Raw genomic sequence first — 72,089 nt, forward strand, 5'->3', positions numbered from 1 at the left:
GCTTTTAGTATACACTCCAACAACACCAGATTTTTTATGTATTTTTTTTTGGTGAAAATGGATCTAGATCGACCTCCTTTAAATGATCTCGAGATTCTTGCTCTTTATCTAGATTTTCAACTCTTTAAGAGACATCATTAGATGTTGAAGGGGTAGAAACATTAGGAGTCATTCCAATATCCATTATGAGTGGGCTAGAAGAACTAGTTGAATCCAAAAAAGGGGTTGAAGATCCTTCACATTGATTAACATTGCCTACAACATAAATTTAAATAATTCAACAAATTTAGCTCAAAAACTTAACTATACTCTTATTGTAAAAAGGAATAGTATACTAGACATTGCAAAAACAACAAAACACTAAATATATCACCCAAAGTAATAGAGAATTTTGCTAAGATCTTAGTACCTGAAATTGATTGCATTTTAGTTGACTTGTCCCTGTTACTTGTATATATTGAAAAAAATAAAGAAATTTCAAATTTGGTTAGATATAAAGATACTCTATATGCACATACTTTCATCCAATTTATTCCACAATACATCCTGTATATGCACAATATATGTCATACATAATACATCTGGTATATGCACAATTTAACTTATCATTACTCTCAAACAATTAAACGGACTTAGTGAACGGTGAAGGATGGATGACGTGCGGCTGGGAAGCGCATGAGCCGATGAGTTCATGTAGTTTTTTTTAATTTTAGATTTTAAATTTATACTTATGGACAAAAATACCCTTAAATTATACATAATTTTTAAAAATATATATAAACATATAATTAATCGAGTAGCTCGTGAGCTACTCGAATACTAATATTGAGACTCGAGCTTGACTCGAGTGAAGAGTCGAGCTACTCGAACTCGACTCGAGCTCGGTCAAAATGAGCTCGAGTCGAGCTTTGACCGAGCTACTCACGAGCTACTCACGAGATACTTGATTCATTTTCATTCTATCATAGACTAACATAAAAGAGATAAATCAAATATATTTTAATAATTTTAAGCTATTAAAGTATTGAATAGTTTAAAACTCCTATGATTTAAATCCCAACTAGATATTTTTCTTTAATAAAATGAAAAATTCAAGACACTCCTTTAGATTTGTCTGGTGGCGGTTTATACAGTCTCATCATCCACCTCCCAAACTAATTAAATCGAAAACTCAAATATATGGATTATAAAAAAAAATATGATAAATTCAAATATAAGATGCATCTTTTTATACAAATAAAATTTAAAATTAGCATATTATGAATAAAAAAATTAATGAATTAATTATTTTATAACTACTTTCAAGATAAGGTTTAAATTACTTGTCATTTATATACAATTTAGATTATAAATGTCAAATTTTTAAATTTGTTTGGATATATTTTTATATTTTTTTAACTATAATATTTGATGACATTATTATTTTTTCAAACTATGCAATATTATAATAACACACTAAAAACTATTTTTTAGAAATTGTTTATACAATTATCAGGTATATTACATGCATTATTAACAAAATTAATTTGATAATTCATTTTCAAATTTCAGACGCATTGTAAGGTATTTTTTAAAATAAGAAACAGACCTAAAATAGTGATTTAAACTGATAATTGATAGGAAATTTTTATAGGATCACCCATATTAGTCAAATTAAAAAAACTAGATGTTAACTAAATAAAATAAAATAAAAAATAAACGGAAAAAAAACGAAGTATGGGCTTTATTCGAGGATGATCATATTCCATAAGAATATCCTCATCCAAATTAATCACGGAAAGAAGTCGAAGAAGAAACAACTCCAGAATCAACTAAAACTATACAAAGAGATGCTTCTTTCTTTTCCCTGTGGCTTGAGACGAGGCGATAAGGATCTTTCAAGGGGAGAAGGAGAATTATTGATGCCTGTTCGTCAAAATGCTTATTTGATATAATAAATTATAGAGGTTGTTTCGGTAACATTATGAAAATAGAAAATATGTATATATATATGAGAAATTTTTGCTGCGGTGTAATTCTTGTGATTTTGCTGCGTACTTACCATGTCAGCGAGTCTTTATATCTGTACCTGCGAAGAAATCTAGGCCTGGACCGATCAGGCTCCAACCCGATTGGTCTGGGCCTCTCCTGATCGGTCTGTGGACCGATCAGGCCCTAGGCTGATCGGTCCCCAGACCGATCAACCAAGCAAAATCTGCCGAAAACTCCGGTCGGATCGCGGCCAGAATCGGCAGCGCTGTGTCTGCTAGCGTTTTCGGCAGATTTTGGCCACGAAACGGCCGGATTCCGGCCGCGATCCGGCCGACGGTGGCCGGGCGTCCAGTGGAAGGTCGGCACTCGGTGGTTTGGCGAGGTCGGCGAAGAAGACGAGAAGAGAGATGATGCACCACAGTAAAATCGCAAGAATTGCACCGCAACATAATTTTTTTTTTCTCTCTCTCTCTCTCTCTCTCTCTCTCTCTCTATATATATATATATATATATATATATATATAATTGCTATTTTAAAATAAATAACTCCTTTTTATTATCCATTTGCACACGTGCTGTGGGATATGAGTCACGTGACCCGTCCCAATTATTTATTTATTTAATTAATTAAATTCCAAAATATCCAAAGCACACTGAGGTTGACAGGAATGGAAGGCGATCTGCGAAGGTTTCGTCGCGAATCCATGGCGTAAATCCGAGAGCAGAGCGAGATTGAACGAGCGAGGCGCGTATAAATGCGGCCTCATGGAGCGGCATCGAGGCCGACACTGCGACCGATCAGAGCAGCAGCAGAGGCGCCGCCATTCCTCCTCGCTTTCGTCTTTATCGTCTCTCTTCACTCCCTCTCCCTATTTGTGCCTTTTTCTCAGTCGATCTCGAGGCCACACGCATCGAAGCGACAAGATTAGGGTCAAGATCGGATGGAAGGAGGAGGAAAGAGGCAGTCTTCGTCGATCGCCGACGAGCTTTTCCCCACCGGCAAGGATGGTTCGTCATCCTCGTCGCCTGGATACTTTAGCAACGTCTTCCCCCCTGCTTCCGCGGTGCGTCCAGGGTTTTTATTCTTTGATTGCTCGCGGGGCTTGGAATTTTGGATTGTATTTTAGGGGTTTGAAAGTGGGTTCTCGCAGGTCGATAGTTTGCCGGTTGTTTCATCTTTTAGGGGTTTGATTCCTTTTTTCTATGCAATTGAACCATCAAAATGAGATTTTTCTCGTCTTCCGACATGGCGTTGCAGGTGATGGGTAAGTATTCATCACAGAACGACTTGTTCTGGACGCTGAGCAAGCAGAAGACGGATGGACAATTCGGAAACGCTCAGGGCGTACCTCAAGGTCGTTGAATGTGTAGACTTGTTCTTTTTCTGGATTTCAATTAGTTATTTTTTTCCTTCTTATTATGGATTCAGTTTATTTGGATTTTGTACTTTGGAACTGTTCTTGTTCTCAAGGAACGAATTATTCTACTTTTAGTTGAAGTGAAGTATTTAGAGATCAAACTATCATATTCCTCTTCATTATTTAACGGATGCTGGAATCATAATGCAAGGCAATAAGGTTTCTTGAGGCAACTGTTTGGTTATAATGGATTAGAATTTTGGTTGAAATTTTATTTATCTAATTATCCTTCTGCAGGTGGTAAACCTCAGGGAAATCCAACCAAGAAACAAATGACGCGGAGCATGGATGGAAAACCTGTAACTCCTGATCAATATGAAGAATCAGCCTATTTTAGCTCTTCTGTTCACTATGGCGGTCGTGATTTCTATGACAGTTCTTCATCCACCCAAGTTTCTGGATCACCAAAAACTGTAAGTGATTCACTAAATTTCATAAATTAGGAAGAACAATGTTATGACAGCATGAAACTCAACCTTTTAATGGTCTCAGTTTAAAGATGACAAAGGGGGAAATTCAAATGACCCTGATGCTGCCAATCGAGGTGAATGGTGGCAAGGTATTGATTGAGTGAATTAGCATTGTATTGAATCTCATACACTAAAAAATGCACTATGTAATTGTTTTTTTTTGTTTGAATTTATTGTTTCTCAGGTTCTCTGTACTATTGAAGTACCAACTCAACTAATATGCTCTTGATCAATATTCATAGAAGGTAATTCCTTTTATCTAGCACTTCAAAATATTAGTAACCATTTTAGCTCATTGACTCATATCATCTGCAAATGATCTGAATAAAAAATGAATTTATGCTTTGGTGTAATTTTATTCATTTGTGCCTTCTATGCCTAGTTGCTACCACTAGATTTGGACTGAGCGTGTCATGTTATTCACTATATCAGTTCCAATCTATATAGACTACATAAGAAAAACATTGCCGTTTTTTATTTTTCCTTTTTGAAAAATTGCCTTATTTGTTTTCCATTCTTCAGGTTTTTTCTTGTTTTGATTTTTTTTATGCTAGATACTAATAACCAGCCTCTCTTTTAGATGTTGCTTTGGTTTTCTGAGTTTTAATTTATTCCATATATGTAATTGAAACAAGTTGACCTTTTTCTCATTTCAATACTTGGGATTAACAATCATTCTTGGGGAAAAATTAGTCAATAACTAACTTCTAGCTTGCAGCTTATTTTACTGTCACAGAAGCAAATCTGCCTCGTACTAAGTTATGTTTAACAGATATTCCTAAATGTAATTAGCAACTCGTTGAATGATGAATATTTGTTGTCTGCTTTCTTTATCACTTGTCTTACAGGAGTCTGGATGGTCCCGGATGTTTATAGTTGACTTCCCTTATTGAGCATCTTTTTGCCATTAGAAGTTGGTCAGGTTTTATTATGATAGTGTTTAAGGATGAGAACTACTGGGAGTGGGTATCATCAGTTTGAGCTTGTTTGACTGCGACTATCTATGCTGAGACTATGGGAGTACTACACTAACTCTATTGCTTGGCCATTTTCAATCCTTTTTTCAATGTAAATCTGTCTGCGTCTATTGTTTGTTGCTTGGTGCCCACTATTCATGTTTGTTTTGCTAGCACAATTGTGTGAAGGTTTGATCCCTATTTGTGGACTCTGGGAGAGATGAAGGCTATCTAGTTGTGGAGGTGGCTTGAGAGGGCTGAACCCTAATGGAGCTCCCTTGCTGTATTATGAAAGAGATCAAGGCTGTCTAGCTTTGCAAATGGCTTGAGTTGGCTCACTGTATTAACTCTAAACATTTATCAAGGCTTTAAATAGAGGAATTTAGTTTGCCTTTTATGTAGGTCACTTGAGAGAGAGGTTTTCTTTCTTCCTGGGTTTCTTCTTATGTTCAAGCACAAAATTTCACTTGGTGAAAGAATTCTATCTTTCACTTAGCGTCGTTAGGGAGTACAGCACAATGTTGATTCCTAATTATCCTTGTGATTTAGGGTGTGATGATTCTTATTTTAGATTAAAGGCACAAAAAATCAACCACAAGACATAGTAGTTATTAAGATGAAGAGCATTTATTGGATGCCAGCAGGTCATGAAACCAGAAATAATATGTGAACTATCACTTTTGTTTAGGATTTGTGTAGATAACCATCAAGATCCCTAGAAGAAGCCTTTGAAAGCCTTTTCGACAATTTTTTTAGGACCCTTGGATGTTGGATATCACTACAAAATTTGGGCATAGTTCCTAGTAAAAACACATTTAACACTTATATATAGTAGGTTCTATCGGCTAAGTAACGACTAATTTTTGAACTGCTCTAGCTGTCTGAAAATCGAGTTCAGTGGACTAAGCTTATTCAAATAGGTATTGCAAGATAATCCGCAAAAGTTCACTTAATTGGACAAATTTTCCAATTGACTGGAACTTAGTCCAGATAATGCTAAGAGAGAGGATTATGCTTTCGAATGGAGTTTTCCTGAATTCGCTCCAGTTTACGCCTTCATAAGCCTACACAAAGCTCTGGGGTCAAAGTTTGATTGCAAATTACAATGAGGAACATGTTATTTGACACAGAATATTTTCTAATGGCTAAGTAATGACTAGTTTTCGAACCACTCTCTCTAGCTGTCTGAAATTTAGTCGTCAACTAAGCTTATACAAATAGTTGTTATGACCTAATACTTTAAAGTTCAATTCAGCCAGTTGGACAAGTATTATAATCGACTGGAATTTAGTCTAGATAACTCAAGGCTAATCAAGAGGATTATGCTTTTGAATGGAGAGATTAAAATTGAGTCGATAATCGACTCAATACTCTAGTTGATTGGTCAATCTTCATTTGACTTAATTCGTTTGGATTTGGAGGGTTCTGGCTTACGCTTTCATAAGTCTACACAAAGTTTTGGGGTCAAGTTTGACCGCAAATTACAAATAGGAACCTTGTTTTCCTTGGTTGCAGTTTCTACCTACTTTACTCACCTCATCATCTAAACCTCATATTACAATTAACGCGCAATCTCTCACAGCTCACACAAAATCCAGGTCTTTAATCTCTACTTGATCCTCGATGGTGATGTTGTCCAATGACTAAAAACCTCTACATGCCTAAAGGTTTTACTTCTAGATCTTCACACCCAAAGACTTTACATCCCAACCACTTAATCCCAAAACCTGAGCTTTAGGATTTTAATCACTTGTTTAAAGGTCTCAGCTTCAGTCTTTATGCCATAGACTTTATGTCTTCTGGTCCACCTCCAGCAATTTTTCAGACCTTCAAATATCTCCTATCATTCTTCACCAATCAACTCCTAGTCTACCATCCTTTCAAAGTAATATGGTTGAACTCAACCGCTTATGAGGATTGTCGCATGAATTATCTTCTCAAATTACTCATCACTGCACCAGCAACTTGAGCTTACATCTTCTGCTCAGAATCACACACAACAACGCGGACTATTTTGAAGATGTCCTGAATCTTATATACTTATACACTACTTTACTTAAATTTTATAACATTTTGCCCTCCTTGTAACAGATCTGTGGGAGAGCTGCTGCTGTTTCATGTAGTATGATATAGTTCGTGCCAGTTTAAACAAGCCAAGGAGTCTGTTTTCTTTTTTTCCTTGCTATTTAGTTTTACAGGTAGCATGGGACTCGGTTGTCATATCATTTTACAGTCTTGTGGACCTTTTCAGGTCTGAGCAGTTAGCCTTCGCCTCCTTTTATGTTAGTGAGGTTGTAAAGTCAAAATGTATCCCCGTTGCACTAATAAAGCTCGATTTTTGTAATAGCACTGTAAACTTGTCTTCAGGTACCTTAGCTTTTTAAAGTTGTTTTCAAATAACGATTTCGTGGGGGGAAATCTATGAAAACTGACCCGACCCTGGGTCGGACCCAGGCCCATAATCAGGGTCAATAGGCGGGTATCAGTTGACTCGGTTCCTGAGCCAAAACCATAACCAGCTCAGCCCATTTAAAATGTCGGTTCGGTGGTTAGGTTGGTTTTTTAATATGTACATAGCTGAAAATTTATTAAAAAAAATTGATGGCGCTGACCCTGATATCTTGATTTGTTGAGAGAGAGCTCGGGATTAGGGTAAGTTATGATGAATTTATAAATTTTTTTAAATAGGATTCGTAATTAAAGGATGTTGAATTTTTAAGTTGTCCAGGCATCATTAAACTGAATTTTATTTTATTTTTTAAACTATTCTTAATGCAAGACACTGTAGAGGATAAGCATGTGCAATTTATTTTTTATGTTTTTTTTATATAAATTTATTATTTTTAAATTTTTTAAAATAATAATAGCTTTGAATTGTAATGAATCGTAAATCAAATTGAATGGGTAGTTTTTCATGATAGACTATGTTTTTTCATCGTACTTTTTAAATTAAATTAATTCTATTTTATTCTCATAATTTTAATTATATAATTATGTAATAATTATATAACTAAAATTATACATAATAATTTAAACTAAAGGTACTCTAAAGGTTAGAGTTAAAGGGTTAGGCGCAGCTAATGAACAACTCCAGAAATTATGAATAAAAAATTATAAGTGAAGTGTTATTTGGTTAATTTTTTAAAATGGCTTGATAAAAAAAGTATTTTTTTTTTAATTTTCTGCCGTTAATAATTGAGTAAAAGGATAAAATAGTTCTTTTCCATTACAGGAAAATTATAAAAATAAATAATTTAAAGGGTATTTTAAAAACTGTTAATTGCGTGAGATATTTTAAAATAACCCAATGGTAGCTTTTGCCTTTTAGGAGCATGGGAATTGGGAAAAGGCCCAACTTTATAAGCGAATCAAGGTTTCGATGCTTCATCCATCCATGGCTGCCTATATAGATCGCCTCCTTCCTCACCCTTCCTCTTCTCACTCCACTCTCCTTCTCCTCTACCCCGTCAAAATTGCGAACAAAGTTCGAATCTTTGAGCGACCATCTGCCTCTTCGAGTCTCTTCGCTTCTCCCGTCGATTCAGGACGCATCGACGCCAACCTAGAGGTTTAACTGGATTCTTACGTTTTCCTCTGGTTATTTTGAGTTTCGATTTCTCTTTTCGAAAATTCTGCACAATTCCATTTTAATTTCGCTATGGATCCGTAAGTTTGATTATTTTCCTCAATATTTAGTTTTAGGGCACTGGGTGAGTACGTCCTCTACTGGAAGCTCGCATTGTTTTACCACTGTTTGGATCCTGTTGCTTCTTTCTCCTAATTTTGAGTTCAGGAGATAAATTTGCGAGATGATGGCCAAATCGTGGATGGAAGTTCTTCCTCCAGCGTCGGCACTGTGCTTCCCCTGCACAAGTTGCTTCCTTGTCGAGGGGAGGAATTGGGGCGAGCTCTCGAATGGAAACTGGACCCGGGAAGAGAATAAGCTTTTCGAGAAAGCCCTGGCCGAGTTCGACAAGGACACACCTGACCGCTGGGAAAAAGTGGCGGTGTATATCCCAGGCAAGTCCACAACGGACGTGGAGAGACACTACAGGGATTTGTTGAAGGATGTGAGCGAGATAGAAGCTGGGCGGTTTCACTGTCCTAGCTACGACTCTTCTTCTTTTGCACTGGACTGGGACAGCAATTGCGACTTCAAAGCTGTCAAGCAACTTTATTCAATCAGCAGGAAGAAGTCAGGGGTGCATATCAGCGGGAAGAAGTCAGGGCTGCGCGCGGCAGATCAGGAGAGGAAAAAAGGAGTCCCTTGGACTGAAGAGGAGCACAAGTAAGTCATCTCTGTGTCCATTCAATTTTCATAAGCTTCAACTCAATCTTAAGGTGGTGTATAACTCAAGGTGAAAGTGTTGGGCTTATATCTGATTGAATTTTGGATCTAGTTTTTGAAACTCTCAATTCTATTTCTTCTTTCTTCTAGTTGATCCGAGTTTGGTTTTGGAATTGTAGGGATTGTTTGTGTTAAATCATAAATCTACAAATGGTGCCTTTTGATGGCATGAGTTTTCATTCCTAAGTTATGAGTACGAGTCCTATATATATATATATATATATATATATATATATATATAGGACTCGTACTCATAACTTAGGAATGAAAACTCATGCCATCAGAAAGGCACCATTTGTAGATTTATGATTTATATGTCCATATTTGAGGTTTGTTCTAAACTTGGAGAGGGTATGAGGATGTTAAACCATGCATCTCTATTGGGTTCTTTAGTTAACTTATCCTTTAGGGAACATATTGTCAGATGATCAATCTTTAGAGTGGTTACTAATTTTTTTTTTTCTTTTTGGTTTTTTGCAGGCTATTCTTGCTTGGACTTAAAATGTATGGCAAAGGGGATTGGCGAAATATTTCCCATAATTTTGTGGTTACCAGGACACCTACTCAGGTAGCTAGTCATGCCCAAAAGTACTTCATCCGGTTACATTCAGGTAGCAAAGATAAGAGGAGAGCCAGCATACATGATATTACTACCGCCAATTTACCAGATAACAGATCTTCCTCTCCATCTCAGTCATCTTCCCTTAGCAATCCGTTAAGCTCAACTTCTACACCCATGTTGCCAAGTTCCTACTCATCTATCCTAGACATAAATCAGCCCCATCAAGTAATTGGTTTTTTAGGTGCATCAATGCAAATGAGACGATCACTTGGTGGAGTAAGTCCTTATCAGATGGCAACTGAAGCCCATGCATCTCCAAATGGAACTTTTCACGATCCTATGGTGCACGACAATAATCTGCTACACCAAATGATACCAAACCATATTCACCTACATGATTGAGATTATTTGTATACAAGGATCAAATGTACATGTTCACTTGGGATCAGAAAGTGAGGGCAACTGCATCCTGGAATTGGGAAGATGCAAACGAATGCTGAGTTTTTTTACCCCATAATCTAGGGAGAGTTCATGGATGTATGCTCATGCCACTCTTCTCTCTCTTTTCATTCTTCCTCAGTTATAATATGTCAGTATAAAGTATAAAAATAAATATTGTACATGTAGCAAGACACTTGCCTCTGTACTTTGTGTTATATACTTCAATAATATATGATCTGCACAGTAAGAAGCGCATTGTTTATGTGATGTGTCAAAGGAATTTAACTTTCATAATCAGTGTCCAAATGTGAAAACAGTTAGAATTAATGCTCAAATATGGAATCTATTTTATTGATTGTACAGTATATATGCCTTACAAATTACAAGGGGAGAGACTAATGCTTCTGTTCATATTAGGTTCATTTCTCGTCACATCATATGCTTCTGACTCTTTACAAAATCAGGTGCAAGCTTGTATGCAATCTATCTTGCACTGCCTGAGATCAATCAATACTCAGAAGGTTTTAAACCAATTCTGTTCACTCTATTTTGAGTCTATAATTAAGTGGGATTAGTATGATTTTTATTTGTTATTTTTGCTTGAAGTGACTGCAGTACTTCAGGGACAGTTTCGTTACAAATTAAGTTTGTTGGAAGGTGAAAGAGATGGACAATGTGCTAGAGTTACAAAATGGTGAGTCAAATTACCTTGTTGCTTATTTTCATGCAAACAATTAAAAAAGGTTATGGGCTGAGTCACTGATCACTTTCTTACATGGCAACTTTGTTTTTGGGCCAGTATAGCAAAATTGATTCAGTTGTCTGTAGTCATTATATTTATCTATCCCTCATCACCAGTTTGTCTCAGTTTGGCTACTTTTGCTATAGTTGGATCTGAGTCTGCTTTCCACTAGCCTTGCATCTCATTCTTCCATCTCTTCTCTCTCTTCTTTTGAAAGGTATCATTTCAGGGTGAAACTTTTGTCATGACAAGAAACAGTTGCACTGGGGATCAGAAACAGACAGAATTGTCATTCTCTTCAAGACTTACAGACCTGTGTAACCTTGGAAGATAATCATAGGAAGTTTAAGATGATCGTAAGCATTTCTGAAGTTGCAGAAATTGTTCCGTCCAGCTGTGGATGGAAAGCGCCTACCGCAAGCAAATGAGAAAGATGTGTCTTTTTCATCATAATTGTTGTCATCATCGAGCCTATTAGTTTCAACTATTTGGAGCCAGCTACAATTCTATTCCTCCATTGAACCAGGTAAAGACTTGTTCAAAAGTTTTGACTATAAGATTGACTATATATGTAGGTCTAATGCAACCCTCATCGTTTTCCTATCTTAGTTTAGGATTGACATTGTGGCAATTTTATATTTTTTTTATGCTTTATCAAATCTCAAATTTTCACTTTACCGGTTTACATTTACAGTTTTTCTTTATTTATCAGCTTAGATTACAATATAATTTGAGTCTCAACACAACAGATCAATGTTGAAGCATAATTTGGCCACGCTAGTGATCCTATATAGTTCATTTAAATAATATTAGTGATATAACCATAGATAGAGTTCAATGGAGGGGCAAGATTCATGTAACCAAACCAAAATACTCGGGACAAAAATGACTTGATTATGACGACGAAGATGAATCAATGAATATACTTAGTGGCCTTATCATTAGTTGTAGTTGTGCTGTGAGAATAAGCATGAGTAGCATTATTTGGTCTAAGATCCTTCAGATTTCGAGTCACTTTATTTATCTGAAGAATCGAATAACCTCCCAATCTTTCTTAAATTGTCATCTTCTCTAAAAGTCAAATAGGCAATTGTCTCCCTAGCATCTATTCTTATTTGATAACTAGTTCAGCTATAAATTGATCCTGTGATTTACCTCTCTTCACATAGGATGGACTTTGAGGGACATCTGGGTTAGTGTAATTACTTTTTGCTATAATTGTATGATAACTAGTTGCTATGGTGCAGTGGAAGGGCGTCAAGTTATCACCCAGGGACCTACGGTTCGATCCCCAGCTACGGTGCATTTGCAAGGATTTTTCCTCCAAATGGGGTGCACAGCCACCGAATACTGGGGTTTTAGGTTGCCCGCCATGAGTGTTTTCCAATTTACTTTGGCGGGCAGTGGGAACTTTCAGTGTTACTTGGTTCATCATTTTTTTTGGTATGATAACTAGCTTGACTCAGTTGAACATTCATTCTCTTATAATACATGCTTTTAACAAGCGAATTATTCCTTTTTTGGTATGAACAAGTGGCCAAGTGAATTATTTTTAGACTGGAGATGATCATCATGCATCAAATGGAGCGATATTTCTTTTCTTCTAAAAGTCTTCCTTTTTCTCTGATTCTCTTGTTTGCAGCTTCCACTGTTGCTATTGCTGAAACAAGCATTGATGCCATGGCTGCAACTACGAGCAACTGTTAGTGTCCGAAACCTCTGGCCCCACAACCTGGGAAGCAAATGTAGAAGCAGCGGCAAATGGACATACTCAAGAGCACTTGTGCAAGGTAGATGACATCACACTGCACCTTCACTTGGCAACGTACTGGAAACTTTTCTGCAAGTGGTATGAAGGCTTTAGTTTCGATTAGGACAGGATACATGGTGCTAAACCTTTATATGTTCTTTTCTTCTTCGGGCAGAAGTTTTTCTCCCAACTGTTTCAAGGGTTAGAATCAACACTGATCATCGAGTGACCCCCCACCAAATTCTTCCCGTGATGTCACTTCTTGGAGAAAAACGACTAGACTAGCAACGTCGCCATCACTGATTTTCAAGGAGACTAATGATTGGCAATTCCTGCCTAGTAGCTCAAGGTTCTGGGGTGTAACTCAGAAATCTGTCATGTAGAAATTTGAGCTTTCTTCCAAGAATAATGTTGTGACTTGTGAGGTTTCTGCAAATTACAAATGAGAATCAGTAACCAGCAGGAAGATCATTATGAAACAAGCATTATGGGTGAAAGTTGTAGTGAATTACATAGTAAAAGAGCCTTGGCTTTGCAACTTTCATCAGATTAGCTATATTGAACGTAAAGATGCTTTGATCTGCCAAATTTTGCAGACTTTGTTTGATTGTTCGTTCTTTAACAGCTATTAAATAACTGTTATAATAGTTTTATAGTGTTTGATTTTGTTTTATTTTTAATCTGTTCTAGATAATTTAAAATTATAAAGCCTATAAAATACAGTTTGGTTTCTATTTTTATTTTTTTTTTCAAAAAATGTGTGTTTTTCTTTTTATTAGAAAAGGACTTTCAGATATTTTCTATTTTTTCATAAAATAAAATGATATCTTATTCTCTAGAAAATAAATTTGAAAATAGTAAATCAAGCCATGTTTTCTATTTTCTCATAAAATAAAAATAGAAAATTGCTTTAACAAACGTGCCATCTTTCATATATATATATATATATATATAAATGATATGCTGCGGACAAAGCCGAGCGGACCGCTGCGGACATGCCTTCCTGATCGGTCACCAGACCGATCAGGGAACCGATCACCCTGATCGGTCTGGTGACCGATCAGGAAGACATGTCCGCAACGGTCCGCTCGGCTTTGTCGCAAGCATATCATTTCTGTATATATATATATATATATATATATATATATATATATATATATATATATATATATATATATATATATATATATAGTATTTGTTGATCCCTTATAGGTTGTTAAGACGGGGTAAATTGATTGGTAAAAAAATACTTGCATAAAAAGAATTAAAAAACTAATTAGAAAGAGAAAGAGACATAGAGGTTTTACTTGGTTTTTAATTAGAAGATTACTAATTCAAGACGTTGAAAGTCCACTAAAGTCTCATTCAGGTGGAGAAGTATCTTACAATAGTCAAAGTACACAATTACAAAGCTAAACTCAAATAGGATTATTTTCAAGTGTTGTATTTAGCTTCTGGGATCAGTGCTGTATTTATAGCCCTGATCAGGGCGCTTAGAAGAGTTCCAGGCGTCTAAACGTGGATAGAATTTTATCTGCGCGCATCGGATCACGACAGTGCGCGTTTCGATAAGTTTTTTTTGATCCGGGAGCTTGGACTAGGCTGAATCAACTCGATCAGGGCGCGAGCCTAGGGCGCCCTAGGTTCGGGCGGTCCGGGCGCTCGGAATAGCTCCGGGCTCCCGGAGCACAATCAACCTCCGGTTGACTTTTTGTCCGGGTCTTCTGCTCCAGCTCCGCTCGCTTGAGTGATTTCAACCATTTGGAATAGGCCTCACCTGAACCCATTTTTCAACCTTCTCGAGCAGTCTTCTGCTTCGACTTCTCGTCCCTCGGAACTACCGCACGTTTCCTTTTCGTTCCCCAGCGTATTCTTCGGTAGCACCTTGTCCCTCGGACGCATCGAGCCTGCCGACTCTCTCTCGTGCCGTCCTTCTCGCTAGCTGTATATTTCGCTCGACTTCTTGTGCTCCTAAGTTCCTGCACATTTAGACACAAGGATATCAAAACATAACAGGACTTAACTTAACTTGATTGATCACATCAAAACTATCATAGAGTACTTATAGTTTTGATATCATACACACCTTATTTTATACACCATGTGCATAGAGAATTTTTGTGTGCATAATACTATATATATATAGGCTTTTTGGGGCGCTTGGAATTAATCCGGACGTCTCGAATCAATTTTTTATAAATCCAGGGCCTCAATTTTTTTTAATTTTTAAAAATAAAAATTTCTCTAAAATCTCCTTAAATATCTAATATTATACCCCTTGAACACCTAAAATTATCTATCTTGAATACTATAATCCAAAAGAGAAGCCTGAATCCCAAAGAAAAATCTTATTAGCTTAAATCTATTATAATCCAACCCCTAAATTCTAAAATTATAAACCCTAAATACATATAATGTTAGGACCTTTGTGTCTGATTAGAGGGGAGTGAATAGTTTCTCTTCAATTTTTACCTACAAATTGTTAGCAGAAGCAAGAAAAATGGAAATGAAATAATGAAATAATGAAGTAATAAGAAAGCGATGTTAACTCCTCGATTTACTTGGTCTTCACCTACTTGAGATGACTAATCCAAGGTGCGCACACATACACGATCAAGCTTCACTATGATTTTCTCCTTTTCGAAACAAGAATGAAGGTGGAGAAACCTTTACAAGATGATCTCTCCCTCTTATAAGATGAAAGATAAGCTTTGGAGGAAGAGATTGAGAATCTATCAATTTGGAGATCACTTGGAGAGCCTTTTGATTAGAGTAGTAAAAGTAAATGTTTCCAAGCTTCAAGAATAGCTTTTATATTTTTCCGACATCAATCGACTGATGTATTCATTAGTCGACTGGTGTATTCATCAGTCGACTGATGGGCTTCAACGCCACTTAAGATTTTGTGAGATTTTCTACTGTCACCTTGTAATAGTCACTTACCAGTTGACTGGTACCTGTACTAGGACTGGTAGTTGGCCGTAACTCTCTGTTCAGTTTTTGATATGGTATCAGTCGACTGGTACAACTACTAGTCGACTGATACCTCATAAACTGATAATACAGCAGTTAGTTTCACACTTGAATCATTCCCTTAGCCTACACTTATACCTTCAAGTATCTTCCATCAGTCTTGCGCCTTAGGATGCTTCCAGGTCCACGGCTCCTCATCCTTGCGCTTGCCTTCAAGTGCTTCCTTCGGCTTCGTCATGCTAATGGTCAGTTTACTTGGGAAAGCAGAAACTAAAATTAAGGAAAAGTTTTGCAGTGAAAAAGTTTTCATCCTTTACTTCATTAAAATTTTCAGATGGAAAAGAAACACAATCCATCAACGGATAGTTTTGGAGCCAAAATCGATCACCTCAAAATCTGATGGAAAGCAGCGGATGGAAAAAAATGATGCATGTACTCCTTTTCATTTACAAAATTATACTATATACCAAAAAAATGACACATGCACCCTTTTAACTCACAAAATTACACCATGTACCTAAAAAAATGATGCATGTACCCTTTTTATTTATAAAATTATGTTGCATGTTTCTACCTTCCTATATCAAGATAAACAAGCATGCAAAGGAAGGAATTTCTTCACCCTTTCTTTTCTCTTCTTTCGAAGATAATTTTTCAAAATAGATTCCTTTCCTTTCCTTATCCGTGCTTTAGAGTAAATAGAGCATAAGTCTTCTTTTGCCAAGAGGCCACACCTCCGGGATTTCACCATTAAGAGCCACGCCCCATAATCTCATCCGCTGAGACTATCTTCTTGGACTTTCCTTGCTAAGTCTTCATACTTGGAATTTTCTTCGTACTTGCTTACTCAACATTTACGTTAGATCACTAATATTGTCTAACGTAAACTCATTTAATCAAACATCAAAAGTAAACAATGCCTGGAGCAAGATTGCAGCAACATATAATACACCCCGTGAATATCTAAAATTTTTAATCTATAACTCTATAACCCAAAAGGAAAACCTGAACCATAGAGGGAAAATCTTATTGACTCAAACCCGTAATAATCCAACTCCTAAATCCTAAAATTTTAAACCCTAAATACATATAGTATATCCCAAAATAAAATAATAATAATAATAATACTGAAGGAGTCCATTCCAGTTGCCTGGACTATTTTACCTACGGGCACCTGGATTAACTTCAGGTGTCCCGAGTCCAGTCTAGATAGGTCCGTAGCCCAAGGTTCGCAGGTAATCAAATTCTTTTATATATATATATGCTTCAGGTTATTCCAATAAATTTTTGACTTTAGGATTTAGAGGTTGAGTTATAGTATTAAAAAAAAGATTAAATAAAAAATTTGTTTAGGTGTGTATTGGGCGTAGAATATCAAAATTATATATATAATTAATGAACCTTTAATAAATAAATTTATTTAGTATTATTTACTAAATAACTATAATAATAAATAAGTAATAAATAAAGTGAAGCTTACTAATAGTCAATTTATTTTATAAATTTTATATTATTGATAGAATATAAATGAGCTGCTGCTAAATCAAATATCAAATATATATCGTTTTTTATTTTAAATTATTTTTTAAGGAATTTCTTACGGGTTTTGCCCAAGTCCATTTCCTTGACATAGTGGGCCTACTAACGGCCCAGCCGGTTAGCACCATCCTCCTCACTGAAAGTGTGACACACTATTAGAGCCCATGGACATAGCTAGCTGAATTGATACTCAAGTGCAGGCCAAGGTTTGAATCCCCTAATGTTCATTTCCTTAAATAATAAGTTTCTTCCATCTAGAAAATCATTTAGTATCGTGATTTATCTTTGTTTCATAAGGCCTTGCAATACAGCCCCACTTATATTTTGAAATACTACCCAATTTTTTTTTTTTTTGAGTTCTTTTGTTTGACTTTAAATTCAAATAAATTTATATGGTTGTTAGCATAAATTCATGATAATTATGATAATAAAAGATGGTTCATTCACCCAGCGCCTTTACTAGTCTGTCAAATTAGAGTCAATGATAGGTAGCTTGCCATGACTTTTTTTTTTTTTTTTTTTGTAATTTAGGCATTGAGCTCTTTTAAATCTGATCTAGCAATACGTCCTTCGATATGAAAATATCTTATTAATCAAATGAATGAAATTAGATAAATTTATATTAAAATGAGATCATATCAACTTAGTAAGAATAAATATCTAATGATCAAATTCAAAAGTCAAAATGGACGATTCCAAAATTATTGGTTTAAGAAATTTACTTGATTATAATACAAGGAAAGATGTTGTATTTGACTTTTCATAATTCTGGTTTGAATATAAGCATTCTTGCAATCTTCCATTTATAATGGAAAGAGAGTTAATGATGGGATACACTCACATTTTTTGTGTATATAATGCAATACTATTATATTAATTAAATCATGCAAAATCATTCTAGTGGTTAGATCTAGAAAATATTTCATTGTCAGTAATTGACCTTCAGATTTCTTGATGGTAATACCCATATAATGACCATCTACCTATCTCATCTCATGGGGACAAGTTGATTTTAATTCCTACTTCTATATAAAGGCATGTATAATATAAGGTTTAAATATATTTTTGGTACATATCAATAACTTAAGTTTATTTTATCCTTTCTTTAATTTAATTATTGCTATCAGTTTACTATGAGAGTTAAGTAACCTTCCAGACCAATTTTTTTTTTTTCTAGTGGTAAAATATGACAAACAATTTTAATATTGTTTGGTCAAGTTCCAAATTAGATGGGAAGCTCAATTACAATTATTGACAGATAATGATATCTACACATTTGAAAGCTCAAAATTTTTAGAGTTTTATTGATCTAAGTCTTTCAGAAGGAGCTGATGCAAACTCTCAACATCAAGATCAACTCATGTTTGGACAAATTCATAAGGGAGTAGATTATTCAATTTTTAACATGATAGCAAATACATGCCAAGACGACGAAGGAGGTATGGGACATCTTAAACTTGTCATACAAAGGAGTTGATCGAGCACAAAAGTTGAAGTTGCAGTCGCTACGAAGGTTATACGATCAATGTGAGATGACCTCTACTAAAATAGTTGAGCAATATTGTTCACGTCTTACTGATCTTGTCAATAAAATGAGATTATATGGAGATAAAATTAGAGATGACGTTGTAATTGAGAAAGTTCTTCGAATTATCCCATTGAAGTATGATCATGTGACGACCTCAATTCAAGAATCATATGATACAAAACTACTAAAAATTACGGAATTATAAGGTATGATAGAAAGTTAGATTGGCAGGATCGAAGCAAAGATAGAAACACTAGTAAATGAAGAAGCTTCAAAGAGTCAGGTTACTCTTAACACGACTGACTCTTGTCAAAGAGGAGGAGGATCCAATAGAGATCGTAGAAGAAGAAGAGGAGGATCTAAATGAAGAGGACGGGGTAATTATCCAAATCATGGAAGAGGTAGAGATAATATCAAGCAAGATAAGTGGCACGGTGATATAGGGAGGTCCATCTAGCACGGGGTCAACTGTCAAGGTAGAGGTCAAAGTCAAGGTGGTCAATATCAGGGTGTCAAAGGGTCGAACGGAGGATGATTGTAACGACCAGTCGGGACAGCCAGTACCCGACCGACGGGAGACATGTCCGAGCGGACCACTCGTCCAACTCGGGATAACATGATAAGATAATCTAACGCTCAATGTGGAGCAACAGGACACCAAGGAGATCAGAGAGCTTGTCCGAATGAGGAGGTCACGCTACTACACAGTCACCGCAGGAAAGAGCAACTAAGGTCGACAGAGCGGAGGGGTCCCGGCCTAGTGGCTACCTGCTCAACCAAGCAACGGGACTTGACCATCAACAGAGTCGAAGAGTTCCTGCCGAGTGACTACCCTGCTTGGCCAAGTAGTGAGTGTTGGATCGTGAAAGTTGATAGACAGGGGGGGAGTGAATATCGATCAAAAACGTTCATAGAGAGAACGCAGCGGAAAAGAATAAAAGCAATGCTAGTAAGAACCAATTTACTTGGTTCGGAGCCTTGGTCGACTCCTACTCCAAAGCCCACACTCGTCGAGTGCTTTCGTTGGGCAATCCACCAGCAGTTCGAAAAGATGATTACAAAATTAAAGTACAGGAATGCTAAATAAATGAAATACCCACAACAATTAAGGAAAAAGAAAGTAGCACATTGTCGGAGAAGCTTCGCAGTGTCGCAGGAGTACAACGCTGTATAGCAAGCGTTGGAAGACGTAGTTGTGTGTTGTATTTTGCTTCGGGGCAAGACATCCTTATATAGGATGCTCCGGATGCCCGGATCCCTTCCAGACGGCCGGACCGTGACGTAGGTCCAGCCAATCAGCACGCTCCCTGTGACTACATGATAAAATTTTTGCCTCCGGGCGCCCGGACCTGTTAGAGTGTATACTAAAAGCCTAGCTTTTGGTATAAACATTTATCTAGAAATAAGAATCACATTGGTTAAATGTCTACATTTATGATAAATGTAGTTGTTCAATTAATTTATATCGTAGATAACATGGTGTGTGGTGTCACACACAGAGGATCATGTTATCAGTACCTTATAAATTATAAACAGTAGCTCACGACCATAATGGAAAGGAACAAACCATTGGAAGGTCGTAGTGTAATTAGATACTAGTTTATCTTAACTATATAATTACACTAGTACACTTAGAGTGTATTGAGTAGGACCATTAGAGGCCGTTTCTTTTATACTGACTTTATAAAGAAACAAAGACCTCAGTTATTATGGAAGTGTGTGCTCTTAATCCTAATATAATAACAAGCACATATATTTGATATTTATTTCTTTAATTTAACAATGAGTGAGATTTAGTTCGATGAATCAATAAGCCCGATAAGTTGGGAAATGATATCACTTATAGTGTGTGTTGTTGATTATAGAAGGAAACTATGTCCTAGTGATCTAGGTTAAGAATGCCCCCAAGAGGAGCTCATAAGGATTGTCATGTTAAACCCTGCAGGTGGACTTAGTCCGACATGACGATGAAGTTGAGTGGTACTACTCTTGGAGCTAGATATTAATTAAGTGAGTTGTCAGTAACTTACTTAATTAGTGGACTTTTGTTATCTTAAACACAGGGAGACTAACACACTCATAATAAGAAGGAGCCCAAAATGTAATTTGGGATTGGTGCGGTAGTTCAATAATAATTCTCTAGTGGAATGAATTATTATTGATAAAATTAAGTTGTGTGTTCGGGGCGAGCACGAGATGCTTAATTTTATCGGGAGACCAAAACCAATTCCTCCTCTCGGTCCCTATCGTAGCCTCTAGTATATAGAGATTTATACCCACCGCATACCCACCTTCTTACCCATCCAATGGGGCCGGCCAAGCTAGCTTGGAACCCAAGCTAGGGCCGGCCAAGACCAAGTGGATGATCCATGTAGGTGGCCGGCCAAAGCTTGGGTCCCAAGCTTAGGTGGCCGGCCACTAGAATATTAAAAAGGATTTTTATTAAAATTATTTCTTATGTGGATATCATGATTTTAAAAGAGAGTTTAAAAATTTCCTTTTATAGCTTTCTACAAAAGATTAAGAGAAGAGATTAATCTCTTTCCTTATTTGTAGTTTAAAAGGATGGTTTTAATTTTTGGTAAAAACTTTCCTTATTTGTAAATCATCTAACATGTTTAAAAGAGAGTTTAAAATTTGAAATCTTTCTTTATTTGTTGATTAAAGGAGATTTTAAATTTTAAGAAAACTTTCCTTTTTAACCATGTTCATGATTTAAAAGAGAGTTTAAAATTAAATATTCTCTTTTATAAGTTTCTACAAAAGATTAAGAAAAGATTTGATATCTTTCCTTATTTGTAGATTAAAAGAGATTTTAATTTTTAGAGATAACTTTCTTTTTATCCACATGTTTAAAAGAAAGATTTTAATTTATTAAATTTCCTTTTTATAAACCAATTATAAAGGGATTAAAATTATTGGAGAAATTTTTATAAATTTCTGGAGACAAATTAGGAAGTTTTAATTAATTAAAACTCTCCTTGTTTGTAGCTTTTATATGGCCGGCCAAATAAAATTGAGAAAGAAAATTATTTTTAATTAAATAAATTTTCCTTTTCAATGGCAAAAGAATTAAGGAAGTTTTTATTAAAATTTCCTTATTTGCCAAGATCAAGGATTATAAAAGAGGGGGTAGAGGAGGATTCAAGGCTAACGAATCTATTCTATTTTTCTCCCTCTTTTCCTTGGTGGTGTGGCCGGCCCTTCCTTCTTCTCTTTGTGGCCGAACCTCTTCTTGCTCATGGAGTTTTAATTGGTGGCCGGATCTAGCTTGAGGAAGAAGGAGAGAAAGCTTATATCCCTTGGAGCTTGGTTGGTGGAAAAGATCTTCATCTTTTGGAAGCTTTGTGCTTGGCCGAAATTTGAAGAAAGGAGAAGAAGGTGCTTTGGTGGTTTCTCATCTCGGAAGATCGTTGCCCACACAACGTCCGAGGTTAGAAGAGGAATACGGTAGAAGATCAAGAGGTTTTTCTAAAAGGTATAACTAGTATTTTTTCTTTCCGCATCATACTAGTTATTTTTGGAAATAATACTAAATACAAGAGGCATATGATTCTTGAGTTTCGAATTTATTTTCGATATAGTGTTCTTTTGTTTTTCTTTTCCTTGTGATTTGATTGTTCTTTTCGGTTAACCTAAAGTTATTTTAGGAAATTAAATATTAGCTTTCCATAAAAGGTTTTGTCTAGTCGGTGGTGGTTGCTCTCATATCCAAGAAGGTCATGTGCCTCGCCACGTCAGTACTGGGAACCAATTATGGAAATTAATATTTAATGAAATTAATAACTTAAGGTGACTTGGGTCGAACGTGTTAAGTTCCGCAGGAGATCCAAGTCAAAATCTAAAATAACAAATAGATTAAGTTTTGGATCAAACGTGTTAAGTTCTGCAGGCGATCCAAAATTTAATTTAAAAGAACACATGGTAGCTAGGAAAAGGTTCAGACCTTTGTACAAAATTTTTGTACAGTGGAACCTCTAGGTTTTCCAAGTAGTAACCAACAGGACCGATTCCGAGCGCCCGGACATATTCTGGGCGCCCAGATCACCTTTTTCCAGAATGTCCTTCTCATGCAAGAAAGAGTTAGTCCGAGGCAAAAATAATATTTTAAACTACCCTGCAAAACAGAAGTTAGCACAATAAAAGAAGAGTAGTAATTAGATTTCGTCTTATCAAGACCAGAATCTAGTCAAGATCTCAAGTTAGAGTTTCGAAATAGTTCTAAGTTAGATCAACGCCTAAGTTCCCTAACCGGGAACACATCCTCACCAAGTCACTCCCCTCCAGTGACTTACCTTAACTTACCTACCAGACGTCTGGTCAGCTCGTCGACCCATCTAGACTTTGTGCCAGCTATCAGGTCAGCCCGTCGACCTAGCTGGACTTCGTGTCAGACATCCGGTCAGCCCGTCGACTAGTCTGGGCTTCGTACTAGCTATCAGGTCGATTCGTTCACCTAGCTGGACTTCGTGCCAGACATCTAGTTAGCCCATTGACCAGCCTGGGCTTCTCCTGCACACTTAGTTAAAGTGTTAGATCACAATGAAACTAACTTAACCTACTTTGTCATTCATTAAAATCTGGGTTAGACGGTTAATGCTAACTGCACCAACAGCGGGACCTTTGTAGTATCTCTCAATATCCTTCCGGGAGATAGTGTCGCTGACATGAGGCATGGTCGATAAAAGGATCGTACGGCGGAAGCATCTACTATCTTATCAGGAATATGCATGCCCTGTTAAGGTATGGTGTCAGAGGTACTTTCCTGATAGGTTCCTTTATATGACATATTAGAGAATGTGCTCATACCTCGAGGAGTGTGCACATCACCCACTAGGGCTCTATATAAAGGGGGTCCATCATCGGCGGAGGTACGCGTTATTCACTGTTTGCGCTAGGGTTATTATTGCTCCACTTTCTTCCACTATTCCGATGATTGACTTGAGCGTCAGAAGGCCAACATCGGGGACCCCTTCCCTAGATCGACATTGATGTTACTTGTTTTGCAAAGTGGAGAGAGGTCTACAGTCGGTCATCGAAGTCGCCACATCCCCAGCTTTCCACCTTCTCGCTTTCGGATATGATCATTTTGGCGTTGTCTGTGGGAATGTAGCTTGCATCTGAACGAGAAGATGGAGGACGTTAGATAATTCACCACGGTGATGGTGACATAAGAGGAGATCGACATGTTGATACAAGTCCGAGTGGCAAAAATAATGGAGCAACAACAACAACAGGTGCTGGCTAAGCGCCAAATGCAGGAGCCAACAGCATCAGCCGCGGGTCATCAGGCTGAACCCGGAGATCAAGCAGACCAAATATCTACTCGAGGAAAGAACAATAAGTCGACCGACATGTATGGGGAGGCGCCCAATGCGCCAATCCCCTTCCACCGAGCGCTATTCAGGACTCCATCAAAGGAATGGGGTCGAAGGGGCATGGACCGGGGGTCTTCCTCAGATGACGCACCCGATCGGGATGCACGGAAAGGAAAGGAACCCAGGGACGATGATTCTCGCGATCGGATCAATTAACAATACTCATAGGGGATTTTGGGCGACTCTCTATCAAGACACTACACCCCATTAGCGATCGGAGAATACAACGAAACTACGATCCGGACAATCACTTGGCCAAGTTCGACAATGCGGCCACACTTCATCAGTACACCGACGGGGTGAAGTGTCTGGTCTTCTTCACCACCCTCTCTAGATCAACACAGCGTTGGTTCAAGAGGTTGTCGAATGGATCCATTCACAGCTTCAAGGACTTTCGAGCGATATTTCTACACCACTTCGCCAATAGCCGCTGCCACTAGAAGACAAGTGTCAACTTATTCTCCTTGAAGCAAGGGCCTAGGGAAGCATTGAGGGCCTACATACAGCTCTTCAACCAGGTGGCCATGGACATCCCAGCGGTCTCCTCAGATATACTGGTGAACGCCTTCACCCAGGGGCTCACTGAGGGGGAGTTCTTCTGATTGCTCATTCAAAAGCCGTTGAGGGACTTTGACCACTTGTAAAGGAAGGCAACAGAATACATAAATGTGGAGGAAGCCCAAGCGGCCAAAAGAAGGGAGGTGCCGACCGAACCCACAGCAGCGCCTGAGCAGCGTCTGCCGAGCAACCATCTATAGGACCATTGGCGACCAGCTAGAGAGAGAGGTGAATAACCCTAACAAATAAAAATAGTCTTTCTCAAATTTACAGCTTAATTAATCTAACACTTGCATAAATAAAATAAATGACTGAAAGAAACGAGGCACGAAAGGGTTACTTGGTTACAACCGGGGAGGTTGTTAATCCAAGGAAGTTGGAGCTCAGTAAACAATCTTCTTCAGGCAGAGAAGCCTCTTATAGCAATTGAAGTACTCAATTACAGAACAAAATAAAACTAGAAAGCTATAAAAGAAAAGATTTCAAATCTCTCTTTTATTCCTTTGTAGAAAGTTATAAAAGGAAAGATTTTAAAATTTAAAACTCTCTTTTAAAACCAACATAAAAGGAAAGTTTAAAATAAAAACTTCCTTTTATTTCCTTTTATGACCGATCTAAAAAAGGAAAGTTTTATATTAAAATTATCCTTTTAAATCCTTTTAATGGATCTCTATAAAAGGAAAGATTTTACAAAATAAAACTTTCTTTTGAATTCAATGTGGTCGACCACCCTTGCTTGGGCTCCAAGCTAGGGTCGACCACAACTTGAACCCATCTAACTTTAGTTTGGCCGGCCCTACCTTGGGCTCCAAGCTTGGCTTGGCCGGCCACCTTAAGGTGGGTAAGAAGTTGGATTTGGGTGGATATAAGACTTTATAAATAAGAGGCTACAATAGAGACCGAGAGGAGAAATTGATTTTGGTCTCCCGATGAGCTTGAGCTTCCCGTGTTCGCCCCGAACACCCAACTCAAGTTCATTAATAATATATCATTCCACTAAAGAGTTATTATTGCACTACCGCATCAATCCCATATTACTATATGGACTCCTTCTTATCATGAGTGTGTTAGTCTCCCTGTGTTTAAGATATTGAATGTTCACTAATTAAATGAGTTACTGACAACTCACTTAATTAATATCTAGCTCCAAGAGTAGTACCACTCAACCTTATCATCATGTCGGACTAAATCCATCTGCAGGGTTTACATGACAATCCTTATGAGCTCCTCAAGGGGACATCATCAACCTAGATTACTAGGATACAGTTTCATTCTATAATCAACAATACACCATATAAATAATATTATTTTCCAACTTATCGGGCCTATTGATTTAGCGAGCTAAATCACACCCTTTGATAAATCAAAGAAATAAATACTAAGTATATATGCTTGTTATTATATCATGATTAAGAGTACACACTTCCATAATAACAGAGGTATTGTTCTTTTATATAGTCAGTATAAAAAGATACTACCTCAATTGGTCCTGCTCAATACGCTCATAATATACTAGTGTAATTTATTAGTCAAGATAAACTAATACCTAATTACACTACAACCACTCCAATGGTTTGCCTCATTCCATCTTGGTTGTGAGCAACTGTTTTTATTTTTTAAGGATATGATAACATGATCTTCTGTGTGTCTCCTCACACCATATTATCTACAATACGAATTAAATGGACAACTACACTTAGCATAAATGTAAGCATTTGACTAATGTGATTCTTATATGTTTATACAAAAGTTAGACTTTTAGTATACACTCTAACAACTACAACCGGAGGGTGATCCTGAGGTCCTTTCAAGTTGGTGATCTGGTGTGGAAAAGAATAAAGCCAGTCGATGATGTCACCAAGCTCGAAGCCTTGTGGGTGGGACCTTACAAGGTCATGCAGAAGCTCAGCTCGAGAGCCTACTACCTGTAGGACAATGAAGGAAGAAAACTCGAACGACCTTGGAGTGTGAATCATCTCCAATCATATAGGGTCGGGTGAGAGGTGCGTGGATAAATTCAGATGTATTTGTATAAGTGCATGTCTTATGGATGCAGGAAGAGAATGAATAAAAATCCCAAGTATTCCAAACTCTTGTACCAATCAGCCATGTTAAAAGTCAAGTGGCGACTATAAACTCTTGTCCATGCAAATCAACCGTCGAGCGGTGACCTTAAATCCTAGTCTACACCAATGGTCGAGTGACGACCTTAAACCCTAGTTTATGCCAACCATCGAGCGACAACATTAAACCCTGGTCTTCGCCAACCTCTAGCAGCGATGTTAAACCCTGACCTCACTAACCATCGAGTAGTGACGTTAAACCCTAGTCTTCGCCAGCTGTTTAGTGACTACATTGAACCCTGATCTTCGCCAACCGTTGAGCGACGACATTAAACCCTGACCTTCACCAACCGTCGAGCGGTGATGTTAAACCCTAGTCTTCACCAACTGTCGAGCGGTGACATTAAACCCCGGTCTTTGCCAACCGTCGAGTGGCGACGTTAAACCCTGGTCTTCGCCAACCGTCGAGCGACCACCTTAAACCCTAGTCTTCGCCAACCGTCGAGCGGTGATGTTAAACCCCAATTTTCACCAACCGTTGAGCAGCGACGTTAAACCTCGGTCTTCGCCAACTGTCGAGTGACGACGTTAAACCTTGGTCTTTGTCAGCGGTCGAGTGACAACCTTAAACTGTTGTCTACGCATTTCAACGGTCGAGCGGCAACCTTAAACCCCAATCTTGGTCAACAGTCGAGCGGCGACTTTAAACCCAAGTCTATTCCTTCAATAGCCGAGCGGCGGCTATAAACCCGAGTCTCAGCGAATAACGGCTGATCAGTTGCTCTAAAACTAAGTCTACGACAAATGAAGAGAAACGACGAATATGTAAGCCAAGAGTAAGGCTAACCAGGAAATGTGCTGCCCGAAGAAGCAACAGTTTCCACTAAAGTAAAGCCGTTGGCAACTTTGCAGTGATCGCTCGGGCAAGATAGCGACTGGTTACATGGGAGATCAGACGAACATGGAAATACACTTAGAAATTTCTTGTAAAACATAAGTGGTTCGTAGTCCCACTTGAGCCGAGTGACAATGCATGAACAGATGTGAAGACCAAGAAAGCAAGGAAATGTCGAACGACGATGTGTGGCGATGCTTGAATAGACATATTCAAATGAACAAAGGTACACCGAATGAGCGATCTTGCATTACCACTTAGAAAATTTTTACAACATATCCAGGGGCAGCATAAAAAGAGGCAAACTTGACAAGAGGTGGGTTTACTCCAGATAATCCAACACATCATCGGGCAGCGACTCGATCAGCTTATCCCAACTAATGACCTTGTTCGTTAATGTGGATGGAATATAGCCGCCGCCCTTCAGCTGGTCGAGCATCCTATCAATGACGAGGTTGAAGAGACGGGGTGCTCGGTCGGTGAGCCGATCGTTGAACGGGTCCTAGCGGAGGTAGTCTCGCTTTAGCGTCTCGAACTGGTTTGACTTAGTGCCTCAATACTCCTCCATGGTTGTTTGGATAGTCTGCAGCTTAGCCTTTAAAGTAGCCAGCTCGACATCCTTAGCGGCGAGCTGGTCTTGCATCGCTGCTTGTTCATCCGAGCGGCTTTCCCGCTCAGTAGCCAGAGCTGTAATCGCCTCCTTCAAGTTTTGAGCCAAGATCCGAGCCTCCTTATTCTTAATCTCTAGGTCCTCGATGGCTCAGAGATTCCTGGTATTGGCCGAAAGGATCTTCGCTTCGAAGGAACTGGCCTGCTTATTGAGCATTGTCTGTTGCGAAGCCTGCTTGACACTCTTGCCTCTCTCTGCCTCCAGCAGCTCGGCTCTCTTTTGCAGATTAACCCTTAGTTGAGCGACCTCAGCAATCAGTTGCTCCATGTGCACCTTAAAAGCTACTGATTAGTCGCTCGGAGCGCGCAACTGCTGGACTTCGTGCTCCAAAAATGTGAACCTTTGGCACATGCATGACCAGACTCTCTACCTAATACTACAATGACCAGGGAATTATAAGGGTCGAGCGGATAAAAACAAGCAAACCCAAAGGTAAGATACATACCCCAGTGGACATCTGGGTATGACTATTCGCGAGCTCCCCCAGAGAAATGACCGCTGTACGGGCCCGTGCATCATGTTGGTGCAATATTCCCTCGGTCAGGTTGACTAGGTTGACTAAGCTTAAGTTGGCTCAAGCTTGAGTCTTGATGTTTAGGTTTCAATATTTGACAATACATGAAGATTGCAGATGCAATCGTCCGATTAGGGAGATTGTTGATACAATTCCCCTCTGGTCAAGGACTGACTAGTTAGATGTGAAGAAGAGTCAAGTAGGCCAAAGAGTTGACAAGATACTTGACTGAGAAAGTCCTAACTGGAGGTTAGGCAGGTAAAAGTCCTAGTGAGTGAAGCTAGGCAGTTGGAAAATATTGGTGAGTGAAGCCAGGTGAAAGACCTTGTGAGTGAAGCTAGGAAATTGAGAAATCCTGGTGAGTGAAGCCAGGTGAAAGATGTAAAATACCGAAAAAAATGGCGAATAACGATAAGGGAATTTTTCGGAATTTGTAGAAATTTTTTGGGAATTTTTCGGAGACCATATGACTTCGGTTACGGGGATAAAAACTGGGCCCCGGGAAAGCCTGTTTAGGCTACCCCATTTAATCAAGGAAATGTTTATATTTATATTTCTTTTTATTTTATTTTTCTTTTATTTCTTCGTTTCCTTTCTCCCCTGTCGAAGCTCTCACCCGACGCCACTTCTCGCGTGCTGAGCCTCCTCTCACGCCCGTGTCCTAACCGCTTCTAACCGGCGCCGCACGCGACCTCTTCTCCCTGCATACAAGACCCCAAAAGCCAAGGGAAGCCTCGCATCACTCTCTTCTCCTTCCCTCCTCTCCACCCGAACCTTTCCCTCTGCCCCTTTTTAGCACCATCGACCACTGCAGTGCCGCTGGCCTCCCCTGTGCCCGAGCATCACGCCAACGCTGACGCAAAGAACCTCTTCGCCGTGCCCTAGATCTGCAAAGCGTCGCCGCCGCAAGAAACGACGCCAGTCGCCTCCCCTGTGCCGAGTTTTTCTCCTCTTCCCGCGTCCCCATCTACTTCGCTGCCCCGTCAAGCATCGACGCAAGGAGTTCTCCAGCCGACCTTCTCTTTTTTTTTATTGTAACGACCCGGCCCCTTGGGCAGCCCAACTGACGGCCCATTTGGCGCCCACCTCTGGCCGGTGGATTTTTGCTTTCCCAGGATTCGAACTCTAGACCTCCAGGCGCTCACTTGGCTACCAGGATTTATAAACTCTAGTACTTAGCCTGGAGGTCTAGAGTTTGAATCCTGGGGAAGACAAAAATTCACTGGCCAGGGGTGGGAAGACCTAGTGAGTAACGGCACGGCCGAGGGTTGTCGGTCGATGACATAAGGGGTCACCAGTTGGGCCACCCAAGGGACCGCCAAATGGGTCGCCAGTTGGGCTGCCCAAGGGGCCAAGGGGCTGGGTCGTTACAAAAGACTTAGTGAGTGAAGCTAGGCAGGTGAAAGTCCCGGTGAGTGAAGCTGGGCAGTGGGAAAATCCTGGTGAGTAAAGCCAGGTGAAAACCCTAGTGAGTGAAGCTAGGTGAAAGTCCTGGTAAGTGAAACCAAGCAGATGAAAAATCCTAGTGAGTGAAGCTAGACAGATGGAGAGACCTGGTGAGTGAAGCTAGGCACCTGGAGATCCAGGTGGGTCAAGGTTGACCGGACACCTGGTGTTGAGAAGCCCAAGTAGGTCAAAGAATTGACCAGATACTTGGCACGAGGAAATCCAGATGGGTTAAGGGTGACCAGACATCTGGTGGAAGTCCAAGTAGGTCATAGAAGACCAGACACTTGGCACGAGACAGTAAGTCTAAGTGGGTCAAGGTTGACCGGACACTTGGCACGAAGGGAAAAGTCCAAGTGGATCAAAGGATTGACCGGACACTTGGTGAAGAAGTCCCAGTAGGTCAAGGTTGACCGGATGCTAGACACGAGGAGTTCCAATAGGTCACGATTGACCGGATGTTGGAATTGAGATATTAGACTTGATTTAAGTAAGTTAAAGGGAGGCCAATTGATCAACCAGTCGATTGGACCATAGTCTAATCGATCGATTGGCTGTGTGCGCCAATAAAGGCTGGCCCAATCGATCAACCAATCAATTGGGAGCTTATATCGCACAAACAAAATGCTTCCCAATCGATTGGGCACTGCCAATCGATCGACCGATTGATTGGGGGTTGTCTCTCACGCGTGGACGTGAGGGAGTCTGAATTGATTGACTGATCAATTCAAGCCTCCCCAATCAATCAGACGATAGATTGGGATATGACCTTTGCACAAGTAGCAAGCGATGGATGGCTGGGATGACATAGATCTAACGTGGCAATCGATTGGGAGCATGTCCAATCGATTGGGAGCCCTAGAAGCGCAAAGTATATAGCCGTTGGCGAGCTTCTTCTCCGTAGAGCCTTTCCCCGACACACAGGATTCTCTCCGATGATCTTTCCGCTAGTTCTTGAAGCTTCTTGGGGATAAGTGCTGGTGCACTTCCAAGAGTCAAGAGGTGATCTACATCGATAAGAGCAAGCAAGAAAAGGGTTTTATTTATACACTTGTGTATTTTCTTTTTGTTTGAGTGTATCTTGTTGTGAGGAGATTGTACGAGGTTTATCCACCTCCGGTAGTTACCGAAAAGGAGAGTTTTCTTAGTAAATGTGTGTATGAGGGTCGGATTATTGGATTAGTCACCTCTTCTTGAGGTTGATACCAAGTAAATACTAGCGTTAGTGTTGTGAGTGTGCTTTGGGTGTATTTCCATTGCATTTCATCATCACAAAGCAAGCAACTGAAGCACGATGAGCTATTCACCCCCCCTCTAGCTACAAATCGACCCTAACAAGTGGTATCAGAGCGAGGTCGCTCTTCACCTGAATCATCATCGGAAAGGGCAACAAGCTAGAGGGAGACGAAGTTGAAGCAAGTTCATCAAAGTCAAAGACTTCAAAAGGCTCAACTTCAAGATGGAATTCCAAGATGGACTTGGATTCGACACAAGGGTGCCTCCACCATTCAGGATGATTAGCTTCGATTCTTGGAAATCAAGGATAAAAAATTTTCTTCTGATGGGCATAGAGCAACGGTTTGCTCTAATGGAAGGCTTTGAAGTTCCAACAAATTCAAAAGGAAAATTCTCATGAAGAGCAAGTGGAGCCAAGAGTAAATCCAAAGATACGAGGCCAACGATAAAGTGACCAAACTATTGGTCAATCTATTGCCAACCAACATCTTGGAGTGAATTGGAGAATTTGAAGACGCCAAGGAGCTATGGAGAAAATTGGCTAAAATCCATGAGGTTCCCTCCACTGTACCAAATCAAGAGAAATCCAAAGAGGACAACTCATTGGATCAAGACCAAGAAGAAGAGGACTCGGAAGTTGAGAGATGTTCATCATCCAAAGAAGAAGTCCAAGAAGCTTCATCTTCAAAAGAATGTAACGAAAAGGGCAAAGAGGAAGTATACTCTTTGTTCCATGCACATGATGAAGATGAAGAGGCCTCCACCTCTAGGGTTGAGGGAGAGCGACATTCGATGACACCAGACCAAGAAGAAGGAGAAGCTTCTACTTCCAGGTCAAGTGAAAAAGAAGATGGGGGCATCCTCTAAAAATCAAAAAACATCAAATGGAGGATCAAGTGTCATCCCTACATGCGAAGGTATAAGTAGTTCAACTAAAAATAAAAATCATAGTATATGTTTTGAGTGTAGAAAATATGAGCACTACAAGAGTAAGTGCCCTAAATTGACTAAGAAGAAGGGACAAGTGGCACTAAAGGGCAAAGAGAAGCCCAAGGAGACCGGCCCCACAATAAAGAAGAGCAAGGAGCACATTGTGTGCTTTTCTTGCAACCAAAAAGGATATTATCGGAGCCAATGTCCAAAGGAGAAGAAATCGGTCAAGCCTAAAGGAGGAAACTCAAGTCAAGAGGGAACTTGTAAGAGCAAACCCAAGGTATCATTTATTGATCCAACTCCTTTAAGTAATGGTAACAGGCATGCTAGTTCTAACTTATATCATTTTAATTCTATTTTCTATAAAAATAGGAGGCATGATAAAATTAATGAAAATCATGTGGCTCTTCATACCAAGACTACCTCACCTAAGGTTAGGAAGGTAGATAAACTAGGCAAGAACACTAAGTACCTTAATTATAAGCCTAGAAATAGAAATGCTCAAGGATTTAAAGAAAAAAAAAAATCAAAATCTAAGGATTTAAGGTTGGAAAACCAAGCTTTTAGATCAAGGCTTGAGAAATTAGAAAAGACCCTAAAGAAAATAGAAAATATTTTAAAGGGCCAAAATGAGCATAACCTAGATTTAGGAACACAAAATCATCCTATGGCCATAGAGGTTTGGGATACAAACCTAAAGCTAAGAAGGATGTGACTTCATACCATAGGGTTCCATATAATTATGGAACCAACCCTAGATCTAGCGGTCAAGTAAAAAATACGAGAAAAGTTATCCTAAGAGTATTTTTGCCAAGACCAATGTGACTAAGACTTCTAAGAAGTAAATGAAAGTCACCAAGAAGGTCACAAGGGAAGCTATCCCTAGAGTTGACCTAGAAAAAGTGACCAACACTTCTAAGAAGCCTAGAAAGGTCATTAGGAAGGTACCTAGGGAAGTATCCCTAGTGAGTACCTAGAATATCCAAGGAGCACCAATAGGTGTTGGGTTTCTTGGAGCATTTTTGCTAACCCTTAGATTGCTTAGAGAGTGTCAACTCCAATTAGAAGGGTAGTTAACCCAACCTTGATAAAGTTGACACTTGGAGAGCATTTTCAAGGCTATTATTAACCTTTAAAAATGAAATGGATTATGATTTACTCTTTAGAAGAGTAAAATGTGTCAAAATTTGAGGAATTGAACTTAAGTTAAATTGGCACACTTGAGAAAAGCATAAGAAATGCCAAATTGGGATTTTGATATTTTCTTAAGGAGTTAAGGGTAAATTTAAGTCTTAATTTAAGTAATTACTTTTTGGAAGAGTAAAATGTGCCAAAATTTGAGGGATTACACATAATTTAAATTGACACAAATAGGGGAAGACAAAAGAAATGTCAAGTTGGGGGTTGACATGTTCTTGAGAAAATATGGGCAATCTAGGATTAGATTTTAATTTAGCAAGGATTAAAGATACTCAGATAGGTTATCTAGGTATATTTTATTTATGCTAATTTGTCATGCTTTGTTTGCCCATCATATGCCATGACATCATATTTTGCATTCATGCTTATTATGAAAAATAAGCAAAAATACCATGTCATGTCATGTTATGTCATACATACATCATGTAGCTATAGTGTATTTTTTTTTGAAAATTATTCTTTTTGATGTATGCCATAAATCATCATGCATTATTTTAATTTCCTTGTGATTAAGGACAATGACATTTACTAACAAGTGACATCCTAGGTAGATGTTCAAAATTCCTAAAATGCCTAGATTGACATGCATGATCCCTAGTTTAGGGCAAAACCAAAATCTACATCTCACAAATACCATAAGGTGACTTGTATGTGTTTTGGTACACATTAAATATAAGTGAGATGCTAGAATAATGAACAAGACTCAAGATGTTGATTTAGTGCATCTATTTGAGTTTTGATTTCATCTAAACACATAGTTATGTGTACTCCAATCATTGGGAAAGTTAATGTACAAGTCATGTGCATTGAGCCCAAAGAACATGGTTGGAAATTAGTTTTGAAAATCATTTTAAATATACTTTGAAAAACCTTGGTGGAGGCTATCTTTTGATAGCAATCATCATTGAAAAGTTAGATACAAACTTGGAAGAAACATTAAAGTTTTTACAAGTTTTCAAGTTTGTGTCAATCTATGAAAATAAGGTATATTTTCTTAGAAAACTATTTTTCCATGATAGTATATATCCTAAAGAATGTCTACAAGAAGTTTCATGATTTTTAGAATTTTTAGGGCATTTATGAATTTTGCTGAAATTGAATTTCAGAAAATCATACCTCCAATCGATCACCAGATCGATTGGAGTATCTCAATCGATCGGGCGAACAATTACGAAAAGTATTATCACAAGCAGAAGCTCGTTGAATCAATCAACCAATCGATTCAACCCCAGCTGAATTGATCAGTGGATCGATTCACGTAGTTTTTCATGAATAGCAGCTCGCGGAATCGATTGGGTGATCGATTGAATGGTTTCAATCAATTGAGTCTCAACTTCAATCGATTGAGAAGGCTGTTTTCGACTGTAAATGTCTAATTTCAGTACTTTAAACCATTTGTATCCTTATTAACCATTCCTAACCTCTTGAAATATATTTGTATACATTTAGGGGGTGTTTTCATGATGAAAACAAGGATGGATTGGTTAAGGAGGACTAAGTTGAAGTTTATGTTGAGGTTTAGTGTCAATATTGAATTTTTGAACCTTAAAACTTCTAATTTTAGGTTTCCTAAAGGTTTAGAGATTCTAAGTCATTGTTGGTGCAATGACAGAAGTTTGAAGCATGTTCTCAGGGGGAGCTACTCTTTAAAAACATGGAAATATTTTTTCAAAACCATTGAAGGTGGTAAATTCTTTGTTTGGAAAAATGCTCAAGGTTGAGCATTGGGGAACAATGGAAGATTGGATATCTTCATTGTAGAAAAGGAGTATGCTTAAGGATGAGCATTAGATACAATGAAGGGTATGAGACCTTCATTTGGATTGTGAAGTTGGTTAATGCTCAAGGGTGAGCATTGAAGATAATGAAGGGTATGAGACCTTCATTGTGGTGTTGTGAACAACATGTGAGGTTGTGAATAATATTGGGTAACTCTTCAGGGGGAGAGTTTTTGATGTGTGCCAATAGAGGGAGAATGTAGGGTTTAAGTTAGGCATTCATTGCCCCTCTAGGAAAGTTTGAAGGAGCTTGCCCTCTATGAAGGGAGAGAATGAAGGAACCCCTCATTTATGCATTGGCATGAAGAAAAAATTGAAGCTATGGGATTAACCCAACTTAAAGGCATAATCAAACATCAAAAAGGGGGAGATTGTTAGTGCAATATTCCTTGGGTCAGGTTGACCAGGTTGACTAAGCTTGAGTTGGCTCAAGCTTGAGTCTTAATGTTTGAGTTTCGATGTTTGACAATACATGGAGATTGCAAATGCAATCGTCCGATTGAGGAGATTGTTAATACAATTCTCCACTGGTCAAAGACCAGCTAGATGTGAAGAAGAATCAAGTAGGTCAAAGGGTTAACCAGATACTTGACTGGGAAAGTCCTAACTAGAGGTTAGGCAGGTGAAAGTCTTGGTGAGTGAAGCCAAGCAGTTGGGAAATCCAGATGGGTTAAGGGTGACCAGACATCTGGTGGAAGTCCAAGTGGGTCATGGAGGACCAGACATTTAGCATGATACAGTAAGTCCAAGTGGGTCAAGGTTGACCGAACACTTGGCAAAAAGGGAAACTTCCAAGTGGATCAAAAGATTGATCCGAGACTTGGTGAAGAAGTCCCAGCAGGTCAAGGTTGACCGGATGCTAGGCACGAGGAGTTCCAACAGGTCACGATTGACCGGATGTTGGAATTGGGGATCCTAGACTTGATTTAAGCAAGTCAAAGGGAGGTCAATTGATCAACCAATCGATTAGACCGTAGTCCAATTGATCGATTGATCGATTGGCTATGTGCGCGAATGAAGGCTGGTCCAATCGATCAGCCGATCGATTGGGAGCTTATATCGCGCAAACAGAATGCTTCCCAATTGATCAACCAATTGATTGGGCACTACCAATCGATCGGTCGATCGATTGTGGGTTATCTCTCGCGCTTGGACACGAGAGAGGCTGGATCGATCGGTTGATCGATTCAAGCCTCCCCAATCGATTAGCCAATCAATTGGGATGTGACTGTTGGAATGTATACTAAAAGCCTAGCTTTTGTATAAACATTTACTTAGAAATAAGAATCATATTGGTAAAATATCTACATTTAGAAGTTAAGTGTAATTGTTCGATTAATTTATATTGTACATAACATGGTGTGTGGTGTCACACACAGAAGATCATATTATCAATTCCTTATAAATTATAAACAGTAGCTCATGACTGAGATGAAAAGGAACAAACCATTGGAATAGTCGTAGTGTAATAAGGTATTAGTTTATCTTGACTGATAAATTATACTAGTACACTCTGAGTGTATTGAGCAGGACCATTTAAGGTAAGTTCTTTTTATACTGACTTAATAAAAGAACAAGACCTTAGTTATTATAGAAGTGTGTGCTCTTAATCCTAATATAATAACAAGCACATATATTTAGTATTTATTTCTTTGACTTATCAAAGGGTGAGATTTAGCTCGATAAATCAATAGGCCCGATAAGTTGGGAAATGATATTACTTATAGTGTGTGTTGTTGATTATATATAGAAGGAAACTGTGTCCTAGTAATCTAGGTTGATAATGCCCCCAAGAGGAGCTCATAAGGATTATCATGTTAAACCCTGCAGGTGGACTTAGTCTGACACGACAATAAGGTTGAGTGGTACTACTCTCGGACTAAGATATTAATTAAAGTGAGTTGTCAGTAACTCAATTAATTATTAGACAACCGACATCTTAAACACAGGGAGATTAAAACACTCATGATAAGAAGGAGCCCAAAATGTAATTTGGGATTGGTGTGGTAGTTCAATAATAATTCTGAATGAATTATTATTGATGAAATTAAATTGGGTGTTCGGGGCGAACATGGGAAGCTTAATTTCATCAGAAGACCAAAACCAATTCCTCCTCTCGGTCCCTATCGTAACCTCTTATTAATAAAGTATTATACCCACCTATACCCACCTTTATACCCATCCTAAGGTGACCAGCCAAGCAAGCTTGGAACCCAAGCTTGGGTCGGCCAAGCAAATAGGATGAGCCAAGTTGTGTGGCCGGCCCTAGCTTGAATCCAAGCTTGGTGTGGCCGGCCACATTAAATTAAAAAAGGATTTTATTTTTTAAATCTTTCTTATGTGGATACCTTGGTTTTCAAAGAGAATTTAAAATTTAAATATTTCCTTTTATAGCTTTCTACAAAAGATTAAGTGAAAGGTTTGATATCTTTCCTTATTTGTAGTTAAAAGGAAGATTTTAATTTTTGATAAAACTTTCCTTTTATGAAACCATCCTCATGATTTTAAAAGAGAGTTTTAAAATTAAATCTTTCCTTTTATAGTTTCTACAAAAGATTAAGAAAAGATTTGATATCTTTCCTTATTTGTAGATTGAAATGAAGATTTTATTTTTTAATAAAACTTTCTTTTTATGAAACCATGTTCATGATTTTAAAAGAGAGTTTTAAAATTAAAATTTTCCTATTATAGTTTCTACAAAAGATTAAGAAAAGATTTGATATCTTTCCTTATTTGTAGATTGAGAGGAAGATTTTAATTTTAAAGATAACTTTCCTTTTTGGAAATCATCCACATGTTTTAATAGAGATATTTTAATTTATAAAATTTCCTTTTATAACCAACCATGAAGGGAAAAATTAATAGAAAAATTTTTATTTTAAAATTTTTCGGAAACAAATTAGGAAGTTTTAATTCTTGTGATTAAAACTTTCCTTGCTTGGAGAATTAGAGGTGGCCGACCACTTTAATAAAAGAAAAGGAAATTGCTTTTTATCAATTAAAGTTTCCTTTTCATGGCAAAGAAAATAAGGAAGTTTTTATTAAAACTTCCCTTATTTGCCAAGACCAAGGATTATAAAAGAGAGGGAGGGGGTGCCTTCACAAAGTGAACTCTCTTCTATTCCTTTCCTCTCTTCCTTGGTGTGGTCGACCCTCTTATTCTCCCTTTTCCTTTTTCTTTCTTCTCCTTGGCCAAACCTCATCATCTCTTGGAGCTTGGAAGGTGGCCGAATCTTGCTAGGAGAAGAAGGAGGAAAAGGAGGCTTTGTTTCTAGCATCCCTTGGAGCTTGGTGGTGGCGGCCGAGGCTTGCTATCTCTTGGAGAAATTTGCTTGGCCGAAACTTGGAAGAAGGAAGAAGAAGGGCTTGGGTGGTTCTCGTCTTGGAAGATCATCGGCCACACGACGTCCGAGATATGAAGAGGAATACGGTAGAAGATCAAGAAGTTGTTGCATACAAAGAAATGTATAACTAGTAATTATTTTTCACATCATACTAGTTTTTCTTTGTATGAATTCCAAACACAAGTGGCTAGAGATTCTAGATGTTCATATTTGTTTCAAATTTGTATTTCTTTTATTTTTTCGATCTTGTGATTCGATTGTTCTTTTTGGTTAAACCTAGAGTTATATAAAGAAATTAAATATTGAATTTCGTTAAGAGGCTTTGTCAAGGTAGTGGTGAATGTTCCCATACCCAAGAAGGTCAAGTGCCTCACCATGTTTGACTTGGGAGTCGATTTTCGAAATAAATATTTAATTAAATTTGTAACATAGGTAGATTTGGATCTATAATGTTAAGTATCGTTTGTGATCCAAGTCTAAACCTCTAAGAGCAGATAAGTTAAATTTGAAATCAATAATGTTAAGTTCCGTTTGTGATTCCGAATTTAATTTCTAAAGAACACAATAGGTTGTTAGGAAAGGTTCAGGACTTGTACAAAATTTTTGTACAAGGGAACCAGTATGATATTCCTAGGACCAACCAACAGTGACCACCACGCAGGTAGCGAGCGATGGACGACTGGAATGGCATGGATCTGATGTGGCAATCAATTGGGAGCATGCCCAATCGATTGGGAGCCCTAGAAGTGTGAAGTATATAGTCGTTGGTGAGCTTCTTCTCTGCAGAGCTTTTCCCCGACACACACTATTCTCTCTAACGATCTTTCCACCAGTTCTTGAAGTTTCTTGGGGATAAGTGCTAGTGCACTTCCAAGAGTCAAGAGGTGATCTACATCAACAAGAGCAAGCAAGAAAAGGATTTTATTTATACACTTGTGTATTTTCTTCTTACTTGAGTGTATTTTGTTGTGAGGAGATTGTACGAGGTTTCTCCACCTCCGGTAGTTACCAAAAAGGAGAGTTTTCATAGTGGATGTGTGTGTGAGGGTCGGATCCTTGGATTAGCCACCTCTTCTTGAGGTGGATACCAAGTAAATCCTTGTGTTAGTGTTGTGAGTGTGCTTTGTGTGTATTTCCGCTGCATTTCATCATCACAAAGCAAGCAACCAAAGCGTGACGAGCTATTCACCCCTAGCTATAAATCGACCCTAACACATCGTCCCATATCTGCACGAGCGACCCTTGGATCATCATCTGGTGCCCGGGGGTGTGGCATGCGACATCATTTGGACCCCACCACTCATCTGTCGGCAAATGGATGATTGTCGTTATTTATCTTTGGCCTCTCGGGTCAGAAGGTTTCGAGGTAGCTCTGCCCGTAGACTGGGACATTGGAGCTGGTTGGATGTGAGACACTTGGGTCACTGGCAACGATTATAGCAGCATGAAGGCGTTGGTGGTGCACAAATGATCCCCAATGGCAGCCTGGATAATGATGGTGTCCGCTCGGATGAAAGGGAGGTGTGGAGCGCTGGGCTCCTTGTTCAGCAGGAGTAGGTGTGGAGGTCTTGCCTCGCTCGAAGGATGGTCGCGAGCCACCTTGCGTTGGAGTTTGTAGGGAGAAAGTGGCGGAATGGGAGGATGCTTCCTCGAGACGTCTGTTACGCTGTCGTAGTGGCTCGTCGAAAGTGGTCGACTCAGAAACCACCAAGATTGGCAGCATAGAGGGCAACTCAGGAGGAAGATTCGCTGTAGCAGTCGCTCCACTAGCAGCCGTCTGGCTGGCTCCTCCTTCGCTAGCCAGCGCTTGCATTCCTTCAGCTTCGTCTTGTAGATCCTTGTGGGAGCTAACCGACTACAGGACACAACTCTCCAGCTCGGCCACTGTCGCAGCGTTGATCTCCGTGTTCGCAAGCTTGCTCTTGATGGCCAGACGTGCCCTTAACATGATGCAAGCTGCAAAAAAAGAAAGCAAAATCAGTTAGATTCAAAGGTGAAGAGAAGAAAGAGCATACCTAGGCTAGACGGTGTTGGTTGCTACTCGGAAAACCTAGAGGTTCCACTGTACAAAAATTTTGTACAAAGGTCTGAACCTTTTCCTAGCTACCATGTGTTCTTTTAAATTAAATTTTGGATCGCCTGCGGAACTTAACACGTTTGATCCAAAACTTAATCTATTCGTTCTTTTAGGTTTTGACTTGGGTCTCCTGCGGAACTTAACACGTTCTACCCAAATCACCTTAAGTTATTAATTCCATTAAATATTAATTTCCATAATTGATTTCCAGTACTGACGTGGCGAGGCACATGACCTTCTTGGATATGAGAGCAACCACCACCGACTAGACAAAATCTTTTATGGAAAGCTAATATTTAATTTCCTAAAATAACTTTAGGTTAATCGAAAAGAACAATAAAATCACAAGGAAAAAAAAATAAAAGAACACAACATCGAAAAACATATTCGAAATACTAGAATCGCATGCCTCTTGTATTTGGTATTATTTCCAAAAATAACTAGTATGATGCGGAAAGAAAAATTACTAGTTATACCTTTTAGAAAGACCTCTTGATCTTCTACCGTATTCCTCTTCTAACCTCGGACGTTGTGTAGGCAACGATCTTCCGAGATGAGAAACCACTAAAGCACCTTCTTTTCCTTTCTTCAAATTTCGGCCAAGCACAAAGCTTCCAAAAGATGAAGATCTTTTCCACCAACCAAGCTCCAAGGGATGTAAGCTTTCTCTCATTCTTCCTCAAGCTAGATCCGGCCACCAATTAAAACTCCATGAGCATGAAGAGGTTCGGCCACAAAGAGAAGAAGAAGAGAAGAAGAAAGGGCCGGGCACACTACCAAGGAAAAGAAGGAGAAAAATAGAATAGAGTCCTTAGCCTTGAAGCCTCCTCTACCCCTCTTTTATAATCCTTGGTCTTGGCAAATAAGGAAAATTTAATAAAAACTTCTTTAATTCTTTTGCTATTGAAAAGGAAAATTTATTTAATTAAAAACAATTTTTCTTTTCAATTTGTAATGGCCGGCCACACCAAGAAATCTCCAAGCAAATAAAATTTTAAACACCAATTCAAACTTCCTTATTTGCTTCCGGAAATTTATAAAAATTTCTAAATAATTTTTATCCCTTCATGATTGATTTATAAAAAGGAAATTTAATAAATTAAAATCTTTCTTTTAAACATGTGGATAAAAAGAAAGTTATCTCTATAAATTAAAATCTCTTTTAATCTACAAATAAGGAAATATATCAAATCTTTTCTTAATCTTTTGTAGAAACTTATAAAAGAGAATATTAATTTTAAACACTCTTTTAAATCATGAACATGATTAAAAAGGAAAGTTTTCTTAAAATTTAAAATCCTCCTTTAATCAACAAATAAGGAAAGATTTCAAATTTTAAACTCTTTTTTAAACATGTAGATGATTTACAAATAAGGAAAGTTTTTACCAAAAATTAAAACCATCCTTTTAAACTACAAATAAGGAAAGAGATTAATCTCTTCTCTTAATCTTTTGTAGAAAGCTATAAAAGGAAATTTTTAATTTTTAAACTCTCTTTTAAAATCATGATATCCACATAAGAAATAATTTTAATAAAAATCCTTTTAATATTCTAGTGGTCGGCCACCTAAGCTTGGGACCCAAGCTTTGGCCGGCCACCTACATGACTCATCCACTTGATCTTGGCCGGCCCTAGCTTGGGTTCCAAGCTAGCTTGGCCGGCCCCATTGGATGGGTAAGAAGGTGGGTATAAATCTCTATATACTAGAGGCTACGATAGGGACCGAGAGGAGGAATTGGTTTTGGTCTCCCGATGAAATTAAGCATCCCGTGTTCGCCCCGAACACACAACTTAATTTCATCAATAATAATTCATTCCACTAAAGAACTATTATTGAACTACCGCATCAATCCCAAATTACATTTTGGGCTCCTTCTTATTATGAGTGTGTTAGTCTCCCTGTGTTTAAGATAACAAATGTCCACTAATTAAGTAAGTTACTGACAACTCACTTAATTAATATCTAGCTCCAAGAGTAGTACCACTCAACTTCATCGTCATGTCGGACTAAGTCCACCTGCAGGGTTTAACATGACAATCCTTATGAGCTCCTCTTGGGGACATTCTCAACCTAGATTACTAGGACACAGTTTCCTTCTATAATCAACAACACACACTATAAGTGATATCATTTCCCAACTTATCGGGCTTATTGATTCATCGAACTAAATCTCACCCATTGATAAATTAAAGAAATAAATATCAAATATATGTGCTTGTTATTATATTAGGATTAAGAGCACACACTTCCATAATAACTGAGGTCTTTGTCCCTTTATAAAGTTAGTATAAAAGAAACGACCTCTAATGGTCCTACTCAATACACTCTTTGTGTACTAGTATAATTATATAGTTAAGATAAACTAACACCTAATTACACTACGACCTTCCAATGGTTTGTTCCTTTCCATCATGGTCGTGAGCTACTGTTTATAATTTATAAGGTACTGATAACATGATCTTCTGTGTGTGACACCACACACCATATTATCTACAATATAAATTAATTGAACAACTACATTTATCACAAATGTAGACATTTGACCAATGTGATTCTTATTTCTAGATAAATGTTTATACCAAAAGCTAGGCTTTTAGTATACACTCTAACAATCTCCCACTTATACTAAAAGACTAAGCTGCCATATCTGCTGCCATACATCTGATTCCCATGCCTTTCAAAAAGCTCTTGCCTTAAGGACCTTAGGTTATCATCTGATGCAATCTAGGCGGCAACAACTTCTCCTCGTTATACAATTTCTCGTATTGGGTAGTACTTGCGCTCTATTGTATTTACTTGCCTTATAGACTCATGGTTTCTTCGAGTTTGTTACTGCACCATTATTATTACAATAAATTGTAATAATCTTTGGACAAACTAGAAATCATATCTAAGTCTATCTTGAGGTAATTAAGTCATTCAGCTTTTATGGCTACCTCAGAGGCTTGCCATATACTCAGCTTCTATGGTGGAGTCCAGAAAAATACCTATGCTTATCACTCTTCCATAGTTATGACTTTTCCTCCTAAAGTAAACACAAAAACTGTTGGTTACTACTCGGAAAACCTATAGGTTCCACTGTACAAAAATTTTGTACAAAGGTCTGAACCTTTTCCTAGCTACCATGTGTTCTTTTAAATTAAATTTTGGATCGCCTGCGGAACTTAACACGTTTGATCCAAAACTTAATCTATTTGTTCTTTTAGGTTTTGACTTGGATCTCCTGCGGAACTTAACACGTTCGACCCAAGTCTCCTTAAGTTATTAATTCCATTAAATATTAATTTCCATAAAAGGTTCCCAGTACTGACGTGGCGAGGCACATGGCCTTCTTGGATATGGGAGCAACCACCACCGACTAGACAAAACCTTTAATAGAAAGCTAATATTTAATTTCCTAAAATAACTTTAGGTTAACCAAAGAGAACAATCAAATCACAAGGAAAAGAAAGAAACAAAAGAACACAACTTCGAAAAAACATATTCGAAATTCTAGAACGTAAGCCTCTTGTATTTGGTATTATTTCCATAAATAACTAGCATGATGCGGAAATAAAATTACTAGTTATACCTTGTAGAAAAACCTCTTGATCTTCTACCGTATTCCTCTTCTAACCTCGGACGTTGTGTGGGCAACGATCTTCCGAGACGAGAAACCACCAATCACCTTCTTCTCCTCCTAGCTAGGTTCGGCCAACAAAGAGGAAGCTTCACCAAGGAAGAAAAACAAAATACTAACCAAGCTCCAAGAGATGCTAGCTTTCTCTCCTTCTTCTTCTTCTTCTCCGAGTAGTATCCGGCCACCACAAGAGCTCCAATAGAAGGATAGGGTTCGGCCACCACAAGAGGAAGAGAGGGAGAGGTTGGCCGGCCACACCAAGGAACAAAAGAGGGAGAGGAATAATAGATGTTGTGTCTTGTGAAGGCACCCTCACCCCTTCTTTTATATTCCTTGGCCTAGGCAAATTAGGAAATTTAATTACAATAAAATTTCCTTAATTTCCTTGACATGATTTAATTGAGAAAAATTAAATAAAATTTCCCAATTTAATCTCTAATTGCCGGCCACTTCTAGAGGAAATAAATTAGACAAGTTTTAATCAACAAATTAAAACTTCCTAATTTGTTTCCGGAAATTTTAAAAATAAAATTTCTCTTTAAAAATCTCTTCATGGTTGATAAAGGAAATTTCTATAATTTTAATTTTATCAACATGTGGATAATTTTTAAAGAGAAAATAAAATAACTCATCAATCTACAAATAAGGAAAGAGATCTAATCTCTTTCTTTAATCTTTTGTAGATCTTTTACAAGAGAGATATTTTAATTTTAATTCTCTTTAAAAAATTATTTCTTCCACATAATAAAAACTAAAATTAAAATCCCTTTTTAATTTAATTTGGCCGGCCCCACTAGCTTGGGTTCAAGCTAGGGTCGGCCACCCAATAATATACCTAGGCCGGCCCTAGCTTGGTTCCCAAGCTAGCTTGGCCGGCCCCTTATTAGTGGGTATAGAAGGTGGGTATAGGTGGGTATAAAACTTCTACAAATAAGAGGCTACGATAGGGACCGAGAGGAGGAATTGGTTTTGGTCTCCCGATAAAATTAAGCATCCCGTGTTCGCCCCGAACACACAACTTAATTTTATCAATGATAATTCATTCCACTAGAGAATTATCATCGAACTACCGCACCAATCCCAAATTATATTTTTGGGCTCCTTCTTATTATGAGTGTGTTAGTCTCCCTGTGTTTAAGATATCAAATGTCCACTAATTAAGTGAGTTACTGACAACTCATTTAATTAATATCTAAGTCCAAGAGTAGTACCACTCAACCTTATTATCATGTCGGACTAAGTCCACCTGCAGGGTTTAACATGACAATCTTTATGAGCTCCTCTTGAGGACATTATCAACCTAGTATCTCTAGGACACAGTTTCCTTCTATAATCAACAACACACACTATAAGTGATACCATTTCCCAACTTATCGGGTTTATTGATTCAACGAACTAAATCTCACCCATTGATAAATTAAAGAAATAAATATCAAATATATGTGCTTGTTATTACATTAGGATTAAGAGCACACACTTCCATAATAACCGAGGTCTTTGTTTCTTTATAAAGTCAGTATAAAAGAAACGACCTCAAATGGTCCTACTCAATACACTCTGAGTGTACTAGTGTAATTATATAGTCAAGATAAACTAATACCTAATTACACTACGACCTTCCAATGGTTTGTTCCTTTCCATCATGGTCGTGAGCTACTGTTTATAATTTATAAGGTACTGATAACATGATCTTCTTTGTGTGACACCACACACCATGTTATCTACAATATAAATTAATTGAACAACTACATTTATCATAAATGTAGACATTCGACCAATGTGATTCTTATTTCTAGATAAATGTTTATACCAAAAGCTAGGCTTTTAGTATACACTCTAACAATCTCCCACTTATACTAAAAGACTAAGTCGCCTGCTGCCATACATCTGATTCCTAACCCTTCAACATGCCCATCAAAAGCTCTTGCCTTAAGGACCTCAGTGGAAGGATCAATAGGTCATCACCTGATGCAATCTAGGCGGCAACAACTTCTCCTCGTTTATACGATTTCTCGTATTGGGTGGTACTTGCGCTCTATTGTGTTTACTTGCCTTATAGACTTATGGTTTCTTCGAGTTTGCTACTGCACCAACATTATTACAATAAATTGTAATAATCTTTGGACAAACCAGAAATCATATCTAAGTCTATCTTGAGGTTATTGAGTCATACAGCTTTTAATGGCTACCTCAGAGGCTTGCCATATACTAAGCTTCTATGGTGGAGTCCAGAAAAACACCTATGCTTATCACTCTTCCATAGTTATGACTTTACCTCCTAAAATAAACACAAAAACCCTGAGGTTGACTTATTATTGTCCCTATCCGATTGGAGGTCAAAATTCATACAACCCATAGGAACCAAATTAACTGCCTTGTAAGCTAGCATATAATCTTTAGTGCCTCTAAGGTACTTTAATATATACTTTACTGCAGTCTAATGTCCTTGTCTAGGGTTACTTTGATATCTGCTAACTATGCTCTTAGCAAATTTCAGATCTCGTGCATAGCATACATTAGGTTGTCTAACTGCCGAAGCATAAAGAACTGCCTACATGTCCTCAATCTCCTTTAATGTCATCGGAGACATCTCTTTAGATAAAGACACTCCATGCTTAAAAGGTAAGAAACCTTTTGAGGAGTTTTGCATGCTTAAAACGAGCAAGGATTTTTTCGATGTATCAAGCTTGGAATAAATATATTTTTTCTTGTGATCCCTTTGATCTTAAAAAATATATACATTCTCCCAAGTCCTTTATATCGAATTATTTGGACAACCATACCCCTACTTCTGACAACATTTTGATATTGTTTCCAACTACCAAAAATGTTATCTACGTATAGTACAAGAAATACCACCACGTTTCCATCACATCTTTTGTATACACAAAACTTTATCCGTTTACTCAATAAATCCATAGGTGTGGATTACTTTGATAAACTGGATGTTCCAAGACCTTGAAGCTTTGTATCAGTCCATAGACTGATTGAGCTTGCACACAAGATGCTCTTAGCACTTTGCAATGAACCCTTCTGGTTGCTTTATATGGATGCTTTCTTCAAGACTTCTATTAAGGAATGCTGTCTTGACATCCACTTGCCAAATAGATAAAGAATCGGATAGACTTAAGCATGGCTACCAGGAAAATGTTTCCTTTTTCATCAAGCCTTGCTTTGAAGGTTTCTACCTTCCGTCTATCCTCTTTTTCTATTATAGACCTTTACACCCAAAGGCTTTTACACCACTTGGTGGTTCTACAAGCTTCCAGATTTTATTAGAATACATATATTCTAATTCTATTATTCATTACTCTATGCCAAGATGCTTCATATTTATCTTGGAGTGCTTCGTCATATGTCCGGAGATCAGGTTCATGTCCTTCAGGGATCGAGTTCAAAACTCTCCCAAAACATGAATCTTTTAAGGTTGCTTAACAACCCTCCCACTACGACAAGGCATTTTCTGCAATTGTGTATCATTTGTGATACGTGTTGCAGTTTTCTTGTGGTATCTCATCTTGTACAGTTGGTACTAGATTAGACATGTCTTTTATTATTTAAGAACAAATTTACTTATGAGCACGTGGTTCATTATATAGTCCTTTTCTAAAAATCAGTCATTGATGTTATCAATGACCTTCTGATTTTTAAGACTATAAACCTACTTTTGTTTATCTAGGATAACTTACAAACAAGTGAACTCCTATCCAACTTATCATTATCTCTTTTTAACATATATGTTGGATTACCTGAATCCGAATATGCTTCAAAATAGGCTTACGCCTATTCAGCAATTATATGAGTAGAGAGTTATGACTTGGAAGACACTATGTTCACTTTCATTTTCAGAGTTTATCCTTAAAACAAATTTGGTAATTTTCTGAATAACTCATCATCTATCTAATTATTCCATAAGAGTTCTTTACCTTCTTTCTACTACACCATTCTGTTGGGGTGTACCAGGTGCAGTTAGTTGGGATTGAAATCAACTTCTGATAAGTGACTCCTAAAATCTCTCAAGAGGTACTTGCCACTACGATCTTCCATAGTGACTTTTTACTTTATTCCTCCACATCAACCTTGTACTCTTTGAACTAATCAAAGTACTTAGTCTTGCGGTACATTAAGTAAATTTATTTGTATCTTGAATAGTTGTCTATAAATTAGACAAAATATTCAATACTACCTCTTGTCTGGATAGTCATAGGATCACACAAATCAGAATGAACCGATTTCAACATATCTTTGACTCCATACCCCTTGGACTTAAAAGCTTCTTGGTTATTTTTCTTCCAAGAAAGACTCGCAGGTTGGAAAGATTTCCACTACCAATGAACCCAAAAGTTCATCAGCTACCAATGAATTCTACTCAAGTATAACCTAGCTTTATATGTCAAAGATATAATTGGTTCATTTCCGAAGGTTGCTTTCTCTTAAAATTAGAAGATGTGTTACTAATTTCCATTTGTTGCATCGTGGGAGTTATTGGATTATAAATTGTCAACCATCATACCAGAATAGATAACTTCCCTATTTTTCTTGATAACAACTTTGTTATCAAAATAGACACAATATCTATAATAGTTTAGAAACTGAAATCAGGTTCTTTCTAAACTTGGTACGTAAAGACAATTACTTAAAATCCATATTTTATTCTTATCAAAGGATAAACATCTCCCACTGCAACAGCTACCACTTTTACAGTAGTGCCCATGTGGACGGTGATTTACCTTTCATTTAGTTGTCGGGTTTCCTGGAACCCTGCAATGAATTGCAGACATGATTAATGGCATCTTGTATCTACACTCCAGGTTCTGGTAGATAACACCACTGGACATGTTTCAACTAATGAATTAAATACATCTAAATTGTTCTTAGTTCTAAGAAGACAGTCTACCTTAATGTCCAAGTCCAATTGGGACTAATAAGTCTTTTTCTATAGTATGACTACTAGGGATTGACAAACATCCTAAGAATCACAAAAATATTTGGTCAAGATCAACTCCTTAAAATCTCCATGAATTTTGTGTATACAAAATCGAAGAAGAGATTTTATTCATTAATTTTATTATCTCGTCAACTTTACTTTATGACGAATAAAATTAATAGTTGATCTGTCTTTGATCAAATATTTGGTCAAAACTCTTTGAATTTAAAATAAAATATTGATTCCTCAAACAATATTATTTAAATTCACCAACACCTCAAACACCGTGAATTTTGCATGCCACGTTAGTGTGGACGTATACAAATTCAACATTTGTAAAAGGAGGGTTTTACCCATTAACTATCTTGTCAACGTATCTTTATGACAAATAAAATTATCTCAAACACCGTTAATTTTGTATGCCACGTTAGTGTGGACGTATAAAAAATCAATCATTTGTAAGAGGGGTTTTAACCCTTTAATTTTATTATCTTGTCAACCTAGTTTTATGACAAATTAATAGTTGGTTTCATTTGGTCACACAAATAATAGCAGTGACTCCGATGGGGAGGATACTATTAGATGTGTCTAAGTGTATACCATTACTTGACACTAAGTCCATTAATAAGATTATGCCCCTTCCGTTGGGGAAGATCACACGCTCTTAATTAACTTCCTATAGTCATCCAAAAATGGAAGTCTGTTCTAGTGATCCACAAACAAGCTCATCCGTTATGGAGGAAGGCACTCAGAGCCAACGCGCAAGCTTGTTTGCATCACTTACAAACCAGTAATGGAGACCATGGGATTTATTTAAAAAAATCCCTCTCCCATTTAGTTATTTATAAACGAAGAATTTTAACTATGCTAGCCTACTAGTCATGTATACTAACATGCACACACAGCACAATATAAAAGCAATAAATAGAAAATCTAATTTTCAACTATTATGGCTTTTATCTCTAGTTGTCCTCCGTGTGTTGTCATCCCAAGCTGCTGCCATATTTGGCCACCGCCACCGGGTCTAGCTGTCGCATCCATCTTGCTACTAGTTCCGCCTCGGTCCTTAGAAGGTTCCACGCTTTGCAAGATTAGAACCGCGACATACATAGAATTTTACATTTTGATCTTATATCCCATAAAAGGAATGTACATGTATCTAGATCAAAAATAAAATCCTAATAAAACTAAATACACCTCCTATTTTATAATACAATCATGCACACACGATAAATGCCCTTGACATGTCCAAGGGTCCAATCACACACATAATAACTAAAAGCCATAATAGTTGGATCCCGATCCACAAAGTTAGCACATCCTACTATTAACCCGCCTAAATTATGTATGACATGCATAATTAAACTAATACCAAATACACGAGGCAAAACCCTAGCTCGATACCAATTGTTGGTTGCTACTCGGAAAACCTATAGGTTCCACATAAAAATTTTGTACAAAGGTCCGAACCTTTCCTAGCTACCATGTGTTCTTTAAATTAAATTTTGGATCGCTGCGGAACTTAACACGCTTGATCCAAAACTTAATCTATTTGTTCTTTTAGGTTTTGACTTGGATCTCTCGCGGAACTTAACACGCTCGACCCAAGTCTCCTTGTTATTAATTCCATTAAATATTAATTTCCATAAAAGGTTCCCAAGATCGACGTGGCGAGGCACATGGCCTTCTTGGATATGGGAGCAACCACCACCGACTAGACAAAACCTTTAATAGAAAGCTAATATTTAATTTCCTAAAATAACTTTAGGTTAACCAAAGAGAACAATCAAATCACAAGGAAAAGAAAGAAACAAAAGAACACAACTTCGAAAAACATATTCGAAATTCTAGAACGTAAGCCTCTTGTATTTGGTATTATTTCCATAAATAACTAGCATGATGCGGAAATAAAATTTACTAGTTATACCTTGTAGAAAAACCTCTTGATCTTCTACCGTATTCCTCTTCTAACCTCGGACGTTGTGTGGGCAACGATCTTCCGAGACGAGAAACCACCAATCACCTTCTTCTCCTCCTAGCTAGGTTCGGCCAACAAAGAGGAAGCTTCACCAAGGAAGAAAAACAAAATACTAACCAAGCTCCAAGAGATGCTAGCTTTCTCTCCTTCTTCTTCTTCTTCTCCGAGTAGTATCCGGCCACCACAAGAGCTCCAATAGAAGGGTAGGGTTCGGCCACCACAAGAGGAAGAGAGGGAGAGGTTGGCCCGCCACACCAAGGAACAAAAGAGGGAGAGGAATAATAGATGTTGTTTCTTGTGAAGGCACCCTCACCCCTTCTTTTATATTCCTTGGCCTAGGCAAATTAGGAAATTTAATTACAATAAAATTTTCTTAATTTCCTTGACATGATTTAATTGAGAAAAATTAAATAAAATTTCCCAATTTAATCTCTAATGGCCGGCCACTTCTAGAGGAAATAAATTAGATAAGTTTTAATCAACAAATTAAAACTTCCTAATTTGTTTCCGAAAATTTTAAAAATAAAATTTCTCTTTAAAAATCTCTTCATGGTTGATAAAGGAAATTTCTATAATTTTAATTTTATCAACATGTGGATAATTTTTAAAGAGAAAATAAAATAACTCATCAATCTACAAATAAGGAAAGAGATCTAATCTCTTTCTTTAATCTTTTGTAGATCTTTTACAAGAGAGATATTTTAATTTTAATTCTCTTTAAAAATTATTTCTTCCACATAATAAAAACTAAAATTAAAATCTCTTTTTAATTTAATTTGGCCGGCCCCACTAGCTTGGGTTCAAGCTAGGGCCGGCCACCCAATAATATACCTAGGCCGGCCCTAGCTTGGTTCCCAAGCTAGCTTGGCCGGCCCCTTATTAGTGGGTATAGAAGGTGGGTATAGGTGGGTATAAAACTTCTACAAATAAGAGGCTACGATAGGGACCGAGAGGAGGAATTGGTTTTGGTCTCCCGATAAAATTAAGCATCCCGTGTTCGCCCCGAACACACAACTTAATTTTATCAATGATAATTCATTCCACTAGAGAATTATCATCGAACTACCGCACCAATCCCAAATTACATTTTTGGGATCCTTCTTATTATGAGTGTGTTAGTCTCCCTGTGTTTAAGATATCAAATGTCCACTAATTAAGTGAGTTACTGACAACTCATTTAATTAATATCTAAGTCCAAGAGTAGTACCACTCAACCTTATTATCATGTCGGACTAAGTCCACCTGCAGGGTTTAACATGACAATCTTTATGAGCTCCTCTTGAGGACATTATCAACCTAGTATCTCTAGGACACAGTTTCCTTCTATAATCAACAACACACACTATAAGTGATACCATTTCCCAACTTATCGGGTTTATTGATTCAACGAACTAAATCTCACCCATTGATAAATTAAAGAAATAAATATCAAATATATGTGCTTGTTATTACATTAGGATTAAGAGCACACACTTCCATAATAACCGAGGTCTTTGTTTCTTTATAAAGTCAGTATAAAAGAAACGACCTCAAATGGTCCTACTCAATACACTCTGAGTGTACTAGTGTAATTATATAGTCAAGATAAACTAATACCTAATTACACTACGACCTTCCAATGGTTTGTTCCTTTCCATCATGGTCGTGAGCTACTGTTTATAATTTATAAGCTACTGATAACATGATCTTCTGTGTGTGACACCACACACTATGTCATCTACAATATAAATTAATTGAACAACTACATTTATCATAAATGTAGACATTCGACCAATGTGATTCTTATTTCTAGATAAATGTTTATACCAAAAGCTAGGCTTTTAGTATACACTCCAACAAAAACCCGAGGTCGACTTATTATTGTCCCTATCCGATTGGAAGTCAAAATCCGTGTAACCCACAGGGACCAAATTAACTACCTTGTAAGCTAGCATATAATCTCTAGCGCCTCTAAGGTACTTTAATATATGCTTTACTGCAGTCCAATGTCCTTGTCTAGGGTTACTTTGATATCTGCTAACTATGCCCTTGGCAAAATAGATTTCTGATCTCGTGCATAGCATACATTAGGTTGTCTAACTGCCGAAGCATAAAGAACTGCCTACATGTCCTCAATCTCCTTTGATGTCATCGGAGACATCTCTTTAGATAAAGACACTCCATGCTTAAAAGGTAAGAAACCTTTCGAGGAGTTTTGCATGCTTAAAACAAGCAAGGATCTTCCGATGTATCAAGCTTGGGATAAGTAAAATATATTTTTTCTTTCGATCCCTTTTTATTTTGATCTCAAAAATATATGCATTCTCCCAAGTCCTTTATATCGAATTATTTGGACAACCATACCCTTACTTCTGACAACATTTTGATATTGTTTCCAACTACCAAAAATGTTATCTACGTATAGTATAAGAAATACCACCACGTTTCCATCACACCTTTTGTATACACAAGACTTATCCGTTTACTCAATAAATCCATAGGTTTTGATTACTTTGATAAACCGAATGTTCCAAGACCTTGAAGCTTTGCCTCAGTCCATAGACTGATTGAGCTTGCACACAAGATGCTCTTAGCCCTTTGCAATGAACCCTTCTGGTTGCTTTATATGGATGCTTTCATCAAGACTTCCATTAAGGAATGCTGTCTTGACATCCACCTGCCAAATAGATAAAAGAATCCGGATAGACTTAAGCATGACTACCAGTGAAAAAGTTTCCTTTTTCATCAAGCCTTGCTTTGAAAGTTACTACCTTCCTTTCTATCCCTCTTTTCCTATTATAGACCTTTTTACACTCAAAGGCTTTTACACCATTTGGTGGTTCTACAAGCTTCCAGATTTTATTAGAATACATATATTCTAATTCTGTTATTCATTACTCTATGCCAAGATGTTGTATCTTTATCTTGGAGTGTTTCGTCATATGTCCGGAGATCAGGTTCATGTCCTCCAGGGATTGAGTCCAAAAACTCTCCCAAAACATGAATCTTTTTAGGTTGCCTAACAACCCTCCCACTACGACAAGGTACTTTCTGCAATTGTGTATCATTTGTGATACGTGTTGCAGTTTCCTTGTGGTATCTCATCTTGTACAGTTGGTACTAGATTAGACATGCCTTTTATTATTTCCTTAAGAATAAATTTTCTTATGGGCACATGGTTTATTACATAGTCCTTTTCTAAAAATCGGTCATTGATGCTAACAATAACCTTCTGATTTTTAAGACTATAAACCTACTTTCATTTCACTAGGATAACCCACAAACAAGTGAATTCCTGTCCAACTTATCATTGTCTCTCTTCTGCATATGTGCTGGACTACCCGAATCCAAATATGCTTCTAAATAGGCTTACGCCTATTCAGCATTTCTATATGAGTAGAGAGTTCTGACTTTAGAAGGTACTATATTTACTCCCGTTTCCAGAGTATATCCTTAAAATAATTTTGATAATATTCTTAATAACTCATCAATCTACTTATTTCCATAAGAGTTCTATACCTTCCTTTTCCTACACCATTCTGTTGGGGTGTACCAGGTGCAGTTAGTTGGGATTGAATCCCTACTTCTGATAAATGACTCCTAAATTCTCCCAAGAGGTACTTGCCACTACGATCTTACCATAGTGTCTTGATACTTTTACTTTGTCGTTTCTCCACATCAGCCTCGTTCTCTTTGAACTAATCAAAGCACTTAGACTTGCGGCACATCAAGTAAATATATCCGTATCTCAAATAGTTGTCTATAAAATAGATGAAATATTTGAAACAACCTCTTGCCTGGATGCTCATAGGATCACACAAATGAACCAATTCCAATATATCTTTGACTCCATACCCCTTAGACTTAAAAGCTTCTTGGTTATTTTTCCTTCCAAGTAAGACACGTAGGTTGGAAAGATTTCCACTACTAATGAACCCAAAAGTTCATCAGCTACCAATGAATCCTACTCAAGTTAATATAACTTAGCCTTACAAGCCAAAGATATAATTGGTTCATTTTCGAAGGTTACTTTCTCTTAAAGTTAGAAGATGTGTTACTAATTTCCATTTGTTGCATCGTGAGAGTTATTGGATTTATAAATTGCCAACCAACTTACCAGAACAGATAACTTCCCTCTTTTTCTTAATAACAACTTTGTTATTAAAAGAGGTAGAATATCAAGTTCTTTGAATAATTTAGAAACTGAAAACTAGTTCTTTCTAAACTTGGTGCGTAAAGACAATTACTCAAAAATTCATGTTTTATTCTTATCAAAAGATAAACATCTCCCACTGCAACAGCTACCATTTTTACAGTAGTGCCCATGTAGACGGTATTTTAATTTTCATTTAGTTGTCGGGTTTCCTGGAACCCTGCAATGAATTGCGGACATGATTAATGGCATCTGTATCTACACTTCAGGTTCTGGTAGATAACACCACTAAACATGTTTCAACTAATGAATTAAATACACCTATATTGTTCTTAGTTCTAAGAAGACAGTCTACCTTAATGTCCAAGTCCTATTTCCAATCATTACAATTGAGTTTACTAAGTCTTTCTTATAGTATGACTACTAGGGGATTGACAAACATTTTAAATCCTAAGAATCACAAAAATACTTGGTCAAGATCAACTACTTAAAAATCCCCATGAATTTTGTATGCCACGATAGTGTGGACGTATACAAAATCGAAGAGGAGATTTTATTCATTAATTTTATTATCTCGTCAACTTTACTTTATGACGAATAAAATTAATAGTTGATCTGTCTTTGATCAAATATTTGGTCAAAAACTTTTGAATTTTAAAAAAATATTGATTCCTCAAACAATATTATTTAAATTCACCAACACCTCAAACACCGTGAATTTTGTATGCCACGTTAGTGTGGACGTATACAAATTCAACATTTGTAAAAGGAGGGTTTTAACCCATTAATTTTATTATCTTGTCAACCTAACTTTTTGACAAATAAAATTAATAGTTGGTATCATTTGGTCACACAAATAATAGCAGTGACTCCGATGGGGAGGATACTATTAGATGTGTCTAAGTGTATACCATTACTTGACACTAAGTCCATTAATAAGATTATGCCCCTTCGTTGGGGAAGATCACACGCTCTTAATTAACTTCCTATAGTCATCCAAAATGGAAGTCTGCTCTAGTGATCCACAAACAAGCTCATCCGTTATGGAGGAAGGCACTCAGAGCCAACGCGCAAGCTTGTTTGCATCACTTACAAACCGATAATGGAAACCATGGGATTTACTTAAAATCCCTCCCACTTAGTTATTTATAAATGAGGAATTTTAACTATGCTAGCCTACTAAATATGTAAACTAACATGCACACACAGCACAATATAAAAGCAATAAATAGAAAATCTAATTTTCAACTATTATGGCTTTTATCTCTTGTTGTCCTCCGTGTGTTGTCATCCCAAGCTGCTGCCATAAGCTGTCGCATCCATCTTGCTCCTAGTTCCGCTGCGCCTCTGGTCCTTAGAAGGTTCCATGCTTTGCAAGATTCGATCCGTGACATAAATAGAATTTTACATTTTGATCCTATATTCCTCGAAGGAATACATGTAAACTAGATCGAACATAAAATAAAATTTACATCCATCGATCCTATATTCCATAAAAGGAATGTACATGTAACTAGATCAAAAATAAAATCTTAATAAAACTAAATACAGCTCATGCTGTATTTTATAATACAATCATGCACACATAATAAAATGTCCTTGACATGTCCAAGGGTCCAATCACACACATAATAACTATAAGCCATAATAGTTGGATCCTGCATCCACAAAGTTAGCACATCCTACTATTATCCTGCCTAAATTATGTATGACATGTGCATAATTAAACTAATACCAAATACACAGAGGCAAAACCCTAGCTCTGATACCAATTGTTGGTTGCTACTCGGAAAACCTAGAGGTTCCACTGTACAAAAATTTTGTACAAAGGTCTGAACCTTTTCCTAGCTACCATGTGTTCTTTTAAATTAAATTTTGGATCGCCTGCGGAACTTAACACGTTTGATCCAAAACTTAATCTATTCGTTCTTTTAGGTTTTGACTTGGGTCTCCTGCGGAACTTAACACGTTCGACCCAAATCACCTTAAGTTATTAATTTCATTAAATATTAATTTTCATAATTGGTTTCCAGTACTGACGTGGCGAGGCACATGACCTTCTTGGATATGGGAGCAACCACCACCGACTAGACAAAACCTTTTATGGAAAGCTAATATTTAATTTCCTAAAATAACTTTAGGTTAACCGAAAAGAACAATCAAATCACAAGGGAAACAAAAGAACACAACATCGAAAAACATATTCGAAATACTAGAATCGCATGCCTCTTGTATTTGGTATTATTTCCAAAAATAACTAGTATGATGCGGAAAGAAAAATTACTAGTTATACCTTTTAGAAAGACCTCTTGATCTTCTACTGTATTCCTCTTCTAACCTCGGACGTTGTGTGGGCAACGATCTTCCGAGATGAGAAACCACTAAAGCACCTTCTTTTCCTTTCTTCAAATTTCGGCCAAGCACAAAGCTTCCAAAAGATGAAGATCTTTTACACCAACCAAGCTCCAAGGGATGTAAGCTTTCTCTCCTTCTTCCTCAAGCTAGATCCGGCCACCAATTAAAACTCCATGAGCATGAAGAGGTTCGGCCACAAAGAGAAGAAGAAGAGAAGAAGAAAGGGCCGGGCACACTACCAAGGAAAAGAAGGAGAAAAATAGAATAGAGTCCTTGGCCTTGAAGCCTCCTCTACCCCCTTTTATAATCCTTGGTCTTGGCAAATAAGGAAAATTTAATAAAAACTTCCTTAATTCTTTTGCCATTGAAAATGAAAATTTATTTAATTAAAAACAATTTTTCTTTTCAATTTGTAATGGCCGGCCACACCAAGAAATCTCCAAGCAAATAAAATTTTAAACATCAATTAAAACTTCCTTATTTGCTTCCGGAAATTTATAAAAATTTCTCAATAATTTTTATCCCTTCATGATTGGTTTATAAAAAGGAAATTTAATAAATTAAAATCTTTCTTTTAAACATGTGGATAAAAAGAAAGTTATCTCTATAAATTAAAATCTCTTTTAATCTACAAATAAAGAAAGATATCAAATCTTTTCTTAATCTTTTGTAGAAACTTATAAAAGAGAATATTTAATTTTAAACTCTCTTTTAAATCATGAACATGATTAAAAAGGAAAGTTTTCTTAAAATTTAAAATCCTCCTTTAATCAACAAATAAGGAAAGATTTCAAATTTTAAACTCTTTTTTAAACATGTAGATGATTTACAAATAAGGAAATTTTACCAAAATTAAAACCATCCTTTTAAACTACAAATAAGGAAAGAGATTAATCTCTTCTCTTAATCTTTGTAGAAAGCTATAAAAGGACATTTTAATTTTTAAACTCTCTTTAAAATCATGATATCGACATAAGAAATAATTTTAATAAAATCCTTTTAATATTCTAGTGGCGGCCACCTAAGCTTGGGACCCAAGCTTTGGCCGCCTATATGACTCATCCACTTGATCTTGGCGGCCTAGCTTGGGTTCCAAGCTAGCTTGGCCGCCCCATTGATGGGTAAGAAGGTGGGTATCGGTGGGTATAAATCTCTATATACTAGAGGCTACGATAGGGACCGAGAGGAGGAATTGGTTTTGGTCTCCCGATGAAATTAAGCATCCCGTGTTCGCCCCGAACACACAACTTAATTTCATCAATAATAATTCATTCCACTAAAGAACTATTATTGAACTACCGCACCAATCCCAAATTACATTTTGGGCTCCTTCTTATTATGAGTGTGTTAGTCTCCCTGTGTTTAAGATAACAAATGTCCACTAATTAAGTAAGTTACTGACAACTCACTTAATTAATATCTAGCTCCAAGAGTAGTACCACTCAACTTCATCGTCATGTCGGACTAAGTCCACCTGCAGGGTTTAACATGACAATCCTTATGAGCTTCTCTTGGGGACATTCTCAACCTAGATTATTAGGACACAGTTTCCTTCTATAATCAACAACACACACTATAAGTGATATCATTTCCCAACTTATCGGGCTTATTGATTCATCAAACTAAATCTCACCCATTGATAAATTAAAGAAATAAATATCAAATATATGTGCTTGTTATTATATTAGGATTAAGAGCACACACTTCCATAATAACTGAGGTCTTTGTCCCTTTATAAAGTCAGTATAAAAGAAACGACCTCTAACGGTCCTACTCAATACACTCTTAGTGTACTAGTGTAATTATATAGTTAAGATAAACTAACACCTAATTACACTACGACCTTCCAATGGTTTGTTCCTTTCCATTATGGTCATGAGCTACTGTTTATAATTTATAAGGTACTGATAACATGATCTTCTGTGTGTGACACCACACACCATATTATCTACAATATAAATTAATTGAACAACTACATTTATCACAAATGTAGACATTTGACCAATGTGATTCTTATTTCTAGATAAATGTTTATACCAAAAGCTAGGCTTTTAGTATACACTCTAACAGACGGAAGCTGCGCGTGGATCGGGCTCAAGCTGAACACGTAAAGGACGCCTTCCAGCAGTAATCGGTGAATGTGGTACTTCTGACTGACCAAACTTAAAGCTGTCTGGAGATAGTCAGATCGATTTTTGTATTTCCTGAGTGATGGGGGATTACTCGCCTCTAGCTGTCAGTCGATCGGGAAGTCTGGCCGCTCGGGAAAATGAAGGAAGGAGTAGTTCTCCCTCCAATGCTGACAGCATTTTATCAAAAAAGACCAAGCCCACTCGGGCTTGGAACAAAAAGGTCCCCGACTCAGACAATTTTGGGTAATAAAAATAATAAAAAACTCGAGGGATCAAAGGAATGTCGTGCAGGCAGAACAAGACTACGACCTCACACAGTAGCCTAAAGGAGTTCGACACTAACTGATTGAGGAAAATATGGAAATATTTACAAACAACAAAGAAGAACATATGAACAGGAAAACGAAGGCTGGCAGTAAACTGATCTTTAAAGAAACACAAAAAATCCAGTGGTGGCTTATGTGGCCGGTCGAAGGCAGAAGGAATAGCGATTTGGTAGTCTGATGGAAATTGGTAGGCAGATTTCAAACTCTCAACATCGTCCCCGTCCAACCTGGACTCGGTGGAAGTATACCAGAGCCCAAGGATGAGGGAGGGGGATTGCGAGGAACTGACCATCGAAAATAGAGAAGTCGAGAAAGAACAATGAATAGATTCGAGTAAGAAAAAGGAAAAGAAGCTTACAGAAAAGATCACTAGAGAAGAAGAAGAAGCGAAGCATCGCAGAGAAGGAAGAAGACGAAGGCGCGAGGAAGGAAGAAGATAGCGACATAAGTGAGGTTTATAAACCCCATGGCCGATCAACCTGAGCCATACAATCTAGGGTTGCGAAAAACTAGGAGAAGTTTCCGTCGTTGAATTTGAAACAACACCTGTCACGTCGCCAGTGGGTACCCACCTATCACGTCAAACATGTCGTGGCAGAAAGTGTGACACGTGGCATTCAGCTAGTGGAAGACATTAATGAGGCTTAATTAAAAGGTATGGTCGTGTGCTCGACCATAATTATCAGAGATTTGCATAGTCTTCAAGAAATTTGGATGACGTCAGGATGCTCAACCGAGGGAGCGCAAGGAAAAGAGAAAATTCACTAAGTGTTGTCACCCATCATCCCGACCGAACACAGATAACGGATTGTCACACAGTCGAACGGTTGAGGCACCATTTGCTTTGGGAGGTGTGTTCTGAGTGTTGGTTGCTACTCGCAATACCGTCCTTGTTCTTCTGTACAAAAATTTGTACAAGCATAGAACTATCCTAGCTACCCTTGTGCTCTACTGAAGTTAAATTTGGATTGCAAACGATACTTAACATGATTAATCCAAATTGTCCTTTAGAAGTTAAACATGGATTGGAAATGATACTTAATATTTTTATTCCAAGTTTAACCGATGTGATCTTCCTAAGTTAAACCATATTACAGAAGTTAATTAAATATCTATTTCAAAGATCAGCTTCAAGGTTAAGCATGGCGAGGCACTAGGCCTTCTTGCGTATGGGATCATCCACCACTTCCTAGACAAAGCCTTTTAAAGAAATCAGATATTTAACTTCTTATAGTAAACTAGGTTTAACTACAGAGACCTCAATAGAAGCACAATATCAAAACATGAAATCGAAACACAAAATCGATAACAAAAATGATAACATAAAATCAATAGTCTCTTGTGTTTGGTTTTTCAAGATCTATACAAAGAACATGAACTAGTTATGATGCGGAAATAAATAACTAGTTATACCTTTCTTTGTAACTTAAAGACCTCTTGATCTTCTGTTGTATTCCTCTCCTCCTCTTGGACGTCGTGTGAGCGATGATCTACCAAAATGGAATCCACTTGAACCACTTCTTCTCCTCCAAAACTCTCGAGCCACCAAGGGATGCCAAATTAGGAAAATTTCTTCCTCTTCTTCTCCTCCAAGAAACCAGCCACCTATGTGCTCCTTCTCCTTTTCTTCTTCTTCTCCAAGCTCCGGCCACTATGAGTAGATGAGGTGTCGGCCCTAGAGAGAAGAAAGGGAGGATGAAGAAAGGGTGTCACCAGCCACAAGAGAAAGAAACCAAGGAGGAAGATGAGAAGCAAGGGTCGTCCACACCAAGGAAAAGAGAGGAGCTAAGAGAGATCAATTCACCTCCCATAAGGCACCATCTACCTCTCTTTTATAATCCTTGGTCATGACAAAAAAGAAAAGTTTTAAACATAATTAAAACTTCTTTATTTGTGGCCTCCCATTTAAAAAAGAAAATTTTAACAACAATTAAAATCTCTCTTTTCTAAATTTCCTATTGTACATGGCAATAAAAGAAAGTTTTAAAATTAATCTCTTTCTTTTAAAACATGTAGACAACTACAGAAAAGGAAAGATTAATTAAAACTTCTCCTTTTTAAATCATGGTTACAAAAAGAGAAAATTTTATCAAAAATTAAAATCTCTCTTTTAAACATTATAGATAACTACAAATAAGGAACAATTTTAACAAAATTAAAATCTCTCTTTAATCTTTTGTAGATAGCTATAAAAGGAACGATTTTAAAATTTTAAAACTCTCTTTTAAAATCATGAGGATGGCTATAAAAGGAAATAAAAACTTTCTTTTAACCATAAAAGGAAAGATTTTAACAAAATAAAATATCTCTTTTAACCATTGTAGATAACTATAAATAAGGAAAGATTTTAACAAAATTTTGTTTTAAACAAAACTTCCTTTTTCCTTTACCTATGGCCGACCCCATTCTTGGTCACCAAGCATGGCTTGGCCGACCACTACATGAACTCCAAAATAATGCTTGGCCGACCCCCTTGCTCCAAGTAAGGATGTGTCCGACCCATTACTTGGGTAAGAAGTGGACTTTGTGGATATAAGGTTTTATAGAGGCTACAACAGGGACTGAGAGGAGAAATTAGTTTTGGTCTCCCGATGAGCTTGAGCTTCCTGTGTTCGCCCCGAATACCTAATTCAAGTTCATTAATAATAACTTATACCACTAAAGAGTTATTATTGAACTACTGCACCAATCCCAAATTATATTATGAGCTCCTTCTTATTATAAGTGCATTAATCTCCCTATGTTTAAGATATTGAATGCCAACTAATTAAATGAGTTACTGACAATTCACTTAATTAATATCTAGCTCCAAGAGTAGTACCACTCAACTTTATTGTTATGTCGGACTAAGTCCACCTGTAGGGTTTGCATAACAATCCTTATGAGCTCCTCAAGGGGACATCATCAACCTAAATTATTAGGACACAGTTTCATTCTATAATCAACAACACACCATATAAATAATATCATTTCTCAACTTATCAGGCCTATTGATTTAACGAACTAAATCGCACCCTTTGATAAATTAAAGAAATAAATATTAAGAATACGTGCTTGTTATTATATAATGATTAAGAGTACGCACTTCCATAATAACAGAGGTTTTGTTCTTTTATGTAGTCAGTATAAAAAGAAACTACCTCAAATGATACTGCTCAATACACTCATAGCGTACTAGTGTAATTTTATAGTCAAGATAAACTAATACCAAATTACACTACAACCACTCCAATGGTTTATCTCATTCCATCTTGGTTGTGAGCTACTATTTATAATTTATAAGGAACTGATAATATGATCTTCTGTGTGTCATCTAACACCATGTTATTTATAATATAAATTAAATGGACAACTACACTTAGCATAAATGTAGACATTTGACCAATGTGATTCTTATAAATGTTTATACAAAAGCTAGACTTTTAGTATACATCCTAATACTGAGTGGCAGCTACGGACCCAACCTAGAGAAAGGAAGCCGAACACGAAGATGTTTGTGCTGATCAGAAATTGGGGAGCATATGTAGGGTCCGATCGGTTGTGTAAGACACCGAAGACGCTACTTGTCCAGTCAGTCGAACTTGCATTCTCCTTTGATTAAACTTGAGGTGGAGGCTTGTGATGCGGTGATATAGGGAGGCCCACCTGGCATGGGGTCAAATACCAAGGTGGAGGTAAAATTTAAGGTGGTCAACGCCAAAGTGTCAAAGGGTCGAACGAAGGATGATTGTAATGGCTGATCAGGATAGTTAGTGTCAGACCGGCGGGATACATGTCTGAGAGGACCACCCATCTAGCTAGGGATAACATGATAAGATAATTGAACGCTCAATGTGGAGCAGTAGGACACCAAGGAGATCGGAGAGCTTGCTCGAATTGGGAGGTCACACTACTACATAGTCACCGTAGGGAAGAGTAACTGAGGTCGACAAAGCAAAGGAGTCCTGACCAAGTGACTACCCTGCTCAGCTTAGCAACGGGACCTCACCATTGATGGAGTGGAAGAGTCCCGGTCGAGCGGCTACCCTACTTAGCTTAGCAGCAGGACCTTTGTAGTATCTCTCGATATCCTTCTGGGAGATAGTGCCGCTGACATAAGGCATAGTTGACAGGCGGATCATACAACGGAAGCTTCTACTGTCTTGTCAGGGATATGCATGCCCTTTTAAGGTATGGTGTTAGAGGCGCTTTCCTGATAGGTCTCTTCATAGGACATATTGGAGAATATGCACATGCCTTGAGGAGTGTGCATATCGCCCACCAGGGCTATATATAACGGGGGTCCATCACTGGTGGAGGTACACGTTATTCACTGTTTGTGCTAAGGTTATCGTTGCTCCACTTTCTTCCACTATTCCGATGACTGACTTGAGCGTCGGAGGGCCAACGTCAAGGACCCCTTCCCTGTCTCAGCACTGACGTTACTTGTTTTGCAGAGCAGAGTAAGGTCAACAGCCGGTCAGCGAAGCCGCCACATCCTCAGCTTTCCACCTTGCTTTCGGACAGGATTAATAAGTTTCCTTTTCACTACTTTAATTGTGGAAAATATGGGCACAAGATTGCAGAATACAAATACAAGAAATTTAACAATCATGACAATCAGACAAACATTGCTAGAAAGTATTGTGAGAACTCAAATAAGACTGAAACTTTACTTTTAGCTAGGAACATTTTACCTACAGACGAGAATGCATTATTGGATCAAAAGCACTAGAGAGGGGGTAGTAATGCTCATGGTTTTTTCACATTTTTCATAAAACACATAATACGTAGCGGAAATAGAAAGTAAAAGAAATAATGCTAACAAATTATTTTTTACTTGATTCGAAGTCTGTGACAACTTCTATTTTAAGATCCACACTCATTGAGTGATTTCGATGAGTAATTCACTAATAACTCGAATATTACATCGAGATGGTCAAGACAAAGGCAAGGGTAACGCTGAAGATTCAACATTTGGAGGTGAACGCCATCATGGAGGAACCTCCCGCGCTGGTCTATGAGGAAAAGGAGAAAGTCCAGATCCATCCTCGCCGGTCGGAGGCCACCACCTTCATCGCCACCGACCTAACAGAGGAGAAGAAGACAGAGCTGGTCACCTACCTTAGGCGAAATCATGATGTGTTCGCCTAGTCGACCCATGAGCTCCTGAGCATCTCGCCAAGCGTAGCTCAACATGAGCTTCACGTCCGACCGGACGCTCGGCCGGTGAAATAGTGGAAGAGGGACTTCAGTGCAAAGCAGAACTAGATCATCTGAGCGGAGATAGAAAAACTGCTGGAAGTCGATCACATTCGCGAGGTTCAATTTCTGAGCTGGCTCATCAACGTCGTGCTGATTTTCAAATCGGGCAACAAGTAGTGAGTCTGTATTGACTTCTGTGATCTGAATAAGGCTTTTCCAAAGGACTTCTATCCACTGCCCCGGATAGACCAAATTGTAGACTCCACTGCGGGTTACGAGCTGATATACATGTTCAACGCATACCAAGGTTACCATCAAGTGTTGCTCGCTTGGGAGGATAAAGAGAAGGTCAACTTTATCACTACCGATGGGACTTATTGCTACAATGTCATGCCGCTCGGATTGAACAATGCCAACATCACCTATCATAGACTAATGAACAAGGTGTTCCGATGGCAGATTAGCCGTAACATGGAGGTATATGTCGATGACATATTAATAAAATCTCTTCAAGTCATTGACCTTTGCATAGATATTGAAGAAACTTGCCGAACCTTAAGGGCATATGGAATAAAGTTGAACCCGAACAAGTGTCTGTTCGGAGCAAGGAGTGGCTGCTTCTTGGGATATATCATCACCGAGCTGGGAATCGAGGTGAACCCAAGCAAGGTGAAGGCGTTGCAGGACATGCCCCCATCCCACAACTTGAAGGATGCCCAACTGCTGATCGGACAGATCACTGTATTATCAAGGTTCATTTCCAAATCATCTGACCGAAGGCACCCATTCTTCAAGGTGCTGCGTCAATCGACAAAGTTCTAGTGGGACACAGAGTGCGACAAGGTGTTGGAAGAACTTAAAGAGTACCTTACCTCCCTACCTATATTAGCGAAACCCAACGCCGGTGAGCCACTTTGGATTTACCTATCCTCAGCAGCATATGCGGTTGGCTCGGCATTGGTAAGGCAGAACAACATTGAGCAACAACCTGTATATTTTCTAAGTCATATATTAAAAAAATGCAATATCCCGCTATACCAGTCTCAAAAAATTATCCTACGCACTAGTACTTGCCGCTCGGAGGCTTCATTCGTACTCTCTCACATCCAATTGTGATGATGACCAATAGCGTACTAGGAAGAGTTCTCCTTAATCTAGAAGTGTCCGGATGGCTGATTAAATGAACCATCAAGCTGAGCGAATTCGACATACAGTATCAACCCCAAACAGCGATCAAAGCCCATGCCTTAGCTAATTGTGTGACCGAGGTCCAAAACGGCAAGCCAGATGTGACTTAGAAAATATATGTAGATGGTTCATCTACTTGGCAAGGTAGCAAGATTGACACTCTCTTAATCTCACCACGGGAGGACAGGATGCAGTTGTTCGTGCAGCTAAATTATTGGGCTACAAATAACGAAGCCGAGTATGAAGCCTTGATAGTTGGTTTATAGGTAACTCGACATGTAGGAGCCACTAGAGTCATCATTCACTTGTATTATCAACTGGCAGCTCAGTAGCTGTCGGGCACGTTCGAGATAAGTAACGCCAGGCTTAAGCTATACGCTGAAGCTTTCGAAAAGTTGAAGGTCAGTTTTCAAGAGGTGGTTATACAGAAGATCCCCCGGTCAGAAAACCAAGCCATGGATGAGCTGGCTAAGTTAGTCAGCTTGTTATCGCTGATTGTGATATGTCAACTGATCTAACAGGTCTCACTGGTGGCACACATTAATAGGATGGACGGAATAACATTCCCGAGCAACTGGAGGACCCCATTAATAGAGTTCCTCAGGTCGGGTAACACCCCAGCCGATCAGGAGGAAGCTTGCCTGTTGAAAAGGAGGGTCAGGCGGTTCACCCTGATTGGGGATCAACTATATAAAAGAACTTTCTCAAGGCCGCTACTCAAGTGCATCGGATTGGAGGACATCAAATATATCTTGAAGGAAGTTCATCAAGGCTCTTGCAGAAATCAACCGGGAGGCAGATCACTGGCCCGAAAGATCTTGTTGGCGGGATACCTTTGGCCCACATTTCAAGATGATGTCGCTCGGATGGTGGTCACCTGCTTATCATGTTAAAGGTATCATAACATCTCGCACCGACCCACCGAGGAGATGAGAGTATCCATGGTGTCTTGTCCGTTCGATCAATGGGGCATAAACACCGTTGGATCGTTTCCAATGGCAACTGATCAGCGAAGATTTCTACTCGTCATAGTAAATTATTTCTCAAAGTGGGTGGAGGCCGAGCCGCTAACTAAGATAACCGAGCATATGATCGTTAAATCTATATGGAAAAATATCTTATGTCGGTTCGACATCCCTTGCCAGCTTGTCTTGGATAATGGAAGATAGTTCATAGGATGGAGGCTCAAGGAATAGTGTGAAGGTTATGGCGTTGTGCAGGCTTTCACCTCGGTGGCCTACCTCCAGAACAACGGCCAGGCGGAAGTCACGAATCAGGACATCCTTAAGGGGTTATGAGCTCGGCTTGACCATGCTGAAGGTAGTTGAGTCAATGAGTTCCCAGCGTACTGTGGGCCCATCGCACCACACCAAGAGAGGTGACCGGCGTCACACTATTCCATCTAGTGTATGGAGGAGAAGCATTGGTTCCGATGGAAGTTAGGATAGAGTCCAATCGGGTGTAGCTCTACGACGATGGAAACCCAAGCGAAAATTCATGGAGCTCGACTTGGTGGATGAAGCACAGGATAAGGTCGTCATCCAACTAATAGCATACAAGCAGTGCATGAAGCAGAACTATAACCGGAGGGTGATCCCCAAGTCTTTCTAGGTAAGCGACTTGGTGTGGAAAAGGGTGAAGCTGGTCGATGACATCACCAAGCTGGAAGCCCCATGGGGAGGACCCTACATCGTCATTCAGAAGCTCCGTTCAGGAGCCTACTATCTGCAAGATGAAGATGGGAGAAGACTAGAGCGGCCTTGAAGCGCAAACCATCTCCAACCCTATAGGGCCAGGTGAGAGGCGTGTAGTTAAATTCGGATAAGATTGTATAAGCATATGTCCTGTAAATGCAGGTGAACAATCAATAAAATTCACAAGTTTCTAAGACTCTTGCACCGATCAGCCAAGTTAGAAGTCGAACGGCGACTATAAACTCTTGTCTATATCAACAGTCGAGCGGTGACTATAAATCCTTCTCTACGTCAACAGTCGAGCGACAACTATAAATCCTTGTCTACGTCAATAGTCGAGCAATGATTATAAACCCTTGTAGACGAATCAATAGTCGAGCGGCGACTATAAATCCAAGTCTACGCCAACAACAGTCGAGCGACGGCTATAAACCTGAGTCCACCCAACAACAACTGAGCGATAGCTATAAACCCGAGCCTATGACAAATAAAGCAGATCAACGTCTATACAGGCCGAGAATAAAGCTGATAAGAAGCCAAGTTGTGGCTCAGGGCAGTAGTTTTTCGCTAAAATATGGTCATTCGACCACGCTAAAGTGATCACTCGAACATATCAGTGACCAGTTACATCTACGATCGGGATGGCGAGGAATTATACTTAAAAAATTTTGCAAAACGCTAAGTGGTACACAACCCCACTTGAGCCGAATGGCGATGCATTCATTAACACTTATAAAATCTAACTGAAAGAAGAAGCGTCGGACAGGTGTTCATTCATTAATACTTAGAAAATTTTATACATAACATCTAGAGGGAGTACAAAAGGAGGCCTGCAAAGTAGAGAGGGGAGGTTACTTGAGATAATCCAGCACATCATCTAACAGCGACTCAATTAGCTTCTCCCGATTGATGATCTTATTAGTCACTGTGGTAGAGAGATAGTCACCATCCTTCAACCGGTTGAGGGTCCCATCTATGCCAAAATTGAAGAGATGGAGTGCCCGATGAGTGAGCCGGTCGTTGAAGGGGTCCAAATGGAGATAGTCACGCTTGAAGACGTCAAACCGACCAGGCTCTTCATCTTGGTAAGTCTTGAAGGCTGTTCAGGATGCCCCCAACTTGGGCTTTAGTGAGGCCAAGTTATCATTCTTGACGGCGAGTTGGACCTACACCGTAACTTACTCAACCGATTGGCTCTCCCGCTTAGCACTCAGAGTTGCCTCAGCCTCCTTCAGGTTTTGAGCCAAGACCCGAGCCTCTTTATTTTTAATATCCAGATCCATAATGGTTTGGAGCTTCCGAGCATTGGCGAAATTGATCTTCGCCTCAAAGGAGATGGCCTGCTTGTTGAACCTCTCCGGTTGCAATGCCTGCTTGACACTCCTGCTCCTCTCCACCTGTAGCAGATCAAAGTTCTTCTACAGATCGTCCTTTAGCTGAGTCGCCTCGGCAGTCAGTTGTTCAAACTAAGAACGGGAGGCCTCGGAGATGTTGCTCGGGGTGCGAAGCTATTGGACCTTATGCTCTAAAAGAGCTAGTCTTTGGCACATGACTTGGCTCTCGACTCAGAACTGCAGCGGCAATAAGTTAGTAAGTGCTGAGAAGGAATTTCAAAGTAAATTTAGAAGCAATATACATATCCCAGTGATTATCCGAGTATAACTGTCCGTGAACTCCCCTAGGGAGATAACCACAATGCGGGCCCTAGCATCGGCCCACACTTGTGCTAGCGACCCTTAGATCCAAATTTGATGCTCGTGGGAATGGGCCTTGGCGTCGTTTGGATTGCACCACTCATCAATGGGCAAGTGGTTGATGATTGTTATATTCCTCTAGCCACTCGGACCAAAGGGCTTAGAAGTCGCTTTGCCTGACTTGGGCATCGGGGGCTGCCAGATGATGGATACTTATGATGTTGGCGTGGAGTGCAGTGGCATGTATATGATCGGAGGCGCACAGATAGTCCCCGACGACAGCATGGACAACGAAGGCATCCAGTCGGATGATAGCAAAGTATAGAGCATTGCAGCTCTTTGCCCGTGAAGGGAGGGCGATGACGTCTCATCTCACTTGGAGGATGGGCATGAACTGGTATGGGTGGGGGTGTGCATGGCGGAGGTGGCCGAGCGGGAGGAAGATTCCCCGCGGTGCCTCTTGCGTCATATCAGAGGTTTGCCAGAGGTAGTCGACTCCGAGGGCACCGCAATCGGCAACATGGAAGGTTGTTCGGGAGGCAGGTCAGTTGTAGTAGCTACGGCTCCACTAGTCGCTATCTGACTCGCTCTACCCTCACTGGCCAGCGCGTGTGTCCCTCCAACCTCGCCGAGCGGATTGTCGGAGTGGGTGATCGGTTGTAGGCCACGACTCTCCAGCTTAGCCACGCCCACAACATTGATTTCAATGTCTGCAAGCCTGCTCTTGCCGCTCAGACCCATCCTCAGCATGATTTGGGTTGCAAAAAAGGAAGAAAAATCAGTTAGATTCAAAGATAAAGAGAAGAAAGAGCATACCTAGGCTAGACGGCAGTCGTGTGCGGATCGGGCTTAGTCTGAACACGTATAGGACACCCTCCAACAATAGCCAATGGATGTGATACTTTGACCGACCAAACTAGAGGCTGCTTAGAGATAGTCCAATCGGCTTCAGTATCTCCCGTGCGACGGAAGCTGCATCACTTCCATTTGCTAGCCGGTCGGGAAGTCTGGCCGAATGGAAAAGCGAACGAAAAAATAGTGCTATCTCCAGTGCTTATTAAAGGAAGATATTTTATTAAAAAAGATGGAGATAACTTAGGCTTGGAACAAAAAGGTCCTCAGCTCGGATAATTTGAGATAATAAAAGTAATGAAAGACCCGAGACACTAAAGTGATATCATGCAAATGAAATAACACGACAACCCCAGACAGCAACCTAAACGAGTTCGCCACTAATTGATGTAGGGAGATGTGGAAATATTTACAGACAATAGAAAAGAAAAGATGAATGGGAAATCAAAGACTGGCACAAAACTGGTCTTTAAAGAAGGGCAGGGAGCTGGTTGGAGGCTCATGGGGCTGGTCATAGGCGGAGGGAATGACTATCTGATAGCCAAAGGGGAAATGGTAGGTATATTTCATCTAGTCTATCTCATTCCCATTAAATTTGGACTCAATAGAAGTGTACCAAAGACCGGGGATAGACACAGGAGGTTGTGGAGAATCAGCTATCGAAAACAAAGAAATCGAGAAGAAGCGATGCACGGATTCAACTAAGGAAAGAAAGAAGAACCTTACTAAGAAAGGTCGCCGAAGAAGATGAGGAGGAGAAGCGTCACAAAGCGTGCTCGAAAACGAAAACAAAAGCGCAAGGCAATGTGAAGGAGACGACGAGCAAATGAGGGTTTATAAACCTCGCGGCTGATCGCCCCGAGTCGTTCGATCAAGGGTTGCGCAAAACCAGGATAAGATATGGTCGTAGAATTAGAAAAGGCACCTGTCACATCATCAGTGAATCCGTCTATCACGTCGAGCGTGCGACGGCAATGAGTGGGGCATGTGGCAGTCGGCTACAAGAAAGCATTAATAGAACTTAATTAGCAGGCATGGGTGGCGTGCTCGGTCATAATAATCAAATATTTGCACAGTCTTCTAGAAGTTGAGATGACGTCAACCACTATCATTAGGTGCTCATCTGAGAAAGTGTAGAAAAATTTGCTAAGTGTTGTCGTTAACCATCCCGATTGACACAGACATCTGGCTATGATATAACCAAGCAATCAATTCA

At 38.5% G+C, this 72,089-nt stretch overlaps 2 protein-coding genes across 12 annotated transcripts; both read left to right on the forward strand.

Moving 5' to 3' along the window:
• The first annotated feature begins 2,618 nt into the window (after positions 1-2,618).
• On the forward strand, positions 2,619-7,179 carry LOC122024513. Of its 4 annotated transcripts, none has more exons than XM_042583162.1 (6): positions 2,619-3,035; positions 3,230-3,326; positions 3,627-3,802; positions 3,882-3,948; positions 4,044-4,104; positions 6,907-7,179. In XM_042583162.1, the coding sequence occupies exons 1-5, from the start codon at positions 2,913-2,915 to the stop codon at positions 4,058-4,060; spliced, it is 480 nt and encodes a 159-aa protein (XP_042439096.1). In that variant the 5' UTR covers positions 2,619-2,912; the 3' UTR covers positions 4,061-4,104; positions 6,907-7,179. The 4 variants fall into 4 exon arrangements, with proteins under 4 accessions (XP_042439096.1, XP_042439097.1, XP_042439098.1 ...); XM_042583163.1 differs by lacking the exon at positions 6,907-7,179 and adding an exon at positions 4,708-5,221; XM_042583164.1 differs by lacking the exon at positions 6,907-7,179 and adding an exon at positions 4,990-5,221.
• Positions 7,180-8,146: 967 nt separating this feature from the next.
• LOC122023766 (transcription factor DIVARICATA-like) lies at positions 8,147-13,253 on the forward strand. 8 transcript variants are annotated; one of them, XM_042582063.1, is made up of 8 exons: positions 8,147-8,383; positions 8,512-9,103; positions 9,644-10,687; positions 10,782-10,860; positions 11,126-11,434; positions 12,156-12,351; positions 12,551-12,757; positions 12,834-13,253. In XM_042582063.1, exons 2-3 carry the CDS (start codon positions 8,625-8,627, stop codon positions 10,125-10,127), a joined length of 963 nt encoding a protein of 320 aa, XP_042437997.1. In that variant the 5' UTR covers positions 8,147-8,383; positions 8,512-8,624; the 3' UTR covers positions 10,128-10,687; positions 10,782-10,860; positions 11,126-11,434; positions 12,156-12,351; positions 12,551-12,757; positions 12,834-13,253. The 8 variants fall into 8 exon arrangements, with proteins under 8 accessions (XP_042437997.1, XP_042438000.1, XP_042438001.1 ...); XM_042582066.1 differs by having other exon boundaries at positions 12,551-12,698; XM_042582067.1 differs by having other exon boundaries at positions 9,644-10,262; positions 10,584-10,687; positions 10,773-10,860; positions 12,551-13,253.
• Positions 13,254-72,089: the final 58,836 nt, after the last annotated feature.

The sequence above is a fragment of the Zingiber officinale genome, chromosome 9B, assembly GCF_018446385.1.
Source record: "Zingiber officinale cultivar Zhangliang chromosome 9B, Zo_v1.1, whole genome shotgun sequence".
NCBI lineage: Eukaryota > Viridiplantae > Streptophyta > Magnoliopsida > Zingiberales > Zingiberaceae > Zingiber > Zingiber officinale.

What these genes read in the sequence shown, in the direction of transcription:
- LOC122023766 (XM_042582064.1), top strand. Translation starts at nt 8,625, where the DNA reads ATGATGGCCAAATCGTGGATGGAAGTTCTTCCTCCAGCGTCGGCACTG. An exon ending in TGGACTGAAGAGGAGCACAA is followed by an intron (nt 9,104 to 9,643) that starts GTAAGTCATCTC and finishes GGTTTTTTGCAG; the next exon opens with GCTATTCTTGCTTGGACTTA.
- LOC122024513 (XM_042583162.1), top strand. Translation starts at nt 2,913, where the DNA reads ATGGAAGGAGGAGGAAAGAGGCAGTCTTCGTCGATCGCCGACGAGCTT. An exon ending in TCTTCCCCCCTGCTTCCGCG is followed by an intron (nt 3,036 to 3,229) that starts GTGCGTCCAGGG and finishes ATGGCGTTGCAG; the next exon opens with GTGATGGGTAAGTATTCATC. An exon ending in CGCTCAGGGCGTACCTCAAG is followed by an intron (nt 3,327 to 3,626) that starts GTCGTTGAATGT and finishes ATCCTTCTGCAG; the next exon opens with GTGGTAAACCTCAGGGAAAT.